We start from the raw sequence: 72089 nt of genomic DNA, 5'->3' as shown, positions 1-72089 counted from the left end.
GTCTTGTTGGGAGGTATGTAGCGGTAAGTACCGCACTTTCACTGTACCAGCCTGTTATATTTCTGAGTGAGTAACTGCTGCTGCAGAACATCTTCGGCATTAACAAGTGTTGTCTTTGTATGTTAATAAACCAGCGTTCTGGTTAACTATCAATTATGTGGATTAACATTACTATCAAAAGTACAACAGATTAATTTAAAATGACATTTTATTAAAATGCTGAGAAAATGCATAGCATGGGGCACAGCATGAACTTTGCAAAATTGAAAGGTTCAGAGAACTATACTACATGGAAGTTTGCCATGGAGATGCAGCTTAAGTGGGAAAAAATGTGAAAGGTCTCAATAGACCCAGGAGCAGGTCCTAACCCAGATGATGTAGACAGAGCCATCGGCATGATAAGCTTAGATGTGGAGCAGTATGTTTATTCTATAATCAGTGGGAAAGTGTCAGCTAAGGACATGTGGACAAGCCTACAAAAGGCATATGAGTACAGAGGTCTGATGAGAGGGATAAGTTTGAGACGCATGCTATATGGGACAAACTTGAGTGCCTGCATGGACATGAAAGATTACATTGATAGGATATTGTCAATAGCTCAGCAGTTGGCATCTGGGGGGGCACAGGTGGACGAGGAGGAAATGGCAATGGTGATGTTACAAAATCTGATGACAGAATTAGATTTTTTGGTGGTTTATTGGGAGTCTGATACCAAGCTGAAACAGAAATTGTAATGGCCAAGCTAGTACAGTTCCAAGAATGTATCCTGTCGAGACCATAGCTGAGGTTCTGCCTTACTCACAAAATGGACAAAGTTCAAAAATCTCAAGTTCAAGTGTTCTGTGTGTCACAAGTTGGGGCATAAGACTTCAGATTGTAGGATGAGAAATTCCAGTGGTGCGCAGAAACAGCGTGACAAGCCAAACGAGTCAGCACTGAATGTAGCAGATAGTCACAAGAAGGATTGCTGGTACATGGACTCGGGAGCCACTAGGCATTTCAGTTGCAATCAGCATTGGTTCAGTTCTTTAACACTGTGTACTACAGTAAAAGGGATTGGAAATAAAATTCTTACTGCATCACAAGTTGGGACAATCACAGTGCATATAAGAATTGGAGAAGAAACAGTTGTTACAGATATCCAAGATGTATTATTCATGCCAGATTTTGTAAGTAATCTCATTGCTATCAGCGTCCTAGAGAAAAAGGGTTGCAGAATCCAGTTTGCGAAGGGCAAGTGTATGGTGCAAAATAAAAGAGGGACTGTAATTGCTTCAGCAACCCGATGCAACTAACTATATGTCCTGGACACTGAGGAGTGTTCTGCAATGATGGCTACTAATCAATGGGGCTGTGGCACAAATGTATAGGTCATCTAGGATATGAGAACGTCCAGAAACTGCTAGATGGAATGGTAACAGGGATCACCATGAGTAACGATGAAAGACCCATGTGTGAGAGCTGTGTAAAAGGAAAGCAAACTCGTAACCCATTTCCAATGTCAGTTAGTAGAACAGAGACACCACTAGCTCTAGTGCACACCGACGTATGTGATCCAATGGCGGTGGAATCAATCAGTGACTACAGATATTTCATGACTCTCATTGATGATGCCATAAGAATGACATATGTATATTTTATTAAAGAAAAGAGCAAAGTTGTCAACAAAATTGTGGAATACAAAAACCTGGTGGAGACTCAGATGGGTCTGAAATTAAATGTCTTGAGATCCAACAATGGTGGAGAGTATGACAACAAGGTGTTAGCCGCATTCCTTAACAAATATGGCATAAAGTATCAACTAACAATTGCCTACACACCGGAACAAAATGGCGGGAGTGAATGAGCAAACCGCCCAATTGTTGAAAGAGCATGGACTATGTTAAGTGACGCAGGTCACTTGGGCAGAAGCAGTATCTACTGCAATATACCTAAAAAATTGTGCACCAACAGTAGCTGTAAAAGGTAAAATGTCACTGGAGACGTCCAATAAAAGGCCAAGTGTCAGTCATCTTCGTGTCTTCGGGAGCAAAGCTTTTGTACATATATAAAGGAGAAAGTTAGATCCAAAATCCATAGAATGTATTATGCTTGGATACTGTGAAGAAAGCAAAGGATACAGACTTTGGGATATTACAAACAAAATTCTTCTTAAATACAGAGATGTGGTGTTCCATGACATAGCGCCACTAACTGGGGCAGTGAAGCAAGAAGAAAAACAACATGTATTATTGGATGTACAGGCAGCAGAAAGCGTGTCTAAAACTGCCAATGTCAATGTAGACAACCAGTTAGGAAACAAGAGTTCCATGAGGAGCAACAAAGGTGTTCCAGACAAGAAATACAGTGAGGAATATCCAAACTAGAGATGTGCACTTGAAATTTTTCGGGTTTTGTGTTTTGGTTTTGGGTTCGGTTCCGCGGCCGTGTTTTGGGTTCGACCGCGTTTTGGCAAAACCTCACCGAATTTTTTTTGTCGGATTCGGGTGTGTTTTGGATTCGGGTGTTTTTTTCAAAAAACACTAAAAAACAGCTTAAATCATAGAATTTGGGGGTCATTTTGATCCCAAAGTATTATTAACCTCAAAAACCATAATTTCCACTCATTTTCAGTCTATTCTGAATACCTCACACCTCACAACATTATTTTTAGTCCTAAAATTTGCACCGAGGTCGCTGGATGACTAAGCTAAGCGACCCTAGTGGCCGACACAAACACCTGGCCCATCTAGGAGTGGCACTGCAGTGTCACGCAGGATGGCCCTTCCAAAAAACACTCCCCAAACAGCACATGACGCAAAGAAGAAAAAAAGAGGCGCAATGAGGTAGCTGTGTGAGTAAGATAAGCGACCCTAGTGGCCGACACAAACACCTGGCCCATCTAGGAGTGGCACTGCAGTGTCACGCAGGATGGCCCTTCCAAAAAACACTGCCCAAACAGCACATGACGCAAAGAAGAAAAAAAGAGGCGCAATGAGGTAGCTGTGTGAGTAAGATAAGCGACCCTAGTGGCCGACACAAACACCTGGCCCCTCTAGGAGTGGCACTGCAGTGGCACGCAGGATGGCCCTTCCAAAAAACACTCCCCAAACAGCACATGACGCAAAGAAAAAAAGAGGCGCAATGAGGTAGCTGTGTGAGTAAGATAAGCGACCCTAGTGGCCGACACAAACACCTGGCCCATCTAGGAGTGGCACTGCAGTGGCACGCAGGATGGCCCTTCCAAAAAAACACTCCCCAAACAGCACATGACGCAAAGAAGAAAAAAAGAGGCGCAATGAGGTAGCTGTGTGAGTAAGATAAGCGACCCTAGTGGCCGACACAAACACCTGGCCCATCTAGGAGTGGCACTGCAGTGGCACGCAGGATGGCCCTTCCAAAAAAACACTCCCCAAACAGCACATGACGCAAAGAAGAAAAAAAGAGGCGCAATGAGGTAGCTGTGTGAGTAAGATAAGCGACCCTAGTGGCCGACACAAACACCTGGCCCATCTAGGAGTGGCACTGCAGTGGCACGCAGGATGGCCCTTCCAAAAAACACTCCCCAAACAGCACATGACGCAAATAAAAATGAAAGAAAAAAGAGGTGCAAGATGGAATTGTCCTTGGGCCCTCCCACCCACCCTTATGTTGTATAAACAGGACATGCACACTTTAACCAACCCATCATTTCAGTGACAGGGTCTGCCACACGACTGTGACTGAAATGACGGGTTGGTTTGGACCCCCACCGAAAAAGAAGCAATTAATCTCTCCTTGCACAAACTGGCTCTACAGAGGCAAGATGTCCACCTCATCATCATCCTCTGATATATCACCGTGTACATCCCGCTCCTCACAGATTATCAATTCGTCCCCACTGGAATCCACCATCTCAGCTCCCTGTGTACTACTTTGTGGAGGCAATTGCTGCTGGTCAATGTCTCCACGGAGGAATTGATTATAATTCATTTTAATGAACATCATCTTCTCCACATTTTCTGGAAGTAACCTCGTACGCCGATTGCTGACAAGGTGAGCGGCGGCACTAAACACTCTTTCGGAGTACACACTTGTGGGAGGGCAACTTAGGTAGAATAAAGCCAGTTTGTGCAAGGGCCTCCAAATTGCCTCTTTTTCCTGCCAGTATAAGTACGGACTGTCTGACGTGCCTACTTGGATGCGGTCACTCATATAATCCTCCACCATTCTTTCAATGGGGAGAGAATCATATGCAGTGACAGTAGACGACATGTCCGTAATCGTTGTCAGGCCCTTCAGTCCGGACCAGATGTCAGCATCAGCAGTCGCTCCAGACTGCCCTGCATCACCGCCAGCGGGTGGGCTCGGAATTCTGAGCCTTTTCCTCGCACCCCCAGTTGCGGGAGAATGTGAAGGAGGAGATGTTGACAGGTCGCGTTCCGCTTGACTTGACAATTTTGTCACCAGCAGGTCTTTGAACCCCAGCAGACTTGTGTCTGCCGGAAAGAGAGATCCAAGGTAGGTTTTAAATCTAGGATCGAGCACGGTGGCCAAAATGTAGTGCTCTGATTTCAACAGATTGACCACCCGTGAATCCTTGTTAAGCGAATTAAGGGCTCCATCCACAAGTCCCACATGCCTAGCGGAATCGCTCCCTTTTAGCTCCTCCTTCAATGCCTCCAGCTTCTTCTGCAAAAGCCTGATGAGGGGAATGACCTGACTCAGGCTGGCAGTGTCTGAACTGACTTCACGTGTGGCAAGTTCAAAAGGTTGCAGAACCTTGCACAACGTTGAAATCATTCTCCACTGCGCTTGAGACAGGTACATTCCACCTCCTATATCGTGCTCAATTGTATAGGCTTGAATGGCCTTTTGCTGCTCCTCCATCCTCTGAAGCATATATAGGGTTGAATTCCACCTCGTTACCACTTCTTGCTTCAGATGATGGCAGGGCAGGTTCAGTTGTTTTTGGTGGTGCTCCAGTCTTCTGTACGTGGTGCCTGTCCTCCGAAAGTGTCCCGCAATTCTTCTGGCCACCGACAGCATCTCTTGCACGCCCCTGTCGTTTTTAAAAAAATTCTGCACCACCAAATTCAAGGTATGTGCAAAACATGGGACGTGCTGGAATTTGCCCATATTTAATGCACACACAATATTGCTGGCGTTGTCCGATGCCACAAATCCACAGGAGAGTCCAATTGGGGTAAGCCATTCCGTGATGATCTTCCTCAGTTGCCGTAAGAGGTTTTCAGCTGTGTGCGTATTCTGGAAACCGGTGATACAAAGCGTAGCCTGCCTAGGAAAGAGTTGGCGTTTGCGAGATGCTGCTACTGGTGCCGCCGCTGCTGTTCTTGCGGCGGGCGTCCATACATCTACCCAGTGGGCTGTCACAGTCATATAGTCCTGACCCTGCCCTGCTCCACTTGTCCACATGTCCGTGGTTAAGTGGACATTGGGTACAACTGCATTTTTTAGGACACTGGTGAGTTTTTTTTCTGACGTCCGTGTACATTCTCGGTATCGCCTGCCTAGAGAAGTGGAACCTAGATGGTATTTGGTAACGGGGGCACATGAGCGAGGTTCGGTTTTACTCGGTTTTACTCGGTTTTACTCGGTTCTCAAAACGGCATCTTATTGGCTATCCAAAACACGTGACATCCGTGAGCCAATAAGATGCCGTTTTGAGAACCGAGTAAAACCGAGTAAAACCGAATCCGCTCATCACTACACACTACCTCAACAAATTGTCTAGTTCCCTGTGAACTAACGGCGGATACCGGACGCACGTCTAACACCAACATAGTTGTCAAGGCCTCAGTTATCCGCTTTGCAACAGGATGACTGCTGTGATATTTCATCTTCCTCGCAAAGGACTGTTGGACAGTCAATTGCTTGGTGGAAGTAGTAAAAGTGGGCTTACGACTTCCCCTCTGGGATGACCATCGACTCCCAGCAGCAACAACAGCAGCGCCAGCAGCAGTAGGCGTTACATGCAAGGATGCATCGGAGGAATCCCAGGCAGGAGAGGACTCATCAGAATTGCCAGTGACATGGCCTGCAGGACTATTGGCATTCCTGGGGAAGGAGGAAATTGACACTGAGGGAGTTGGTGGGGTGGTTTGCGTGAGCTTGGTTACAAGAGGAAGGGATTTACTGGTCAGTGGACTGCTTCCGCTGTCGCCCAAAGTTTTTGAACTTGTCACTGACGTATTATGAATGCGCTGCAGGTGACGTATAAGGGAGGATGTTCCGAGGTGGTTAACGTCCTTACCCCTACTTATTACAGCTTGACAAAGGCAACACATGGCTTGACAAATGTTGTCCGCATTTCTGGTGAAATACTTCCACACCGAAGAGCTGATTTTTTTGGTATTTTCACCAGGCATGTCAACGGCCCTATTCCTCCCACGGACAACAGGTGTCTCCCCGGGTGCCTGACTTAAACAAACCACCTCACCATCAGAATCCTCCTGGTCAATTTCCTCCCCAGCGCCAGCAACACCCATATCCTCCTCATCCTGGTGTACTTCAACACTGACATCTTCAATCTGACTATCAGGAACTGGACTGCGGGTGCTCCTTCCAGCACTTGCAGGGGGCGTGCAAATGGTGGAAGGCGCATGCTCTTCACGTCCAGTGTTGGGAAGGTCAGGCATCGCAACCGACACAATTGGACTCTCCTTGTGGATTTTGGATTTCGAAGAACGCACAGTTTTTTGCGGTGCTTTTGCCAGCTTGAGTCTTTTCATTTTTCTAGTGAGAGGCTGAGTGCTTCCATCCTCATGTGAAGCTGAACCACTAGCCATGAAAATAGGCCAGGGCCTCAGCCGTTCCTTGCCACTCCGTGTGGTAAATGGCATATTGGCAAGTTTACGCTTCTCCTCCGACAATTTTATTTTAGATTTTGGAGTCCTTTTTTTACTGATATTTGGTGTTTTGGATTTTACATGCTCTGTACTATGACATTGGGCATCGGCCTTGGCAGACGACGTTGCTGGCATTTCATCGTCTCGGCCATGACTAGTGGCAGCAGCTTCAGCACGAGGTGGAAGTGGATCTTGATCTTTCCCTAATTTTGGAACCTCAACATTTTTGTTCTCCATATTTTAATAGGCACAAATAAAAGGCACCTCAGGTAAACAATGGAGATGGATGGATACTAGTATACTTATGGATGGACCAGCGACTGCCGACACAGAGGTAGCTACAGCCGTGGACTACCGTACTGTGTCTGCTGCTAATATAGACTGGATGATAATGAGATGAAATTAATATATATATATATATATATATATATAATATCACTAGTACTGCAGCCGGACAGGTATATATATTTATTATGTAATGACTGATGACGGACCTGCTGGACACTGTCAGCTCAGCAGCACCGCAGACTGCTACAGTAAGCTACTATAGTAGTATGTATCCAGAAGAAAGAAAAAAAAAAAAACACGGGTAGGTGGTATACAATTATGGATGGACCAGCGACTGCCGACACAGAGGTAGCTACAGCCGTGGACTACCGTACTGTGTCTGCTGCTAATATAGACTGGATGATAATGAGATTAAATTAATATATATATATATATATATAATATCACTAGTACTGCAGCCGGACAGGTATATATATTTATTATGTAATGACTGATGACGGACCTGCTGGACACTGTCAGCTCAGCAGCACCGCAGACTGCTACAGTAAGCTACTATAGTAGTATGTATCAAGAATAAAGAAAAAGAAAAAAACACGGGTAGGTGGTATACAATTATGGATGGACCAGCGACTGCCGACACAGAGGTAGCTACAGCCGTGGACTGCCGTACTGTGTCTGCTGCTAATATAGACTGGATGATAATGAGATGAAATTAATATATATATATATATATATATATATATATATATAATATCACTAGTACTGCAGCCGGACAGGTATATATATTTATTATGTAATGACTGATGACGGACCTGCTGGACACTGTCAGCTCAGCAGCACCGCAGACTGCTACAGTAAGCTACTATAGTAGTATGTATCAAGAAGAAAGAAAAAAAAAAAACACGGGTAGGTGGTATACAATTATGGATGGACCAGCGACTGCCGACACAGAGGTAGCTACAGCAGTGGACTACCGTACTGTGTCTGCTGCTAATATAGACTGGATGATAATGAGATGAAATTAATATATATATATATATAATATCACTAGTACTGCAGCCGGACAGGTATATATATTTATTATGTAATGACTGATGACGGACCTGCTGGACACTGTCAGCTCAGCAGCACCGCAGACTGCTACAGTAAGCTACTATAGTAGTATGTATCAAGAAGAAAAGAAAAAAAAAAAAACACGGGTAGGTGGTATACAATTATGGATGGACCAGCGACTGCCGACACAGAGGTAGCTACAGCCGTGGACTACCGTACTGTGTCTGCTGCTAATATAGACTGGATGATAATGAGATGAAATTAATATATATATATATATATAAAATATCACTAGTACTGCAGCCGGACAGGTATATATATTTATTATGTAATGACTGATGACGGACCTGCTGGACACTGTCAGCTCAGCAGCACCGCAGACTGCTACAGTAAGCTACTATAGTAGTATGTATCAAGAAGAAAGAAAAAAAAAAACACGGGTAGGTGGTATACAATATTATATATATATTATATACAATTATATATATATATATATGTATATATATATATATTAAACTGGTGGTGATTATTAAACTGGTGGTCAGGTCACTGGTCACACTATCAGCAACTTGCAAGTAGTACTCCTAAGCAGACAATCACAATATATATTATACTGGTGGTCAGTGTGGTCACAATGGCAGTGTGGCACTCTGGCAGCAAAAGTGTGCACTGTACGTTATATGTACTCCTGAGTCCTGCTCTCAGACTCTAACTGCTCCCCACTGTCAGTGTCTCCCCCACAAGTCAGATATACATTATACAGTCACACTATCTATCTATCTATCACTTCAGCAAGTAGTAGTACTCCTCCTAATGCTCCCCAAAATTACTACTGTGTCTCTCTCTACTCTAGTCTCACTCTCTTCTTCTCTTCTCTATAAACGGAGAGGACGCCAGCCACGTCCTCTCCCTATGAATCTCAATGCACGTGTGAAAATGGCGGCGACGCGCGGCTCCTTATATAGAATCCGAGTCTCGCGATAGAATCCGTGCCTCGCGAGAATCCGACAGCGGGATTATGACGTTCGGGCGCGCTCGGGTTAACCGAGCAAGGCGGGAAGATCCGAGTCGCTCGGACCCGTGTAAAAAAACATGAAGTTCAGGCGGGTTCGGTTTCCGAGGAACCGAACCCGCTCATCTCTAATGCAAACATAGCTTATTGTGAACCCCAGATCATACTGGAAGCAAAGTCAAGCAGTGATTGGACAGAGTGGAAGTCAGCAATTGATACAGAGCTGTCAGCCCTAGATGATAACAGTACATGGACTGTTACAATTGATCAACAAACATATATTGGGGCAGTACTTTCCAAGTTTGGAATGTCTGACACAAATCCAGTAAGCACTCCCATTGACAAAGGTGTAAAAATGGTAAAGGCCATGTCACCAAGCAGCCAGGAAGAGATAGAGAAAATGAAAGAGATTCCTTATCTATATGCCATTGGTAGCTTAACGTACGCAAGTATTGGGACTCATCCTGACATCACGCATGCAGTAAGTTGGGCAAGGCAGTTTGCAATCAATCCTGGGAGGCAACACTGGATTGCAATTAAAAGAATTTTAAGATACCTTAAAGGTACAAGTTCACTAAAGCTGGGATTTACAAAGTCTAAAGATTCCAGCTTAACAGTTTTCTGTGATGCTGACTGGGGGTCAGATGAGGACGACCGTCGTTCCTACACAGGGTATCTGTTCGTATTGGCAGGCGCAGCCGTCAGCTGGACGAGCAGGAAGCAACCCACAGTTGCCCTTTCTACTACAGAAGTGGAGTATATGGCACTTACAGAAACATCAAAGGAAGCACTATGGGTAAAGGAGATTTTATGTGAATTAAGTCTTCTTTATCACAGTGAGACCATCAACATTGCGTGTGATAACAAAGGAGCAATAGATTTGTTTTCTAGCACCAAGCATTATGCATGATCTAAGCCATAGGTCTGCAAACTCGGTCTTCATTACCCCACACAGTGCATGTTTTGCAGGTAACCCAGCAGGTGCACGGTGTATTAATTACTCACAGACACATTTTAAAAGGTCCGCAAAAGACCTGCAAAACATGCACTGTGTGGGGTAATAAGGTCCAAGTTTTTCAACCTATGGTTTAAGCATATTGCCATAAGACATCACTGTATTCATTAATTAGTGGAGAATAAGTCCATCAATGTGGAATATGTGGCAAGTGAGGACAATGTTTCCGACATGCTAACAAATGGACTGTCATCACACCTGCTAAATGTGTTATTGAAAGAATGTTGACTAGAATATATTTGATGTTGATTTGTTCTTACTGTTTTTTTGCTTCATAGCCATGTTTTCGGTTGCAGGTATAACTTTATTGAAAAGTTTTGATAAAATGTCATGGTCTTTTATATGTGACCGGAGACAGTCCTGAGTGAGGGAGGGGGTGTTGGAATAGAGTGCACTCACTACCTTGTCTCCTGTGTATACATTACACTGGGTGCGCATTCTCTAGTGTTTACCCTCTAGTTCTGGAGCATCAGGGAGGCGTAGACTGATGACACAGTTACTCCTGCAGTGGAGAGATGAGACAGTTCCTTCTGCAGTGAAGAGAGAGAGAGACAGTTCCTCCTGCAGTGAAGAGAGAGAGACAGTTCCTCCTGCAGTGAAGAGAGAGAGACAGTTCCTCCTGTAGCGTGTGTCGCACTGCCTGAGCGGGACAGAGATCAGTGGGCAGTGTGTGTTCCTTCCAATGGGAGTCAGTCTGCACGGATACTGTCAGAGTCACTACCTTACCACAGTCGCATGACGTATAGCGATAAGTACTGTGCTTCACTATACCAGCCTGCTATATATATGAGTGAGTTACTGCTGCTGCAGAACATCTTCCGCATTAACAAGTGTTGTTTTTGTATTTTAATAAACCAGCATTCTGGTTAACTATCAGTTGTGTGGATTAACATCACTATAAAACACTGCAACACTCTGCCAACATTAAACAGCGGCGACACGCCCCCAATTTCACAAACGGAGGTCACAGTATTTCTTGGCCAGAAAATGATACAATGGGAGAAATTCAAATGTTTATCCGCCGGCAGCCACTAGATGGCACCCAAACAGAGCTATTCTATTATAGATCCATTCAGGCGTAATGGCTGCCGGCATCTGCTGATGAGCTTACAGCCCCTGGGGGTGGTGAGCTGAAGTGTGCATAAAGTGACCCATTTGACCTAAATGATACTTTTTGCAATCGCACCCAGCACTTCGGTCGGGTTTAGCTACTTTACATGGCTAAAGCCGACCTCCACAAGTGCGATCAGCGTAAAAACCAGAAAAAAATTAATATTTTCACCGTAATCTCTCGTCACTGCCGACGGGAGATTGGGTGCAATAATCAATTGAATATTGCCCTTTATGTCCCCCAACTCCCCCAATAACATCAGTGCTCTGTGTATAATGCACTATGTTACAACTTGTATTGATCTACTGTATGTTGTATTCAGTTACTAAAGTTTTTTTCTGTTTTTAAATCTTATGTGTCTGAAGTTGTGACCCAGTTCATGCTTACTGCCATAGCTGATTATACAGGTCTGCCATGAATAAGCTTTTTTAACAAATTTATGTGATACTTTAAGATTTTTGGCTTCTGTACACGAGAATTACTCCCGATTTTGCATACCACATCATGTTTTTTGGCAAAACGTGTATTTATGAATCAGTCATTTTTTTCATATTCATTAAAGTAATAAATGTATTCTGCCTACATCTACAGTATATATTTCAAAATGGATGTTTGTGTGTATGTTCCAGCATAACTCTGGAATGCCTGGAGCAATTTACACCAAACTTGGTACACATATGGCTTACACTCTGGAAAAAAAAATACTGTGCGGGTAAGACACCCCAAGCATCTCTAAGGGGTGGGTGTGGGAAGGGAGTAATATGTAAAAATTCATAGTTTTGGGGGTCACTGAGATGCCGTTTCAGTCCAAGTTCTGCCCCCATCAGCATGGGGGTGGTGAGAAGTGGAGGTAAGAAATCCCTAGTACCCCTAGGGGTGGGAAGGGGGTAATATGTAAAACGTTCAGCCACCATCAGCATGGGGGTGGTGAGAAGTGGAGGTAAGAAATCCCTAGCACCCCTAGGGGTGGGAAGGGGGTAATATGTAAAACGTTCAGCCACCATCAGCATGGGGGGTGAGAAGGGGTGAAAAATAAAATGACTATATACATATGTGGCACAGCAGTGCTGCTGCTAACTCACAAAGTCAAAGGGGATAAAAAAACTGTGCAGCCTTCCCAAGTGTCCTCCACCTCTCAAAGCTGGCAGCTCCTTGAAGCGTTGGGCTGGGTGCAAGGCAGTGTGGGAGGCCGAGTAAGACGGGACAGGGAGAGCCATCTGACGTCATCACGTCTCTCCCGAATTGTGGTGGGGCGGGGGGAGTGGAGTGATGCGGCATCCAGGGCAGATTCCAGGCAGGCTGAGTGTCAAGGCAGAGAGAGGCAGAGATCCTGAGTCCCCTGCAGAGTCGGCGGCGGCGGGGGTGGGAGACAGGAGCCAGCGGGACTCAGAGACCAGTGCAGGGGGGAATGCGGTGCTCAGAGTCCCTTCAGAGGCAGTGGGAGAAAGGCGGCAGCGATTGAGAAGCTAAGCAAGGAGACCTAGGGCCCTTTGGAATAGAGTCAGCCTATCTCTGCAAACTTTACATATATAACATACAGCGGGCGGAGCTTGGCCTGTCATCCCAGCGTTTACAGCACTGAGCAGGGCAGAATCAGAGGCGGGACGGGGCAGAGAAGGAGGCGGATTATGTTCTTCAGCACCAGGCTTTTGACAGCCTCAATCCGAGTTAGGCCCACGCGGAGGTGCAGCCTTACAAAGACTGGCAACGGCGGGTGGACCATGTCCTGTTGTAAATCTAATTCGTTTACCGGGAAGTCCTTCAAAACTAAAGTTATACACATGGAAATACTTGAAATTCCGTAGCGAAGCACAGGTATTCAGCTAGTTTATTATAAAACATTGTCTTAAATGACTTCAGTCTGTAGTATAGAACGTTGCAATTCAGTTTTCGTCATAAAACTTCCCCCCACCCAGTGCCAGATTAAGGTCCACATGGGGCCTGGAGCTGAATTTTACAAAGGGCCTAAACCCCATACTGTCTAAAGAACATTGCACACACACAACAACTACAACTACAAGGTGAGCTGGCGAAGGTGGAACCAAATACAACAGATGCAACACAGTTTTGCCCTGTGCCGGCTCATTTTAACCCCTGCCTCGCACCACAGTACACACTTTGTGTCTATTATTGTTTGATTTTATTGTTCTTTTATTATGTAATTAAGACAATAACACAGTGATATCACTTCTTCATATTTCCCAATAAATACTGTTTGTCAAGAACCATTAACCTATTTTTTTCTTCTTAAAAATGTATATAACCCCCTTATAGGTAAATATGATGTGGTAATTGTTTTTTATATACTATTTCTTGATGTACACAGGAGTATAATTAAGAAATAAGAATACAAAATTATTATTAAAAAAGCTTTCAATACCTTACATTTTGCAGACCTGTGTTATTTATTTTTCTGTATTATCTTTGTAAAAGTGTTCTCTTATACTAATGGAATTACAACCGCAATTTTTATAACTAGACTTGGAGGAGTATGGTTGTTTCTTTTCTTTTTGATAGAGATGTTGTTTTCTAGATTTATGTGTTTTTCTTTTAATAGGAAATTTGTTGCCTAAATTTAGTGTATTTACAGATCAATAGTTACCTGGCTTAAGGATTACTACCCATTATTGAGATAAATAGCAGCCAGACTGTATATCATTGTTTCCCAAACTCAGGGGTCAATTTACTAGATCTTTGATGGAGATAAAGTAGACGGATATAAAGTACCAGCCAACCAGCTCCTGTCAGCCTGTAACATGGTAATTAGGATCTGATCGGCTGGTATTTTATCTTCGTCTATTTTATCTCCAACCAAGTCTTAGTACATAGACGCCATAGTCCTCAAGTTTTCCAGGTCACCTGCCGGGTTACCTAGAAAAGGTGAAGTATTAGTGGTCCTTGAGAGCCGAGTTTGGAAACCAATGCTGTCTATTAATATATAGTGTCATCCATAAGCATTGATATGTTACCTGTGTTTTCAAACTTGGTAAATGAGAGGTGATCCTCAGATTCCCCAGCGGCTTCTAGTAATAAATCACAGGCACTGAAATCAGATAGAAGAAACAAAGGGGGTGATTCAGACCTTTTCGCTGTGCTGCTAAAATTGTTGTCCTGCGTTCAGATTGTCGCCTCCCAAGGAGGAGTTTATATTCACCTTATAAGTGTGCGATCGCATGTGTACGTTGAGCTGCTAAAACTTCCTCAGTCAGCGGACAGCTGCAAATCCGTTCACAGCTCACTCACCATTGAATGATTTTTCTACTGTGTGTAGTCTGTGCGCAGCCCAGCACTTACTCCTCCAGTGCGATGAGAACAGGCTGTTCGGGGCCGGAGCTGACGTCACACACCCTCCCTGAAAACGCTTGGGAACGCCTACGTTTTTCCTGACACTCCCAGAAAACGGCCAGTTACCACCCACAAATGGCCTCTTCCTGTCATTCAGCATGCGAGTGGCTGTGCAATGTAATTATTCGCATCAGCTTGTCACTGACCGGCGATGCCTGTTGTTGTATGCAGCTGCACATGCGCATTGCGGTGCATACGTATGTGCAATCTATTGCGAAAATGCATAGCAGTGATCAGGTCTGAATCACCACCAAAACCCACTACTCTACTAAACTATTATAACTTCATATATACTTTCACAGCAATCTATTACAGCACATGTGGTTCTTAGGTGTATGCAGTAACATGCCCTACTCATCTGTTTCATTAGTAGTTTCACAGTTAACTACCTATCCGAAGTGTACTGTAATATGCCAAAAACAATTGGCTATCTACGAATATTGCAATTCCTATATTAACATATTTTTGCATATATCTGTTACCTGCAGCTGTTTCCAGGCAGATGTACTGTAGATAGAAAAGAGCTTGGAGTAATCATAGCATACTGTACCTGTGAAGGGTCCACTGATTTATCATGTAATCTGGAGCTTTTCTCTTCACTAATAATATCCAGCTCCTCCCACATTTTACAACTTGCACAAGTTACAAATTAACAAAAGAAACTGCTATACTTGATTACGATAGAATAAAGCCACAACCTTCCCAAGTGATGACACAGATTATGTGGTCCCTGCTACTGTTTATGTGCAAACTAGTTTTGATGAGGGAACACACACACACACACACACACACACACACACACACACACACACACACACACACACACACATTCACACACATTATCCAATGGAAATTTGTAAGAAAGGCTTTCACTTCTACATCCATATGTGTAAGCCTACTGTACGTTTTCCCTGTTGTACAGCATACATACGACAGCAGAAGTGACCTATCTTCCTTACTGGTAACTTCTGCCCTATACACTACTCACAGTAGCAGTTCACTGATACTTGCACATGGCAACAGTCAGGAGTTAACGGTGCAGGTCTTACCACTCTATTCTTTTTCTCTATATACATATGTGTTAGGGAGCAGAGGCCTCTGCCTCTCAATGCTTATAAGGATCAGCCTAAGGACTACCGGTTCCGGCAGCAATGTGAGCGTCCATATCTGAGCTCTGCTACGTTTCCGCCCAGCCTTACACAGACTTACAAGGCTGTTAGGGGCAGATGTATTAACCTGTAGAAGGCATAAGGAAGTGATAAACCAGTGATTAGTGCAAGGTGATAAATGCACCAGCCAATCAGTTCCAATATGTAAATTAACAGTTAGGATCTGATTGGCTGGTGACTTTATTACCTTGCACATATCACTGGTTTATCACTTCCTTATGCCTTCTCCAGGTTAATATATCTGCCCCTTAGCCTCCACAAAAGCCGCTCAGCGCCTCCCTAACACCCTGCTCCCCCTCCCCTGCATATGGGGGGTAATTCAGAGTTGATCGCAGCAGGAAATTTTTTAGCAGTTGGGCAAAACCATGTGCACTGCAGGGGAGGCAGATATAACATTTGCAGAGAGAGTTAGATTTGGGTGGGATGTGTTTAATCTGCAATCTAAATTGCAGTGTAAAAATAAAGCAGCCAGTATTTACCCTGCACAGAAACAAAATAACCCACCCAAATCTAACTCTTTCTGCACATGTTATATCTGCCTCCCCTGCAGTACACATGGTTTTGCCCAACTGCTAACAAAATTCCTGCTGCGATCAACTTGGAATTACCCCCCTGGAGCGATTCCTGGCTCTGATGCCGCCAAAGCACAACCACCAGAATCAGGCAGGGGACAAACACCGCACAGAATCCAAAATGGTGCCGGATGCCAGGGACACTGGCATTGCGTCTCTCACTGCATCTATAGAGAGTCTGTCGGAGGGGGTGAGTGACACTCTGATACCCTCCCGCAGTAGCCAGGATGACCAAATCCTTTTTACACCTGAAATGCCTGTTACTTATGGTGACATGGTTAATGCAATTCATGCAGCCATTGGACCTCTGCACACTACACAGACAGCAGATATTAAACAGCAGTTATCTCACTTATCACAGAAAATCCTAGCTACCAAGCAGCATGTTGGGGAGTTATTTGCTGATGTCTCTGAGCTGATGTTGGAGGTAGCTCAAAATACCAGATCAAGGCACCAAATCTGGAATAAATTGGATGACCTTGAAAATAGGTTGCGCAGATGTAAACTGAGGCTGATAGCATTGCCGGAATCTGTTAAACAAGCAAGTCTCTATGACTTTCTATGCAATAAACTGCCCATGCTGTTACAGGTACAGGATGTTGGCAATGATCTGGTTATTGAGCTTGCCCACAGACTGGGAGCTCTGAAAGCGCAGGAAGGAGCCCACCCACGTGTAGTCCTCTTTAAATGCCTAATTTCTTGCACAAAGAGACCCTATGGAAAGCCCCACATAAAAATCGCAATATAGTTTGGGAGGGATTTAAACTCCTGCTCTTTCAGAACTACTCTGCAGAGCTCACAAAGGACAGGATGGAATATTCCCCGCTTTGATCCCGCTTAATGCAACAAAATAAAAAGTTTGCTTTGCTGTACTCCGCTGAACTGCGAATCTATGATGGCTCTTCTTTTGTGGATTTCCCGTCAGTTGCTGATGCCAAGGCTTATTTTCAAGAAGCAGAAGAAGCTGCAAGTGATACAAGTGTGTGGGCTGACTCAGGCACCTCTTAATCCTACATACGGAAGTTACACTTCAGGTGTACTCTTACTTGTGTCTATTTGTTCCACTGAGGCTCGTGACTTAAGTTTTGCTTTTTACTTTTTTCTTAGTTTCTTTGTTCTCAAATTTGGTGTTGCCTGGGTTCGGCTGGGTGGGGTGCTCATGCGCTGGATATGTCCCCCGCCAACCTTATGCCCGGAAATATGCTGATGCCTATGTGGCAAGTGGTCTTATGCTTGGCCATTTTTTTGTTTCTATTTCAATTATTGCTTTCCTTATGTATGTTGCTTTTACTGTTGCATATTGTTTGTCCATTTGTTGCTCCATATCATCCAAGCCATCTTATGTGTAAAATGAATGCGATTTTTTCCCCCTATTGCTATGGGCTGCCATGCCCTTATTTTTATGCAGTCTATAGTTCTCTCCTTTTATTTCCTTAATATTGTCCTATGTCTAGTATACAAATAGGATCCTGAAATGTAGGCGGCATAAACTCCCTGCAAAAAATGTAGAAGGTGCTGCTATACATAAATAAGTTAACATTAGATATGGTTTTTCTACAAGAGCTGCAACTGGTCCCTCAAGAAAAGCTTAAGTTACATTTCTGAAATGGTAGTTGCTGGCCTTCTCCTCTTTCAACTCCAAAGCGAGAGGTGTGGCCATTTTGGTGAAACAGCACTTGTCTTGGAGGTACAATCTGTAGTCACTGATACTGACGGCAGGTATGTTATATGTCATGTTACATTAGACAAACAACCCTTTGTATTGTGTAATGTCTATGTCCATGTATACTCCAAACAAGGGCGTAGCTACCATAGGTGCATGTAGTGCAGCTGCTATGGGGCCCAGATCTGAGAGCGGCCCATCTGCCCTGTCACATTTTCACCATTAGTAGATAGATAGGGGCCCTTACAAACACTTGCCTTGGGGTCTACAATATATCTAGTTACACCTCAGGATGGGCATTATAATGTTACATAATATAAACTGGTGCACTGTAATGTGGCACAATATGAAGAGGAGGCACTATAGACTATAGTGTGGCATAATATAAACTGGGGACACTGTATGTCATAATGTAAATTGGAAGTATTGTATTACATAATGTGTATTTTCAGCCCTACAATGTGACATAACATGAACTAGTGCACTACTATGGTTCAGAAAATTAACTAGGGCCCTACTATGGGACATAACAGTTACAATAGCTGTGGATAAGTGTCTCTTTAAAAGCATTTGGACAGGGGCCCCTTTAAAATGTTGACATGGGGCACGCAAAGTTCTGGCCACGTCCCTGACTCCAAAGCTTACTTTCAGAATTTGATTGGCCTTCTAGCCCCGTATAGTGATTTCTCAATTCTAGGGATGAGTGGGTCCTGATCTCAGAGATCCGAACCCCCCCCCCGGACTTCGCGATCCAAGTCCTGATCCGAGTCCGACTCGGGACTTCCCGCCAGACTCGGATCCCAGATCGAGGCAAAACATCATCATCCCGCTGTCGGATTCTCGATGGTTTTGGATTCCTTATAAGGAGCCGCATGTCACCATCATTTTCACTCCGGACTTGGAGAGTGAGGGAGACAGACCTCTGTCTCTCTGTGGGTGGTGGCGTACAGGGGTGCAGCTGCCCTGTGCTGTTAGGGTTGATGCTGTCCTGTGCTGTACAGGGGTGCTGTTCTAGTGTGCTGTCCTGTGGTGTTCTGTGCCGTTAGTGGTGCTGCTGTCTTGTTCTGTACAGGAGTGCACTGTTTTGTGTGCTGTAAAAATAAAGTGGCACTGTCCTGTGTGCTGTAAAGATAAAGGGATGCTGAGGCCCTATTCTGTATGCTATAAAAATAAAGGGGCACTGTTCTGTGTGCTGTAAAAATAAAGGAGCGCTGTGGCTTTGTAATGTGTGCTGTAAAAATAAAGGGGCACTGTTCTGTGTGCTTTAAGAATAGAGGGGCACTGTTCTGTGTGCTGTAAAAATAAAGGGGCATGGTTCTGTGTGCTGTAAAAATAAAGGGGCACTGTTCTATGTGCTGTAAAAATTAAGGGGTGCTGTGGCCTTGTCCTGTGTGCTGTAAAAATAAAGCGGCACTGTTCTGTGTGCTGTAAAAATAAAGGGGCACTGTTCTGTGTGCTGTAAAAATAAAAGGGCACCGTGGCCTTGTCCTGTGTGCTGTAAAAATAAAGGGGCACTGTTCTGTGAAATGGAGAACAAAAATTTGGAGGAAAAATTAGTGGAAGATCAGGAACCACTTCCTAGTACTAGTGCTGAAGCTGCTGCCACCAGTCATGACATTGACGATGCAATTCCATCAACGTCGTCTGCTAAGGCCGATGCCCAATGTCATATAGGGCATGTAAAATCCAAGAAGCAAAAATTAATAACCAAAAAAATAATAGTTATCTGATGAGAAACGTAAAATTGGCAATATGCCATTCACGACACGAAGTGGCAAGGAAAGGCTAAGGCCTTGGCCTATGTTCATGACTGGTGGTTCAGCTTCTCATGAAGATGGAAGCCCTACTCCCTCTCAAAAAATAAAAAAAATAAAGCTTGTTAAAGCACAGGAAACAACTATGCATTCAGAGATATAACAAATTCCCAAGGAGAGTCCAACTGTGTCCGCGGTTGCGATGTCTACACCTGACTTTCCCAACACTGTATGGGAAGAGGAGGCTCCTATCATCATTTGCATGCCCTCTGCAAGTGCTGGGAGGAGCACCGCCAGTCCAGTTGCTGATATTGAGATTGAGGATGTTACTGCAGAAGTTTCCCAGAATGAAGAGGATATTGGTGTAGCTGGCGCTGAGGAGGAAGTTGACGATGAGGATTCTGATGGTGGTGTGGTTTGTTTAAATAAGGCACCAGTGTAGACACTCGTTGGCCATGGGATGAAAAAGACCATTGTCATGCCTGGGCAAAATACCAAAAAACCCACAAATTCAGTGTGCTATTATTTCTCCACAAATCCGGACAAGTATCAAGCCATGTGTTGACTTTGTAAGTTGGGGTAAGGACGTTAACCACCTAGGAACATCCTCCCTTATACGTCACCTGCTCTGCATTCATCATAAGTCATTGTCAAGTTCAGAAACTTTGGGTAAGAGCGTATGCAGTCCAGTGACACCTAAATCCATTTTTCCTGTTGTATCCAAGCATGTGCAATCCACACCACCAACTCCCTCATCGTCAATTTCCTCCTCAGTCAGGATCAGAAGTAGTCCTGCAGGCCATGTCACTGGCATGACTGACGAGTCCTCTCCTAACCGGGATTCCTTTGGATAATCCTTGAGTGCTACGCCTTCCGCTGCCACTGCTGTTGTTGCTGCTGGAAGTCGATCTTCATCCAAGAGAGGAAGTCGGAAGACCACTTGTACTGCTTTTTCTAAGCAATTGACTGCCAAACAGTCCTTTGCGAGGAAGATGAAGTATGACAGCAGTCACCCTGTTTCAAAACAGATTACTGAGGCCATAACAACTATGCTGGTGTGAGACATGCGCCCGGTATCTGCAATTAGTGCAGTGGGATTTAGACAGTTGATGGACGTAATGTATCCCCGGTACCAAATCCGTCTAGATTCCACTTCAGTAGGCAAGCGATTCCCGGACTGTACAGGGACATTAAGAAAAAGTGTCCTCAGTGTCCTGAAAAATGCGGTTGTACCCACTGTCCACTTAACCATGGACACGTGGACAAGTGGAGCAGGGCACACTAAGGACTACATGACTGTGGCAGGCCACTGGATAGATGTATTGCCTTCCGCAGCACCAACAGCAGTGGCACCAGTAGCAGCATCTCACAAATGCCAACTCGTTCCTAGGCAGGCTACGCTGTATATCACCGGTTTCCGTAAGAGGCACACCACTGACAACCTTTTACGGAAACTGAGGGACATCATCGCACAATGACTTACCCCACTTAGACTCTCCTGGGGATTTGTGATATCTGACAATGGCATCCATTCCGAGTTGATCGCTCGCTAGCTACTTTTAGCAGTCATGCAAACGCATAGTCACCGCCCATGGGGGAGTGTATTTTCGCTTTGCAGGAGTGCAAACGCCTGTACAGCAGAGCGGTTGCAAACACATTTTGTGCAGAACAAGACCAGCCCTGTAGTTACTTATTCTGTGCGATGATTGCTGCGACGAATGACACGGTAATGACGTATGATACCCGCCCAGCAAACGCCCGGCCACGCCTGCGTTTTTCCAGACACTCCCTGAAAATGGTCAGTTTTCTCCCAGAAACTCCCAGAAACTCCCACTTCCTGTCAATCTCCTTGCGATCGGCTGTGCGACTGAAAGCGTCGCTAGAACCTGTGCAAAACCACGATGCTCTTTGTACCCGTATGCCATGCGTGCGCATTGCGGTGCACACGCATGCGCAGTTTTGCCATTTTTTTTACTGATCGTTACGCAGCAAACAACGGCAGCTAGCGATCAACTCGGAATGAGGGCCAACGCCACCAATATTGTACGTGCATTACATCTGGGCAAATTCCAGCACGTCCCATGTTTTGCACATACAATTAATTTGGTGGTGCAGAATTTTTTGAAATAAGACAGGGGCGTACAGGAGATGCTGTTGGTGGCCCAAAAAATGGTGGGCCACTTTCGACATTCATCGACTGTGTGCTGAAGACTGGAGCACCAGCAAACACTCCTGAACCTGCCCTGCCATCACCTGAAGCAAGAGGTGGTAACGAGGTTGAATTCAACACTCTATATGCTAAAGGCTATTCAAGACTATACATCCACCTACGATATAGGCAAAGGAGGGGGAATGCATCTGACTCAAGCACAGTGGAGAATGATTTCTGTGTTGTGCAAGGTTCTCCAACCCTTCAAATTTGCCACATGTGAAGTTAGTTCAGACACTGCCAGCTTGAGTCAGGTCATTCCCCTCATCAGGCTTTTGCAGAAGCAGCTGGAGAAATTGATGCAGGAGCTAAGATGGAACGATTCCGATAAGAAAGTGGGACTTGTGGATGGAGCCCTTCATTTCCTTTGCCAGGATTCAAGGGTGGTCAATCTGTTGAAATCAAAGCACTACATTTTGGCCACCATGCTCGATCCTAGGTTTAAAGCAGTGATCTCCAACCCGTAGCTCGCCGTAGTATTTTCGGTAGCTCACAGAGTGCACGGGCTTGGGCAGTCACTGGCACTCCTCCTCCCTTCATTTTTAATATGGTGCCGTCCGTCAGCCAATCAGAGCTCGTGGACCGGCAGTGGCGGCACCTGATTGGCTGCCGGACCGCGAGTTTTGATTGGCTCACTTACCGGCACCATATTTTAAATGCCCGCCGCCGCCGGAGACGCTGTCACCCTCACCGCAGCCGCTCTCTGGACTTCACAGGAGAGGCGCGCGCTGCGCTCTCCTCCGCTTCCGTCCCTCATACAGGAGTAGCAGCACCGGCGACAGTAGAAGAAGCCAGCAAGGGTTAGCACTGTGTGGGTAACTGTATCCGACACTGCGGGGGTATCTTATCTGGCGCTGCGGGGGGCATTTTAAATGGCACTGCGGGGGGAATTGTATCTGGCACTGGTGGGGGCATTGTATCTGACACTGCTGGGGGCATTATTTGTGTATCTGGCACTGCTGGGGGGCATTATTTGTGTATCTGGCACTGCTGTGAGGAATTATTTGAATATCTGGCACTGCTGAGGGGCATTATTTGTGTATCTGGCACTGCTGAGGGGCATTATTTTTGTATCTGGCACTGCTGAGGGGCATTATTTTTGTATCTGGCACTGCTGAGGGGCATTATTTGTGTATCTGGCACTACGCGGGGGGGGGGGGGCATTACTTGTAGTTGTGAGGCTACACCCACTTTTGTGAGGCTACACCCACTTTCACAGGAATGCACGCGCATTGGGGGGAGGGGGTAGCTCATTCAGAGGTTTTATTTTCCAAAAGTAGCTCACACCCCAATTAAGGTTGGAGACCACTTGTTTAAAGCCTACGTTGTATCCCTCTTTCTGGCGGACACAAGTCTGCAGAGGTGCAAAGACCTGCTGATGAGAAAATTGTCAACTCAAGCGGAACGTGACTGTCAACAGCTCCTCCCCAATTTTCTCCCGCAACTGGGGCTGCAAGGAAAATAATAAAATTTCCTAGCCCACCTGCTGGTGGTGATGCAGGGCAGTCAGGAGCAAGTGTTGACATCTGGTCCGGACTGAAGGAGCTGCTAACTATTGCATATGATGCTGTCACCATTGAAAGAATGGTGGAGGATTATATCGGTGACAGCATCCAAGTAGCCATGTCAGACAGTCCGTATGTATACTGGAAGGAAAAAGAGGCAATTTGGAGGCCCTTGCACAAACTGGCTTTATTTTACCTAAGTTGCCCCCCTCCAGTGTGTCTCTGAAAGAGTGTTTAGTGCAGCCACTAACCTTGTCAGCGATCGGCGTAGGAGGTTACTTCCACAAAATCTGGAGAAGATGATGTTCATCAAAATTAATTCCTCCAGGAAGACCTCCAGGAAGACCTCCAGCAGTTGCCTGCAGAAAGTACACAGGGACCTGTGATGGTGGATTCCAGTGGGGACGAATTAATACTCTGTGAGGATGGGGATGTACACACTGAAAGAGGTAAGGAACCGGAGGATGAGGGCGACATCTTGCCTCTGTAGAGCCAGTTTGTGCAAGGAGAGATGAAATATGTGGTTCCAGGTGCCGATTGAAGTAGCCAGGTGGTGGCAGCACATTACCCTCCAACTGCACAGTGGGTGGAGTCAAATTGCTTCTTTTTTCGTGGGGGGGATTTATTGCTTCTTTTTTTGTGGGGACCGAAACAAACCAATCATTTCAGCCACAGTCGTGTGGCAGACCCTGTCGCTGAAATGATTGGTTTGTTAAAGTGTGCATATCCTGTTTATATAACATAACAGTGGGGGGGAGGGCCCAAGGACAATTCCATCTTGCACCTATTTTTTCTTTGTATTATGTGCTCTTTTTGGGGCCTAGTTTTGAAAACTGCCATCCTGTCTGACACTGCAGTGCCACTCCTAGACTGGCCAGGTGTTTGGGCCGTCCACTTGTGTCACTTAGCTTAGCCATACAGCTACCTCGGTGCAACCTTTTGGCCTAAAAACATTATTGTGAGGTGTTCAGAATGACTAGAAATGAGTGGAAATGAATGTTATTGAGGTTAATAATACCATAGGATCAATATTACCCCCAAATTCTGTGATTTTAGCTGTTTATATGGTTGTTTTTTTCCCAAAAAACATCCAGATCCAAAACACGAAAGGAGATCCAGATCCAGAAGCAAAACCCAAAACCCAAGAAGTGTCTGCTGCACATCTGTATTTGGGACTTTATCTCCATCCACTTTATCTCCTTCTAAGGCTTAGTAAATAGACCCCCTAATCCGGTTGATACTAACCTCCTGCTACAGATGCCCCTCCCGGGATTGGAGGACATCTAGGTAAGTATATTCTATTTTACTGTAAATCTTGGCAGAGTGGATATGATCCAAATGTCAGTAAAAGAAAAATTGTTATGACAATATTACATTTAACAAATAATTTACTTTTATATATAACATTTCTATAAAGAATTTGGTTTACAATAACTTTACAGATTCCTAATAATCTCTTCTCCAACTATCACCTGTCTTCCGTTACTCTTACATCCTAGCAACTGTTATGGCCCTAGACTCACTGGGTGAGATGCATCAATGTAAAAGATGTGGTCAAACTTCCAAACATGCCATCTTCTGTTGTTTCGCCATATTCCTCATGTGCACCAAGTTCTGGAAAGTGACATTTTGTGGAGCTTGGACCCGATTGGAAGCACCATCTTTAGATAGTATAGCATTGTAGAAGCCTTTGGATTTCTCTTTGCAATTTTCCTCTGAGAGGGATCCAATAGGATCTTTCCTAGTGTCCCCGCAGCAAGCACATGCAGTGCTACATCTTGTTAAATGAACAGCCACTTTCGTTGATGCACATATGATCCAACAAACCCTGTTGAAAGTATTGTTTTGAAAGATATCTCATATATTTGCCCAGATCTGTGATTCTGTGACTCAGTGTATAACGCTGGGGGTGAGGCTCTAGCAGGGTCTGCCCTTCGGAATCACAGATCACTGTGAGTTAGAACCCCCCCCCCCCCTTCACAGGTCCACGTCATTACTAGCCCTGGGCCAGATACACAGGATGCAGCCATATGCCGCGGTGGTGACAGCTCCATAAGCGGAGGGTTACAGTGCGGCTCTCCCTCCTCTCTCCACCTTCCACAGGTTATACAACCACTGGGCCACATACACAGGCTGCAGCCATATGCCGCGCTGCTGACAGCTCCTTACCTCTGGGTTACAGCGCGGTTCCCCATCCCATCTCCAGGGACGATGACGGCGGCGGCTGGGTGTGGCATGCGGAGGGCGGTAGCGGTGTTGCACCGTACCACCGATAATTGGCCCAGATCTCGGTGGAACACACAGTGCGGAAGCAGCGGCGTGAGGGACGGACGTCACGGGGTTGGGCCTTCCACTGTGCTCTGGTGGCTGCTGCTGTACACACAGCGTGGTGGCTGCCGGGTGCTGCTGGGGGAAGCGGTGATGTCATGGGGCGGGGTTTCCAGTATGCTCCGCCGGCTGCTGCTGTACACAAAGCGTGGTGGCTGCCTGGTGCTGCTGGGGCTATTGAGTAGTGGGGACAATATCATCGCTTCAGGTACTATTAGAGAGCAAACATGTTATTGCATAGTCTTTGTACTGCTATGGTACAGCCAATGGGGCGCAGTTGTTAACAGGGTGTCGCACATAGTATTGCACCAGCCGACAGCCCAGGTGTCTGAGATATTACATAAACACTACCAAACACTACCCTGCTGCATGCATGCCCACAGGGTACAGGGAAACCCCGGGTGAGTCCTACTGCCAATGACCAGCCCCTTCTCTATGGATCAGGTTCTACATTGTGCAACTACTGTATACATATGATACATTATACTGCACAGGACTAGAGTGTATTCTCTACAGTGCATTGCTGCTACTAATCTGGGACTTTATCATGCATACAGAGGGCCTGTTCTAGCCCTTGTGGCGCCCTGGGCGAAAATAGGAGTGTGGCTTCATAAAGGGTCGTGGTGAGTTATGCCCCCTGTAGAGTTGTGCCCCCGTTTGTGCCCCCAGTAGAGTTGTGCCCCCATTTGTGCCCCCAGTAGAGTTGTGCTCCCAGTAGAGTTGTGCCCCCGTTTGTGCTCCCAGTAGAGTTGTGCCCCCGTCTGTGCCCCCAGTACAGTTGCGCCGCTTATAAAAAAAAAAATATATATATATATATATAAATTAATACTCACCATCCCCGCTCCTGATTCCCGACCGCTGCTGCCCTCCATCTCTGTCTGCCGGTGCCGCTCCTCCTCTGATCTATGGGAGAGACGGGCGCTGCTATGTCGGCAGCGCCCTCCGGATGGGGGCGCCCTCCGGAAGGCGGCGCCCCTGCCAAAAATCCTGCGTACCTGTAGCAAGATCCACTACTGTGCATACACTACTAAACTCATTTTATAACGCTGCCTGGGACTGTAGCGGGGACTGCCCTTCTGCATCACAAACCAGGGACTGTACTACACTATGTGATTCATCGTGGCCTGCGCCCACTATTCACGCCTTTGCAAGGAGCTATGCCCCCTTGACCATCGTACGCCCCTTGGCCATGCAATATTTAACCACTAACAAAATTATAATATCAGGTAATACTCCATATAATACAAATATAGCACGGCCTAAGGGTATGCAATTATAATTGCAGGTAATACTCCATATAATACAAATATAGCACGGCCTAAGGGCATGCAATTATAATTGCAGGTAATACTCCATATAATACAAATATAGCACGGCCTAAGGGCATGCAATTATAATTGCAGGTAATACTCCATATAATACAAATATAGCACGGCCTAAGGGCGTGCAGGGGTTCAGGTGCTTTAGCCTGTTGCATAAAATATAAAGATTTCACACACAATGGGCGTGCAGGGGTTAAGGGGGTGTAGCTCCTTACGACGGTGTGAAGAGCGCCCTTAGGGCGCGATGAATCACCTAGTACTTTAATATGAGCCTTTATTTACTTCAAAGGTCCTCCTTAGACTCTTCCAGTTGAAGGTGAATTTCCAGTAGAGCAACCATAAGTAATCTTCCTGTAATCAGCTCAAGTTACTCATAGCGCTAGGTAAATTTAATTACTTCAGTCCAGGTATATAATTCCTACAGAGTGCCTCTGCGGTTAATCTTCACTCACTCACTGCCAGCCAATGCTGTGAGTGCCGCTTCATCTCAGTGCTCAATCCCATTTTTCAGGTTCTTTCATGTAACTCTCCCCCAACTGTCCTCTGCCTCTCCTATAATCCTCTTTTCAGCCCACCAGCTGTTCTCTCTGGACAGCATGTCCGATATTTTCCTTCACTCTCATTACCCACCCCTTCCTCACTCTACTGGGTAGCAGTCACCACCACAGTTCCAGCATATGGGCAACGTAGCAGGTCCTCCTCACGCTGCTGCAGATCCAGCTTACCCCATAGAGGCAGTAGTACTGTCCATGTCTAACGGGCCAGTTTTACACTGTCTCTTTTAATACATTCAAAAAAGTCATTAAAAAATGTGTATAAAAAAATAAATCCATCACCACCAGTGGCAGCTGCTGTCCCTGGGCTGCAGCTCCACCCACACATTGCAGGGGAAGTCGGTCAGCACATACAAACATACATGTGATGCTGTGTGTAATATATATATGCTGGCTTACCTTACCCAGGGATCAGTAACCACTGTTGTATGTATTACTGACCTGCCAGCCCTGCAAGGGTACCATCACTCTTGTCAATCAGCTTCTATAAGCCCACCCCCTGACTTCCATTGGCTCACAGGAGTCAGGGTGTGGGCTTATATAAGATGCAAATTTTAAAATAAACGTAATTATGCAACACCGCTCGGAGAGGCTTCCTCGTGCCGGGCATCTTGCACCATATGGCGTATTGAGGCCAAATAGGATGCATGTTTAGGTTGTATATTAAAATTTAAATTAACAGGGTTTTTTTATTAAGACAAATTTGCTTTTTTATTTTGAAAAATAATTAACAAGGTATTTTTTTCAAAATGATCAGAAAACACAGAAAAAAATGCATTTTGTTTGAAATAAATGTTTACAAATTATGTTGCATGACGTCTTCTGGTTGTGTAGAACGGGACAAAATACTTATTAAGCAAACGGTATGCTAGATATGTCACGTGCTAATTAGACTACAAAAGCCAATTCCTGATCCCTTCAGGATCTAGATTAAACTGTTATACAAGTATGTGTGTCACATTATTTATATGTAAGGTGACAGCTATTATTTTTATAACTGATGACTGGCATGACTCTTGGTGGTTGCTTGAAGGAATCCCATTACTGTCCTGGCTTTGGATTTCCATTTGCTTGGACCACATAAGGGGGTGGTGTTTGGGGAACTGAAGAGTTTCCTGGAGGCATCGAAGTCACAAACTCCCCCTGAATCACAAAGACCTGCAATGATAACAATAATAATTGGTCAACAGGTAAAAAAGGTAGACAGGTAAAAGGTTAACTGTGTCTAAGGTCAACAAGGTTAAAAGGTCAACATGGAAATGGTCTACACAAATGAGGTCAACACAGGTTTTTGAGGTTTTCTGAGCCAAAATGTATTTATTTCACAGCTTGTGACCACCATTAGTGCAAACATAGACCCTAATGGGCTTGTTTCACTTGCAGCGCTTCTGGTAACGTGGCTCACTTCCCTACCGCTGTACTCTCCACTGGTTACTATTCTCAATCATAGTCCACATGGATGGTAAATGGAGCAAACGTTGGAAAAAAATCCCAAAAAGTGTGTCAACCATTGACATTGCCATGTTGACATTTTTAATCTGTATTTATGGTCAATGGGTATCAAAGGTTAACAGTCAACCTTTTACCTGTTGACATTTTGTATCTATCAATCTATTGCATGTCGACCATATGGGGTCTATATATTGTCTAGCAATACACTGGAACCTGTAATAATTCTGTAGGTCATTAAAAGGTTAGGATAAAAATTTCTTAAAATAAATGCCACAATCATTAAAGGTCATGAATATTATAAAATGTGTATAGGAGATGACCAAACTGTGAACATTATGATGGGAAATCAGTACTCATATGAGGCCCCTGACTGTATGAATGAACAAACAAAGCACATATTGTAGGGCCTGATTCTGAATCACACGTAGTAATTTAGCATCCAAAGGGCAATTGTCCTATACATTCTGACAGTATGACACTAGCCACAAACCACTGTGTTTCTCATCATCTCCTTTACCTGGGAGGCATTTGGTGGCACCTGTTCTACAGCCCGGCAGCCATACACAGCGACAGAGATGGACACACAGAACAACAGTAGATTCATAATAACAATGACTGAAACAACGGCATATCCATCAGCCTGAAAAAAAACCCAAACACATCATATTTAGTATTATTGGATTATCAGATATGACCATAATTGGGCTACCATGCCATAGTGTCTCACTTTACTATTACTCTTTTTTTCCTGATTGGCTAATAAACAAAGAGGGAAGAGAGATTCGGATTAATCTAAAAATCTAAAAAACACACTGACAATGAGAAAACCCTTAGAATAAAATAGATGTTCATTTGGGACATACAATAGGGGCCGATTTACTGTATCAGCAGCAGCATCTGAGGATGCGTATGTGAGGTGATAAAATCGACTCAATCCACAATGCGATTATTAATTACATTGCATGGATGTATCAATAATCGCATGCAGGTACAGAGTTTGCAAGAAACTCTGCAGCATTATCAGGGTATTTTTCATGAAAAATACACTGAATATGTGCTGCGCATACGCCCCCGCCATCACCACTAACGCTGACACCAAGTCGAACCCTCGTCGTGACTGCATGCATGTCGGAGGGTGCCGCGGGAGGGGGGAGGGGTTTAAAAAATGCTGCCGGCCAGGTGAACTGAACACACTCTGACCTGGCAGCCTCTACAATGAGTTATAGTGCTTATGTATTTTACTAAACGGCTTAAGTTGAAGGGGAACTGTTACTGGTGCCAGACATTCCTACACCTCACTGCACTACACCTGTTAGTACAGACTATAGCTCCCAGCAGCCCTTTCTCCATGTTTCCGATCGCGCCGGCTGCGTGTGACATCACGCAGCCACCGCGATCACACCCCCAGCCACGACCCCGTTCATGATGCCCCTGCCCCCCATTTGCCGCTCTCCGCCCCCACAACGCTCCATCCTGAAAGTGGAGTGTTGCCATCCCCCTGACCCGCGACCGCCTCTGCCTGATTGACAGGCAGAGGAGATCGCATTTTCTGCACCCCCCCACACAGAAAATGCGGGCGCATGAACAGGACAGGCGCTGCACATGCACCCGCATCTTTTTCTCAATTTTTTGTGGTTGGATCACACACTGCGATCCCTCCTAAATTAGCCCCTTTGTACACAGATTTATACTCAGTGGCACTTAGATATACGGTACATATGTTGATAACTCACTAATCAGTATAAGCTAGCCATTTAGTTTTTCACTCCCAGTTGTTTTATTTAATGCAAATCAGATGCACATTGTGAGTGAGAAATACACTCAACGCAGCCGGGTCACCCAGGACCTGTCGACGGGCTATTTGGCACGACTTGAACAACAGTGTATGGAGACAAATCTGTGACCTGTTCACTATTGGCAGCAATCATTTGACCACTGCCAGATGACATCATTTCCTCCACATGCTATATTAGATTGGGCAGAGGGCAAGTGCCTCACAGTCCATGACTCCAGGTACTGTGAGAGGTTGCCAGTTCATTGGTCAATGTGGAACAAAAGGCAAAGTCCCAGCACAGCTGCTCCCAGTGATTACATGATCAGTTGTAATGGATATTCAGGGCTGGACTGAGGGGCAGATGTATTAACCTGGAGAAGGCATAAGGAAGTGATAAACCAGTGATATGTGCAAGGTGATAAAGGCACCAGCCAACCAGCTCCTAACTGTTAATTTACATAATGGAGCTGATTGGCTGGTGCCTTTATCACCTTGCACATATCACTGGTTTATCACTTCCTTATGCCTTCTCCAGGTTAATACATATGCCCCTGAGACTCAAAAACAGCTCTAGCATATACAGTATTTCCCATTATCCCATATTCATGCAACATAAAATACAAATATATAAATACAATCAAATGAATAATAAAATTCCAAATTACTGTTCCATGTGGAAGTGGGCGGGAAACAACCAAGCTGATCTATATTCCTGGAAGTCCGGGAGAACGCCGTAAAATCCATACGTCCCCCAGACATTCCAAAATATATACTAGTATGGGTAATGTCTCAACTTTATGACGTGACAGCTTGTACCAGCTTCTGTTCCAGTCATGTGTGTGTTTCACTGCTGACTCATTACAGCACTGTACTGAGGAGTTTGCAAACCGCATGCCGATCCATTAACTTTATTGAACTGGGCTTAATGGACTGGGATGGCCGCTTGTGCAGTCAAGTCTACTGTGTTATAGCATTTGTGGTAACAACAGAAGAAGCTGGAAAAGGTCTGTGAAATGTATAATTGGTACCAATGTATCATTAACAAATGTGTCAATAACTAACATGTCTCCATCTTCCCCCTAATTTGAAGACTTCAATATACTTTGTTAATATTTTAAAATGAATGCAAGAATAAAATGAAAATAATAATAATAATAATAATAATAATAATATACAGGCTCAGAATATCAGTAGGACTTACACTGCGATAGCAGTCATAGTATCCATAATCATCATAACAGTTATCATTCATAAAAGCAAAATCTATGATGTTTAGGACTATTCCAATGAAACTGGTAAATGATGAGATGATAGTAAAGGCCAGTGAGCCTTTGACCTACAAAAAAACAACAGAAAGGTCATTTAATTAAGAAGTTAGGCACACAAATAAACATTGAGTTACTGTAATACTGTACACTGTAATACACTGCCCTGAATTAGATACTTGATATAATTGAAATGTTTAATTCCAAGCTCTTGCATGCTAGTCTGCAGTATATCAACTTTCATAAAGTGTTTTCTATTTAATATATTAGGCCGGAGCGTACACCATGGTACCTGTGAGACCCAGCAGTGCCTGGCCTCCTGATTGTTCTGGTTTGTTTGTTATAGTTACCAAATTTTGCAGTGCATCATTGGGACACTCTGGCCTATTCCCTCCAACTTGAAACCACATTTGACCTTTTTATTTCTTAGATTTACTACCATAGCGGCAGCATGTTCCATTGCAAAGCACAATTGGTAACAATATAGAAACAAAGGGAATCAGTATGATATCCCGGCGGACAACAGGCCGACGCCAGCATCCTCACTTCCGGCATACCGCCAGCAAGCGCAGCGCGTCCCCTTACGGCCTCGCTGTACTCGCCACGCTTTGGGCCCAGTGGTGACTAATCTATTCCCCCTCGTGTGGTGGCATGGACCACCACCCAAACAAAGTGATTGCCTCCCAAATTAAGCAAGACTAGGTAATAACAGAAAAACATGTAAGAGGGCCCTACCCATAAGTGCACACACCTAATTCAGAATTGGACATAAAGGCAAATTCTTATTTTACTACTGACAAGGTTTCCTTGTTTTCCGTGCACATGCCTGTAATTTAAGGAGAGTTAATAAAATAATATGTGCATCACTAGTTATACAGGTTAAGTATCCCTTATCCAAAATGCTTGGGACCAAAAGTATTTTGGATATGGGATTTTTCCGTATTTTGGAATATTTGCTTACCATAATGAGATATCATGGTGATGGGATCCAAGTCTAAGCACATAATGCATTTATGTTGCATATACACCTTATATACACAGCCTGAAGGTCATTTAATTAGAGATGTGCACCGGAAATTTTTCGGGTTTTGGTTTTGGATTCGGTTCCGCGGCCGTGTTTTGGATTCGGACGCGTTTTGGCAAAACCTCCCTGAAAATTTTTTGACGGATTTGGGTGTTTTTTTTCAAAACCCCCTCAAAAACAGCTTAGCCACTTGCCTAGCATGGTCGCATCAGATGCGACTATGCCTGCAAGTGCTCTATCTGACCTGGTCGCACGGGATGCGACCAGTCAGATAGAGAGTGTTAGCAGCGGCAAGGAAGAGAAACTTCCCTCCGCTGCTGCTGTCAGAGGGACTGGAAGGTCCCTCCCCCTCCCTGCACTCTCCCCGTGTCTGCCGTGCTGCCGATCACTGCTGACCGGTTAGCACGGCAGGATCTGTCCCCTCCAGCAGCTGCAGACAATGGGAGCCGCTGGGGAGTGTAAATAAACCCTCCCTAGCTGCCCCCAGACCCCCTCTGCATAACTTGAGGCTGTCTCGGCTTTCAAAATGAAAGCCGCGATGGTCGCGATGTTCCCGATGTTCCGATGGTCGCGATGTTCCCGATCGATGTTTCGATGTTTGGGATTTTTATTTTATTTTTTAATTAAAAAAAAAAAAATTTTTTTTCCTTTTTTTTAAACTAAAATCATTTGGGATAGGGTTAAATTCATGTTCTTCACCTAATTCACTAATAAAAAAAAACCCAACAATTTTGGAGCATTTTTTTCCCGAAATAAATCGTCAGTTAAGTGGTTAAATCATAGAATTTTGGGGTAATTTTGATCCTATAGTATTATTAACCTCAATAACCACAATTTCCACTCATTTCCAGTCTATTCTGAACACCTCACACCTCACAATACTATTTTTAGTCCTAACATTTGCACAGAGGTCGCTGGATGACTAAGCAAAGCGACCCAAGAGGGCGGCATAAACACCTGGCCCATCTAGGAGTGGCACTGCAGTGTCAGACAGGATGGCACTTCAAAAAAATAGTCCCCAACAGCACATGATGCAAAGAAAAAAGAGGCGCAATGAGGTAGCTGTGTGACTAAGCTAAGCGACACAAGTGGCCGACACAAACACCTGGCCCATCTAGGAGGGGCACTGCAGTGTCAGACAGAATGGCACTTCAAAAATTGGCCCCAAACAGCACATGATGCAAAGAAAAGAGAAAAAGAGGTGCACTGTGGTCGCTGGACAGCTAAACTAAGCAACGCAAACACCTCAATATCACAGGAATTATTTGTTCTAATAAATGGTATTATTGGTCCAAATCACTGGAAGAAAATGACAAAATCACTGGAATTATTCGTTCTAATCAATGGTATTATTGGTCCAAATCACTGGAAGAAAATGACAAAATCACTGGAATTATTCGTTCTAATCAATGGTATTATTGGTCCAAATCACTAGAAGAAAATGACAAAATCACTGGAATTATTCATTCTAATCAATGGTATTTTTGGTCCAAATCACTGGAAGAAAATGACAAAATCACTGGAATTATTCGTAAACATTTGTAGAAAGTCGCTGCTTTCTGATTACAGAAATGTTCAGATATTCCTGTGAATCAACAATCCCTTCCCAGAGGAAAAAGAAATTGAGAAACCGTTGATTGAGAATGTTTGTTCTCTTTCCCTTACAAAGGAACAAACAACTTTCCAAGATGACTGACGTTTTTGGGATTATGGAGACATAATGTTTTTGAATATAAATCCTAAAGCAGGTGGTGTATTAGAGCAAAAGAGTGCAAGAGACCAGCCATGCAGTTTCTGAAATATTATGACAAAATGTTACTGTATTTCATAAGCACTCATTCCTAACTCTGCTAAGTACTGTTTGGTATACTGCATCTGGCTTCCATGGGGTAGTTGTCCATTATTTCAGCTTCCATTGATCTTTTTGAAAGCGGTAGAAGTTATTGATTCTTTTTTTTTATTTATTTTTTCCCTATTTTTAATTTTCTCCTGCATAGCCCAGTAAAATGTTTCAACGTTAAGTATTGACTTGTGCCTTCTGGGGGTCCACTTCTTCACCAAACCCAGCCAGATCTCATCCTAACCCTTTGTTCCACATTCTCTATGTACCCCATCGTGTCACCCATGTCTGTCTACCCCTCCCCTTTAGATTGTAAACTCTCACGTGCAGGGTCCTCTTCCCTCATGTGCGTATCCTTTGTCTTACTTTAATAATCTTCAACTGTACCACATCCAGCAGTCTTCTGCCACCTGATATTTATTCCAGTGTTATCTGCTGATGTAACTATGTGTATTTACCCTGTACTTGTCCTATACTGTCATCAACTGTAAGTTGCTGTTTTCCTGTTTGATTATTTATGTACTTTGTAATTGGGCGCTGCAGAACCCTTGTGGCACCATATAAATAAAGCATAATAATAATAATAATAATAATAATAATAATAATAATATAGGGTGTATAATCCCCAGGTGTATCTCACACATCACACACCTGGGGATTATACACCCTATACACTGTACTGTGTGATGTGTGAGATACACCTGGGGATTATACACCCTATATACTGTACTGTATCGCACACATCGCTCAGTACTGATTACAGGATGTATAATCACCAGGTGTATAACACACGTCGCACAGTACAGTATACATACTGGTCACAACAATGCAGCAGATATTGAGCACTGATCAGGATACTAGAAGTGACACAGAGCTGCAAGATACAGCAATGGCCTACTGTACTGTACTATATATGTATACTGCTGGTCACCAAAATGCTGCACTGTCCTACTATATACTGCTAACAATAATGCAGCACAGATATGGAATGAATACTTGCAGTGACACAGAGCTGCAAGATACAGCAATGGCCTACTGTACTGTTCTACTATTATACTGGTGGTCCCCAGTCCCCACAATAAAGCACACTGAGCACAGATATTTGCAGCACACTGAGCACAGATATGGAGCGTTTTCAGGCAGAGAACGTAGATATTTTCAGCACACTGAGCACAGATATTTGCAGCACACTGAGCACAGATATTTGCAGCACGCTGAGCACAGATTACGGAGCTTTTCAGGGAGAGAACGCAGCCACGTCCTCTCCGTTCAATCTCCAACGCACAAGTGAAAATGGCGGCGACGCGCGGCTCTTTATATAGAATACGAATCTCGCGAGAATCCGACAGCGGGATGATGACGTTCGGGCGCGTTCGGGTTAACCGAGCAAGGCGGGAAGATCCGAGGCTGCCTCGGACCCGTGTAAAATAGGTGAAGTTCGGGGGGGTTCGGATCTCGGAGAACCGAACCCTCTCATCTCTACATTTAATACAATATTTTTAATAACTGTGTGTATTAAACAAAGTTTGTGTACATTGAGCCATCAGAAAACAAAGGTTTCACTAAAAAAATTCTGTATTTCGGAATATTTGGATTAGTGATGAACGGGTTCGGTTCCTCGGAAACCGAATCCCCCCGAACTTCACCCATTTTACACGGGTCCGAGGCATACTCGGATTCTCCCGTATGGCTCAGTTAACCCGAGCGTGCCCGAACGTCATCATCCCGCTGTCGGATTCTCGCGAGATTCGGATTCTATATAAGGAGCCGCGCGTCGCCGCCATTTTCACTCGTGCATTGGAAATGTTAAGGAGAGGACGTGGCTGGCGTCCTCTCCGTTTGTGCTTATTGCTTAATTGTGGGGACTGGGGAGCAGCTGTATTATATAGGAGGAGTACAGTGCAGAGTTTAGCTGATCAGTGACCACCAGTTTTATCCGTTCTCTGCCTGAAAAACGCTCCATATCTGTGCTCAGTGTGCTGCATATATCTGTGCTCACACTGCTTTATTGTGGGGACTGGGGACCAGCAGTATTATATAGGAGGAGTACAGTGCAGAGTTTTGCTGACCAGTGACCACCAGTATACGTTGTCTGCCTGAAAAACGCTCCATATCTGTGCTCAGTGTGCTGCATATATCTGTGCTCACACTGCTTTATTGTGGGTACTGGGGACCACCAGTATATTATATAGGAGGAGTACAGTGCAGAGTTTTGCAGACCAGTGACCACCAGTATATATAGCATTACGGTACGGAAGGCCACTGCTCGACCTACCTCTGTGTCGTCAAGTATACTATCCATCTAGATTCTATACCTGTGGTGCATTTTAGTTTTGCAGTTTGCTGAAAGTGACCACCAGTATATATAGCAGTACGGTACGGAAGGCCACTGCTCTACCTACCTCTGTGTTGTCAAGTATACTATCCATCTAGATTCTATACCTGTGGTGCATTTTAGTTTTGCAGTTTGCTGACAGTGACCACCAGTATATATAGCAGTACGGTACGGAATGTCACTGCTCTACCTACCTCTGTGTCATCAAGTATACTATCCATCTAGATTCTATACCTGTGGTGCATTTTAGTTTTGCAGTTTGCTGACAGTAACCACCAGTATATATAGCAGTACGGTACGGAAGGCCACTGCTCTACCTACCTCTGTGTCGTCAAGTATACTATCCATCTAGATTCTATACCTTTGGTGCATTTTAGTTTTGCAGTTTGCTGACAGTGACCACCAGTATATATAGCAGTACGGTACGGAAGGCCACTGCTCTACCTACCTCTGTGTCGTCAAGTATACTATCCATCTAGATTCTATACCTGTGGTGCATTTTAGTTTTGCAGTTTGCTGACAGTGACCACCAGTATATATAGCAGTACGGTACGGAAGGCCACTGCTTTACCTACCTCTGTGTCGTCAAGTATACTATCCATCTAGATTCTATACCTGTGGTGCATTTTAGTTTTGCAGTTTGCTGACAGTGACCACCAGTATATATAGCAGTACGGTACGGAAGGCCACTGCTCTACCTACCTCTGTGTCGTCAAGTATACTATCCATCTAGATTCTATACCTGTGGTGCATTTTAGTTTTGCAGTTTGCTGACAGTGACCACCAGTATATATATAGCAGTACGGTACGGAAGGCCACTGCTCTACCTACCTCTGTGTCGTCAAGTATACTATCCATCTAGATTATATACCTGTGGTGCATTTTAGTTTTGCAGTTTGCTGACAGTGACCACCAGTATATATAGCAGTACGGTACGGGAGGCCACTGCTCTACCTACCTCTGTGTCGTCAAGTATACTATCCATCTAGATACTATACCTGTGGTGCATTTTAGTTTTGCAGTTTGCTGACAGTGACCACCAGTATATATAGCAGTACGGTACGGAAGGCCACTGCTCTACCTACCTCTGTGTCGTCAAGTATACTATCCATCTAGATTCTATACCTGTGGTGCATTTTAGTTTTGCAGTTAGCTGACAGTGACCACCAGTATATATAGCAGTACGGTACGGAAGGCCACTGCTCTACCTACCTCTGTGTCGTCAAGTATACTATCCATCCATACCTGTGGTGCATTTCAGTTGTGCGCAGTATATATAGTAGTAGGCCATTGCTATTGATACTGGCATATAATTCCACACATTAAAAAATGGAGAACAAAAATGTGGAAGTTAAAATAGGGAAAGATCAAGATCCACTTCCACCTCGTGCAGAAGCTGCTGCCACTAGTCATGGCCGAGACGATGAAATGCCATCAACGTCGTCTGCCAAGGCCGATGCCCAATGTCATAGTAGAGAGCATGTAAAATCCAAAAAACAAAAGTTCAGTAAAATTACCCAAAAATCAAAATTGAAAGCGTCTGATGAGAAGCGTAAACTTGCCAATATGCCATTTACGACACGGAGTGGCAAGGAACGGCTGAGGCCCTGGCCTATGTTCATGGCTAGTGGTTCAGATTCACATGAGGATGGTAGCACTCATCCTCTCGCTAGAAAACTGCAGTGCCACTCCTAGATGGGCCAGGTGTATGTGTCGGCCACTTGGGTCGCTTTGCTTAGTCACACAGCTACCTCATTGCACCTCTTTTTTTCTTTGTATCATGTGCTGTTTGGGGACTATTTTTTAAATCTGCCATCCTGTCTGACACTGCAGTGCCACCCCTAGATGGGCTAGGTGTTTGTGTCGGCCACTTGGGTCGCTTAGCTTAGTCACACAGTGACTTTGGTGCACCTCTTTTTTTCTTTGCATCATGTGCTGTTTGGGGACTATTTTTTTGAAGTGCCATCCTGCCAGACACTGCAGTGCCACTCCTAGATGGGCCAGGTGTTTGTGTCGGCCACTTGTGTCGCTTAGCTTAGTCACACAGCGACCTTGGTGCGCCTCATTTTTTCTTTGCATCATGTGCTGTTTGGGGACTATATTTTTGAAGGGCCATCCTGCCAGACACTGCAGTGCCACTCCTAGATGGGCCAGGTGTTTGTGTCGGCCACTTGTGTCGCTTAGCTTAGCCATCCAGCGACCTCGGTGTAAATTTTAGGACTAAAAATAATATTGTGAGGTGTGAAGTGTTCAGAATAGACTGAAAATGAGTGGAAATTATGGTTATTGAGGTTAATAATACTATGGGATCAAAATGACCCCCAAATTCTATGATTTAAGCTGTTTTTGAGGGTTTTTTAAAAAAAAAACACCCGAATCCAAAACACACCCGAATCCGACAAAAAAATTTCAGGGAGGTTTTGGCAAAACGCGTCCGAATCCAAAACACGGCCGCGGAACCGAATCCAAAACCAAAACACAAAACCCGAAAAATTTCCGGTGCACATCTCTAAACGTAACCAATTAAATGTCCAATTGTTTTCAGGAATAACTCACCAGGCAGACCTCGTTGTTTCTCTGAGCTGCAATTGACAGTGATCCAGCGAGGATGTACTATAAGGTATAAAACAGGAATGACACATATTATTCAGAGTGCTTTATAATGATAGATACAGTATGGAGCTCACACATACTACTGAATTAGGTGTACTGAAAGGTTTAGCTCTATGGATAACCTAATAAACAAATGTAAGACAGGTGGTGAAATCACGATTTTCATACCTGAATATGATGTGAATATACCGGTAAATCTGAGATTGCGATTAGGGGAAAATGTATGAGCCTCCATTATGGGGAGAAGTGGTATCAGCACACATTATGTGCACTGATACTGCTTCTTCCCCATGTACGACTCTGGCAGTGTGTGCTGTATGATAAGATAATATGCAGATATGCAGGGCAATGTATGAACAGTCAGTGGTGCCGGCCGTTCCAACTGCAGTTGTCGTTGCCAATACACCACAGCCAGTGGCGTAACTAGAAGTTGTTCTCCCCCAAGCCAAAACCACCAAGTTGTTCTCCCCCAAGCCAAGCGCGCGGCGCAAAAAGGGTGTGTGGCTTTGTTGGGATGGGCGTGGCTTCGCATGAAGGGGTGTGGCATTGCAGGAAAAGACTTCCTATACCCCAGTTTTGCAACCTGCACGCCCAGACGTTGGCCACTACAGGACAGAAAAATAATCCTGATTCATGCCCCTTACATTATTTGTCATTTTTCCTCCTTATAGTAATGCCCAGTATACATTATGCCACATACTGCAATGGCCCTTAGTCATTATGCCACACACAACAATGCACATGACACAATATGCACACACTGTAATGCCCCCGACACATTATGCCACACACCGTAATGCCTGTGACACATTATGACACACACCGTAATGCCTTTGACACATTATGCCACACACCGTAATGCCTGTGACACATGATGACAGGAATCGCAATGCCCATTGTACATTATGCTACACACTGCAATGCCCCTGATACATTATAGCACATACCACAATGCCCGTGATATAGTATACCACACACAGTAATGCCTGTGACACATGATGACAGGAATCGCAATGCCCATTGTACATTATGCTACACACTGCAATGCCCCTGATACATTATAGCACATACCACAATGCCCGTGATATAGTATACCACACACAGTAATGCCTGTGACTGTGCCTCTGTGGTGGCTGGCCACGCCCCCACTGGAACCTGGCTACACCTTTAATCATGGGCCCCTATAGCCGCATTCCCCCGGTGGGCCCTTCATGCCCCAGTCCGACACCGTACGTCATCGACTTGGAGTCCTAAAGATATCAATTCCTGAGCTATGGACAGCATCTTGTCAATATTCATGTCCCTCCCTGCATTCACTCAATTTAGTACAGTACAGTGAGGGTCATTCCGACTCGATCGCTCGCTGCAGTTTATCGCAGCGCAGCGATCGGGTTGGTACTGCGCATGCGCCGGTGCCGCAGTGCGCCGGCGCATGCCTGCCGTCATTGCCTAGCGATCGCCTCTGAGGTAGAGTCGGTCTCTGGGCGGGAGGGGGATGGACGGCGGCGTTAAGCCGCCGTATAGGGGGCGCGGTCTGGCCAACGTGGGCGTGGCCAGACCATTGTGGGGGTGGGCCGCGGCGGCTGTGTGACGTCACACGCAGCCGCTGCAACCCGGGGCAGCGAAGAGGTTCTCCCGGCCAGCCGCAGGAGCTGCGCTGGCCAGGAGTAACTCCTGAGATGCAAAAGCATCGCCGCTGTGCGATGCTTTTGCATTTCTGCAGGGTGGGTGGGGGGGCAAGACTGACACGCGGGGCGGACTAGCCCTGTGCTGGGCATCCCCCCGCATGTCTGAGTGCTTGATCGTAGCTGTGCTAAATGTAGCACAGCTACGATCAACTCGGAATGACCCCCAGTGGGCCTAGTTCAGGAGCAGTTGTAAAACTGGCAAAATCGCAGATGACTGTTTTTTGTCCGTCCGCGCATGCACGAAGTCCGCAAAGTGCATGCACGGACTTTCTATTTGCGATCACATCCCAGAATGATGAAATTACAAAATGAGTGACAGGCGGTGGGTGGTCAGGGCACCCGGCACAATCCTTTCCAATCTTTATTGGCACTTCTTATTTTTGGTGTACAGTTGACGGGGACACAGCCAAAAAGGGGGACATTTATTAAGCAGTGATAAGTGTGGAGAAGTGAGCCAGTGGAGAAGTTGCCCATGGCAACCAATCAGCACTGAAGTAACATCTATAATTTACATACTATAAAATTATACAGAGCTGCTGATTGGTTGATGGGGCAACTTCTCCACTGGCTCACTTCTCCACTCTTATCACTGCTTAGTAAATGTCCCCCCATGTACAGTAAAATACACTGCCTTTATGAAAAAAATGTATCTTAAATTGAATTATTATGAAAAACTTGAAATTTATTTTAACACCAGAAAAAATATATCCTCTAGCCACATCTTATTTTTGGGGTGCAGCTGATGGGAACACACCTGCAACCACTAAGTGCAATAATATATGCAGCCTCTCTGAAACCCTCACTCTTGGAAAAAAAATAAGATTTTACTTACCGGTAAATCTATTTCTCGTAGTCCGTAGTGGATGCTGGGGACTCCGTAAGGACCATGGGGAATAGACGGGCTCCGCAGGAGACAGGGCACTTTAAGAAAGAATTTGGATTCTGGTGTGTTCTGGCTCCTCCCTCTATGTCCCTCCTCCAGACCTCAGTTAGAGAAACTGTGCCCGGAAGAGCTGACAGTACAAGGAATGGATTTTGGAATCCAGGGTAAGACTCATACCAGTCACACCAATCATACCGTATCACTCGTGATAAATTTACCCAGTTAACAGTATGAACAACAACGGAGCATCAGATCAACCCTGATGCAACCAAACATAACCCTTATTTAAGCAATAACTATATACAAGCATTGCAGAAGAAGTCCGCACTTGGGACGGGCGCCCAGCATCCACTACGGACTACGAGAAATAGATTTACCGGTAAGTAAAATCTTATTTTCTCTAATGTCCTAGTGGATGCTGGGGACTCCGTAAGGACCATGGGGATTATACCAAAGCTCCCAAACGGGCGGGAAAGTGCGGATGACTCTGCAGCAAACACAAGGTCCTCCTCAGCCAGGGTATCAAACTTGTAGAACTTTGCAAAAGTGTTTGAACCTGACCAAGTAGCCGCTCGGCAAAGCTGTAATGCCGAGACCCCTCGGGCAGCCGCCCAAGAAGAGCCCACCTTCCTTGTGGAATGGGCTTTCACTGATTTTGGAAGCGGCAATCCAGCCGCAGAATGAGCCTGCTGAATCGTGTTACAGATCCAGCGAGCAATAGTTTGCTTTGAAGCAGGAGCACCCAGCTTGTTGGATGCATACAGGATAAACAGCGACTCAGTTTTCCTGACTCTAGCCGTTCTGGCTACATAAACCTTCAAAGCCCTGACCACATCTAGTAACTCGGAATCCTCCAAGTCACGAGTAGCCACAGGCACCACAATAGGTTGGTTCATATGAAAAGATGACACCACTTTTGGCAGAAATTGTGGACGAGTCCGCAACTCTGCCCTGTCCATATGGAAAACCAGATAGGGGCTTTTATGTGACAAAGCCGCTAATTCTGACACACGCCTAGCCGAAGCCAAGGCTAATAGCATGACCACCTTCCACGTGAGATATTTTAACTCCACCGTTTTGAGTGGCTCAAACCAGTGTGACTTCAGGAAACTCAACACCACGTTAAGATCCCAAGGTGCCACTGGAGGCACAAAAGGGGGCTGAATATGCAGCACTCCCTTTACAAACGTCTGAACTTCAGGAAGAGAAGCCAGTGCTTTTTGAAAGAAAATGGATAGGGCTGAAATCTGGACCTTAATGGAACCCAATTTCAGGCCCAAAGTCACTCCCGACTGTAGGAAGTGAAGGAAACGGCCCAGATGGAATTCCTCCGTAGGGGCATTCCTGGCCTCACACCAAGCAACATATTTTCGCCATATACGGTGATAATGTTTAGCCAACACGTCCTTCCTAGCCTTTATCAGCGTAGGAATAACCTCATCCGGAATGCCTTTTTCTGCTAGGATCTGGCGTTCAACCGCCATGCCGTCAAACGCAGCCGCGTTTTGTTCTCACTCCTCTTTTTCTTATGATTCTCAGCACCTTGGGTATGAGAGGAAGAGGAGGGAATACATAGACCGACTGGAACACCCACGGTGTCACTAGTGCGTCTACAGCTATCGCCTGAGGGTCTCTTGACCTGGCGCAATACCTCTGTAGCTTTTTGTTGAGGCGGGATGCCATCATGTCCACCTGCGGCAGTTCCCACCGAGTTGCAATCTGCGTGAAGACTTCTTGATGAAGTCCCCACTCTCCGGGTGGAGGTCGTGCCTGCTGAGGATGTCTGCTTCCCAGTTGTCCACTCCCGGAATGAACACTGCTGACAGTGCTCTTACGTGATTCTCCGCCCAGCGAAGAATTCTGGTGGCTTCCGCCATCGCCACCCTGCTCCTTGTGCCGCCTTGGCAGTTCACATGAGCCACTGCGGTGATGTTGTCTGACTGAATCAGAACCGGTTGGTCGCGAAGCAGGGTCTCCGCTTGACGTAGGGCGTTGTATATGGCCCTTAGTTCCAGGATATTGATGTGAAGGCAAGTCTCCTGACTTGACCACAGACCTTGGAAGTTTTTTCCCTGTGTGACTGCCCCCCACCCTCGGAGGCTTGCATCCGTGGTCACCAGGACCCAGTCCTGAATGCCGAATCTGCGGCCCTCGAGAAGGTGAGCACTCTGCAGCCACCACAGGAGAGACACCCTGGCCCTGGGGGATAGGGTGATCAGCCGATGCATCTGTAGATGTGATCCGGACCACTTGTCCAACAGATCCCACTGAAAGGTCCTCGCATGGAACCTGCCGAATGGAATGGCCTCGTATGATGCCACCATCTTTCCCAGGACTCGCGTGCAGTGATGCACCGACACCTGTTTTGGTTTTAATAGGCCTCTGACCAGTGTCATGAGCTCCTGAGCCTTCTCCATCGGGAGATAAACCCTCTTCTGGTCTGTGTCCATAATCATGCCCAGGAAGGGCAGACGAGTCGTAGGAATCAGCTGCGACTTTGGAATATTTAGAATCCAGCCGTGCTGTTGTAACACCTCCCGAGAGCATACTACGCTGATCAGCAACTGCTCTCTGGACCTCGCCTTTATGAGGAGATCGTCCAAGTATGGGATAATTGTGACCCCTTGCTTCCGCAGGAGCACCATCATCTCCGCCATTACCTTGGTAAATATTCTCGGTGCCGTGGAGAGACCAAACAGCAACGTTTGGAATTGGTAATGACAATCCTGTACCACAAATCTGAGGTACGCCTGATGAGGTGGATAAATGGGGACATGAAGGTATGCATCCTTTATGTCCAGAACACCATAAAATCCCCCCCTTACAAGCTTGCGATGACCGCCCTGAGCGATTCCATCTTGAACTTGAACCTTTTCAGGTATATGTTCAGGGATTTTAAATTCAATATGGATCTGACCGAACCGTCCGGTTTCGATACCACAAACATGGTCGAATAGTAACCCCTTCCCTGTTGAAGGAGGGGAACCTTTATCACCACCTGCTGAAGATTCAATTTGTGAATTGCAGCTAACACTATTTCCCTCTCTAAGGAGGAAGCTGGCAGGGCCGACTTGAGGTAACGGTGAGGGGGCATCTCTTCGAATTCCAGCTTGTATCCCTGAGACACAATCTCTATAGCCCAGGGATCCACCTGGGAGTGAACCCACTTGTGGCTGAAATTTCGGAGACGTGCTCCCACCGGGCCTAGCTCCGCCTGTTTAGCCCCAGCGTCATGCGGTGGATTTAGTGGAAGCCGGGGAGGACTTCTGTTCCTGGGAACTAGCTGTATTGTGCAGCTTCTTTCCTCTACCCCTGCCTCTGGCAAGAAAGGACGCACCTCGTACTTTCTTGCCTTTTTGTGATCGAAAGGACTGCATTTGATAATACGGTGCTTTCTTAGGCTGTGAGGGAATATATGGCAAAAAATTTGACTTTCCAGCCGTAGCTGTGGAGACCAGGTCCGAGAGACCGTCCCCAAACAATTCCTCACCCTTGTAAGGTAAAACCTCCATGTGCCTTTTCGAGTCGGCATCGCCTGTCCATTGCCGAGTCCACAGGACCCTTCTGGCCGAAATCGACATTGCATTTATTCTAGGGCCCAGTAGGCAAATGTCTCTTTGAGCATCTCTCATATATAGGACAGCGTCTTTAATATGCCCCAGGGTCAACAATATAGTATCCTTGTCTAAGGTATCAATTTCCTCAGATAAGGTATCCGTCCATGCTGCTACAGCACTACACACCCATGCCGACGCGATCGCCGGCATTAGTAAGGTACCTGAATGTGTATAAATGGACTTCAGGATACCCTCCTGCTTTCTATCCGCAGCATCTTTTAGGGTGGCCGTATCCTGTGACGGCAGGGCTACCCTCTTGGATAAGCGTGTTAAAGCTTTGTCTACCCTAGGGGAGGATTCCCAGCGTAACCTATCCGTTGGCAGGAAAGGATACGCCATAAGCATCCATTTGGAAATCTGCAGTTTTCCATCTGGAGATTCCCAAGCCTTTTCACATAACTCATTTAACTCATGTGAAGGGGGAAAGGTCACCTCTTGCCTTTTTTCCCCATACATATAAACCCTCTTGTCAGGGACAGGAGTTTCCTCTGTGATGTGCAACACATCCTTCATTGCTATAATCATGTAACGGATGGCTTTAGCCATTTTAGGCTGTAACTTTGCATCATCGCCATCGACACTGGAGTCAGAATCCGTGTCGACATCTGTGTCAACAATTTGGGATAGTGGGCGCTTCTGAGACCCTGACGGCCTCTGCGACATAGGATCAGGCATGGGTTGAGACCCCGGCTGTCCCAAGGCTTCAGCTTTATCCAACCTTTTATGCAAGGAAGTAACATTATCATTTAAAACCTTCCACATATCCATCCAATCGGGTGTCGGCGCCGTCGGCGGCGACCCCACATTCATTTGCTCCCGCTCTGCTTCCACATAGCCTTCCTCGTCAAACATGCCGACACAAGCGTACCGACACACCACACAAACAGGGGATGCTCTTTTTGAAGACAGTTCCCCCACAAGGCCTTTTGGAGAGACAGAGACAGAGTATGCCAGCACAAACCCCAGCGCTATATATGTCCCAGGAGTCACACAGTAACTTAGTGTTAACCCAGTAGCTGCTGTATATATTGCTTTTGCGCCAAATTTATGTGCCCCCCCTCTCTTTTTACACTCTTCTACCGTGATTCTGCAGGGGAGAGCCTGGGGAGCTTCCTCTCAGCGGAGCTGTGGAGAGAAAATGGCGCTGGTGAGTGCTGAGCTAGAAGCCCCGCCCCCTCAGTGGCGGGCTTCTGTCCCGCGTTTGTGTGTAAAATAATGGCTGGGGCTCATGCATATATACAGTGCCCAACTGTATATATGCTACTTTTTGCCAAGAGGTACCTAATTGCTGCCCAGGGCGCCCCCCCCCCATTCGCCCTGCACCCTACAGTGACCGGAGTATGTGGGTTTAGTGTGGGAGCAATGGCGCACAGCTGCAGTGCTGTTCGCTACCTCATATGAAGACTGGAGTCTTCTGCCGCCGATTTGGAAGTCTTCTTGCTTCTGACACCGGCTTCTGTCTTCTGGCTCTGCGAGGGGGACGGCGGCGCGGCTCCGGGATCGGACGACCAAGGGTGCGATCCTGTGTACGATCCCTCTGGAGCTAATGGTGTCCAGTAGCCTAAGAAGCAGGACCTATCTTCAGTGAGTAGGGCTGCTTCTCTCCCCTCAGTCCCACGCTGCAGGGAGTCTGTTGCCAGCAGATCTCTCTGAAAATAAAAAACCTAACAAAATACTTTCTTTTTAGCAAGCTCAGGAGAGCTCACTAAGTAGCACCCAGCTCGTCCGGGCACAGATTCAAACTGAGGTCTGGAGGAGGGACATAGAGGGAGGAGCCAGAGCACACCAGAATCCAAATTCTTTCTTAAAGTGCCCTGTCTCCTGAGGAGCCCGTCTATTCCCCATGGTCCTTACGGAGTCCCCAGCATCCACTAGGACGTTAGAGAAATATGATTTAGATTAAATTATTCTAAAAGACTTATTATTATTTTTTTAACACCAGCAAAATGTTACTTTTTGGGTGTAGCTGGTGTGGACATGTCCATGAACAATAAGTACAGCAATATACGCTGCCTCTCTGAAACACTCTTATAATAAATAAAGTTTAATCATATTATTTCAAAAGACTTGAAATGTGTTTTTAACAAAAAAAAAATCAAAAAAAAATCTGTATTTGTGTGGTGCAGCTCACTCAGATACAGCACAGTAAATTATGGACAAATAATCTTGAAATCACATTGTCTCTGCCCTCATACTATAGATGTCTACCTTGCTGCACCCTCCTCCCGGAGGCTGTAGCGTGGTAAGCTAATGGGGGTGTGTGTGGTGGCAATGTGGGCATTCCATGAATGTGACCGGCGGAGAAAGAGAGAGCAATCCGGGGGCTTGGCATCATGGCCCTCATTCCGAGTTGATCGTTCGCAAGGCGATTTTAGCAGAGTTGCTCACGCTAAGCCGCCGCCTACTGGGAGTGTATCTTAGCATCTTAAAATTGCGAACGATGTATTCGCAATATTGCGATTACAAACTACTTAGCAGTTTCAGAGTAGCTCCACACTTACTCGGCATCTGCGATCAGTTCAGTGCTTGTCGTTCCTGGTTTGACGTCACAAACACACCCAGCGTTCGCCCAGACACTCCCCCGTTTCCCCGGCCACTCCTGCGTTTTTTCCGGAAATGGTAGCGTTTTTCCCCGCACGCCCATAAAACGGCCTGTTTCCGCCCAGTAACACCCATTTCCTGTCAATCACACTACGATCGCCGGAGCGATGAAAAAGCCGTGAGTAAAAATACTATCTCCATTGTAAAATTACTTGGCGCAGTCGCAGTGCGAATATTGTGCATGCGTACTAAGCGGAATTTCACTGCGATGCGATGAAAAATACCAAGCGAACGACTCGGAATGAGGGCCCATATTCGCATCATCGTGGCCCCGCCCCGCTAGAAAGTGCTGAGAAAACTGGGGGGCAGCCGGTAAAAGCGGGACACTTGCTCACCTTTCCGGGAGGCTGGGAGGGCCACTCGATTTTCGGGAGCCTCCCGGCCTTTCTGGGAGGGTAGGCAAGTATGCCTCATACACATTAGTAATACTGCAATGTAAATAGATAGCCTAGTGAAGAACAAGTGCAAGTTCACATCAACAAACATACACAACAGGCTTTTTCCAGCACTGGATTGCAGGTGCTACTAGTGTCTGACAAACAAATACAACATTCATACTTGCAAAGATTTCTGCAGTCAACCATCCCACCCACTTCAACAACCTATTACAGCTCTCTGTCCTCCTAATGGCAGTATGTTAAGACCAGGGACGTGCAGGCAGGGGAGGCCGTGTCTCCCCTGTCATTAATGATTAAAATAATACAAAGAAGATATTTATGACAAATTCTGTGTCATAGGTATCTCTTTTATATTAATCTAATCATTACTACAGTTAAAATGAGTTTGGGAGGCACCAATAGTGGTGCCTCCCGTTATCAATGGGAAAGGAGCTGGAGTGGGGGGCAGGCAGAGGTGGGGCCATGCTACTGGCTGTAAAAGCCCATTGAAAATCAAGTGCAAAGCGGCACCTACTAAAGTGTCGCCTTGATACAGGGACGTGCTTTCAACCCATGAAAGCACGCCCCTGTCAGTGAAGCCAGAGTGATTGGCCAGCAGATCCGTCACTGGATCCACTGTCATCATTGTGTGGGCGCGGCATAGGCGCAGCATAGGCGCGGGCGTCAGTGGCGGCGGGACGTGGCGGAGGTGATTGCAGAATGGCAGGCAGGGATCTGGGATCCCTGCCTGCCGCTAATACTGAGTTTGGCAGTGGAGCGGTACCGGTTTAAAAAATGGCACCTCAGCGTCATTTTTGAAATGCAAGATGGCTGCCTTGAGCCAATCACGGCTCGCCGCGTCATCACCCCGCCCCCTCCGGCTGACTTATTTAAGTCAGTGCGAGGAAGCGGCGTCAGTCCGACGGTGGAGGAGGAGCAGTGAAGAGCTCCTGAAGATAGAAGACGCCGTGGAAGTCCTGGATGGGCGGCGGCTATGCAAAAGTGCTTATCCGCTGCCCACCAGGTGAAGACGCCAGAAGCCCTGGGAGGGTGACGGCCATGCAAAAGAGCTTATAGGCCGCCGCCTCCCAGGTGAAGACCCTGACTAATAAAACTTTTTTTTTTTTAAACGTGTGTTTTATTTTAATATTTCTCTGACGTCCTAGTGGATGCTGGGAACTCCGTAAGGACCATGGGGAACAGCGGCTCCGCAGGAGTCTGGGCACAACTAAAAGAAAGCTTTTAGACTACCTGGTGTGCACTGACTCCTCCCACTATGACCCTCCTCCAAGCCTCAGTTAGATTTTTGTGCCCGGACGAGCTGGATGCACACTAGGGGCTCTCCTGAGCTCTTAGAAAGAAAGTATATTTTAGTTTTTTTATTTTACAGTGAGACCTGCTGGCAACAGGCTCACTGCAACGAGGGACTAAGGGGAGAAGAAGATAACCTACCTGCTTGCAGCTAGCTTGGGCTTCTTAGGCTACTGGACACCATTAGCTCCAGAGGGATCGACCGCATGGAACTGGCCTTGGTGTTCGGTCCCGGAGCCGCGCCGCCGTCCCCCTTACAGAGCCAGAAGCAAGAAGAAGTCCGGAAAATCGGCGGCATGAAGACTTCTGTCTTCACCAAGGTAGCGCACAGCACTGCAGCTGTGCGCTATTGCTCCTCATACACACTTCACACTCCGGTCACTGAGGGTGCAGGGCGCTGGGGGGGGGGGGGGGGGCGCCCTGAGCAGCAATAAAAACACCTTGGCTGGCAAAACAATCACAATATATAGCCCCAGAGGCTATATATGTGATAATTACCCCTGCCAGAATCCTTAAAAAAGCGGAAGAAAAGTCAGCGAAAAAGGGACGGAGCTATCTCCTTCAGCACACTGGCGCCATTTCTCCCTCACAGCTCCGCTGGAAGGAAGCTCCCTGGCTCTCCCCTGCAGTCTACACTACAGAAAAGGGTAAAAAAGAGAGGGGGGGCACTAAATTTAGGCGCAGTAAATATTATAGCAGCTATAGGGGACATAATTCAGTTAGTCCCTGCATTATATAGCGCTCTGGTGTGTGCTGGCATACTCTCTCTCTGTCTCCCCAAAGGGCTTCTGTGGGGTCCTGTCCTCTGTTAGAGCATTCCCGGTGTGTGTGCGGTGTGTCAGTACGGCTGTGTCGACATGTTTGATGAGGAAAATTATGTGGAGGCGGAGCAGATGCCTATAGAAGTGATGTCACCCCCTGCGGGGCAGACACCTGAGTGGATGGTTTTATGGAAGGAATTACGTGCAAGTGTCGACTCCTTACACAAAAAATTTGACGACATGCCAAATGCGGGACAGCCGGCTTCTCAGCTCGTGCCTGCCCAGGTGTCTCAAAGGCCATCAGGGGCTCTAAAACGCCCGCTACCTCAGATGGCAGACGCAGATGTCGACACGGATACTGATACCAGTGTCGACGACGATGAGTCTAATCTAATGTCCACTAGGGCCATTCGTTGCATGATTGAGGCAATGAAAGAGGTTTTACACATTTCGGATATAAACCCAGGTACCACTAAAAAGGGTATTATGTTTGGGGAGAAAAAACTACCCGTAGTTTTTCCCCCATCTGAAGAATTAAATGAAGTGTGTGAAGAAGCGTGGGCTTTCCCCGATAAAAGATTGGTAATCTCTAAAAAATTACTAATGGCGTTCCCTTTCCCGCCAGAGGATAGGGCACGTTGGGAAACACCTCCTAGGGTGGATAAAGCGCTCACACGTTTGTCTAAAAAGGTGGCACTTCCGTCTCCGGATACGGCCGCCCTAAAAGAGCCTGCGAATAGAAAGCAGGAGGCGATCCTGAAGTCTGTATATACACACTCAGGCATTATACTTAGACCAGCTATTGCGTCAGCATGGATGTGCAGTGCTGCCGCTGCATGGTCAGATTCCCTGTCAGAAAATATTGACACCCTAGACAGGGACACTATTCTCCTAACCATAGAGCATATAAAAGACTCAGTCTTATACATGAGAGATGCACAGAGGGAGATCTGCCGGCTGGCATCTAAAATAAGTGCATTGTCCATTTCTGCTAGGAGAGGCTTATGGACTCGGCAGTGGACAGGGGATGCAGATTCCAAAAGGCACATGGAAGTTTTGCCTTATAAGGGTGAGGAGTTATTCGGGGATGGTCTCTCGGACCTAGTTTCCACAGCGACAGCTGGGAAGTCAGCATTTTTACCCCATGTTCCCTCACAGCCTAAAAAAGCGCCGTTTTATCAGGTACAGTCCTTTCGGACCCAGAGAAACAGGCGAGGAAAAGGCGGGTCCTTTCTGTCCAGAGGCAGAGGTAGGGGAAAAAGGCTGCAACAAACAGCAGGTTCCCAGGAGCAAAAGTCCTCCCCCGCTTCTTCCAAGTCCACCGCATGACGGTGGGGCTCCACAGGCGGAGCCAGGTACGGTGGGGGGGCCGCCTCAAACATTTCAGCCATCAGTGGGCTCGCTCACTGGTGGATCCCTGGATCTTGCAAGTAGTGTCTCAGGGGTACAAGCTGGAATTCGAGGCGTCTCCCCCCCCCCCCCCCCCCGCCGTTTCCTCAAATCTGCCTTGCCAACAACTCCCTCAGGCAGGGAGGCTGTGCTAGAGGCAATTCACAAGCTGTATTCCCAGCAGGTGATAGTCAAGGTGCCCCTACTTCAACAAGGACGGGGTTACTATTCCACACTGTTTGTGGTACCGAAACCGGACGGTTCGGTGAGACCCATTTTAAATTTGAAATCCTTGAACACATACATAAAAAAATTCAAGTTCAAGATGGAATCGCTCAGGGCGGTTATTGCAAGGCTGGACGAGGGGGATTACATGGTATCCCTGGACATCAAGGATGCTTACCTGCATGTCCCCATTTATCATCCTCACCAGGAGAACCTCAGATTTGCGGTACAAAATTGCCATTACCAATTCCAGACGCTGCCGTTTGGACTGTCCACGGCACCGAGGGTGTTTACCAAGGTAATGGCGGAAATGATGATACTCCTTCGAAAAAAAGGAGTTTTAATTATCCCGTACTTGGACGATCTCCTAATAAAGGCGAGATCCAGGGAGCAGTTGTTGGTAGGAGTAGCACTATCGCAGGAGGTGCTACACCAGCACGGTTGGATTCTAAATATTCCAAAGTCACAGCTGGTTCCGACAACTCGTCTACTGTTCCTGGGAATGATTCTGGACACAGTCCAGAAAAAAGTGTTTCTCCCGGAGGAGAAAGCCAAGGAGCTGTCATCTCTAGTCAGAGACCTCCTGAAACCAAAACAGGTGTCGGTGCATCACTGCACGCGAGTCCTGGGAAAGATGGTGGCTTCTTACGAAGCAATTCCTTTCGGCAGGTTCCATGCCAGAATCTTTCAAGTGGGACCTGTTGGACCAATGGTCCGGATCGCATCTTCAGATGCATTGGCTAATAACGCTGTCTCCAAGAACCAGGGTGTCTCTGCTGTGGTGGCTGCAGAGTGCTCATCTCCTAGAGGGCCGCAGATTCGGCATACAGGACTGGGTCCTGGTGACCACGGATGCCAGCCTTCGAGGCTGGGGGGCAGTCACACAGGGAAGAAACTTCCAAGGACTATGGTCGAGTCAGGAGACTTCCCTACACATAAATATTCTAGAACTAAGGGCCATTTACAATGCCCTAAGTCAGGCAAAACCCCTGCTTCTACACCAGCCGGTACTGATCCAGTCAGACAACATCACGGCGGTCGCCCATGTAAACCGACAGGGCGGCACAAGAAGCAGGACGGCAATGGCAGAAGCCACAAGGATTCTCCGATGGGCGGAAAATCACGTAAGAGCACTGTCAGCAGTGTTCATTCCGGGAGTGGACAACTGGGAAGCAGACTTCCTCAGCAGGCACGACCTCCACCCGGGAGAGTGGGGACTTCATCCAGAAGTCTTCACGCTGATTGTAAATCGTTGGGAACGGCCACAGGTGGACATGATGGTGTCCCGCCTAAACAAAAAACTGGAGAGATATTGCGCCAGGTCAAGGGACCCTTAGGCGATAGCGGTGGACGCTCTAGTGACACCGTGGGTGTACCAGTCAGTTTATGTGTTCCCTCCTCTGCCTCTCATACCAAAGGTACTGAGAATAATAAGAAAACGAGGAGTAAGGACAATACTCGTGGTTCCGGATTGGCCAAGAAGAGCTTGGTACCCGGAACTTCAAGAGATGATCTCAGAGGACCCATGGCCTCTGCCGCTCAGACAGGACCTGCTGCAGCAGGGGCCCTGTCTGTTCCAAGACTTACCGCGGCTGCGTTTTACGGCATGGCGGTTGAACGCCGGATCCTAAAGGAAAAGGGCATTCCGGAGGATGTCATTCCTACGCTGATTAAAGCCAGGAAAGATGTAACGGTAAAACATTATCACCGCATATGGCGGAAATATGTTGCTTGGTGTGAGGCCAATAAGGCCCCAACAGAGGAATTTCAGCTGGGTCGATTTCTGCACTTCCTACAGGCAGGAGTGACTATGGGCCTAAAATTAGGCTCCATTAAAGTACAGATATCGGCTCTGTCGATTTTCTTCCAAAAAGAACTAGCTTCACTACCTGAAGTTCAGACATTTGTAAAAGGAGTGCTGCATATTCAGCCCCCTTTTGTGCCTCCAGTGGCACCCTGGGATCTCAACGTGGTGTTGAATTTCCTAAAATCACATTGGTTTGAGCCACTAAAGACCGTGGATTTAAAATATCTCACGTGGAAAGTGCTCATGTTATTGGCCTTGGCTTCGGCCAGGCGTGTATCAGAATTGGCGGCTTTGTCATTTAAAAGCCCTTATCTGATTTTCCATATGGATAGGGCAGAATTGAGGACTCGTCCCCAGTTTCTCCCTAAGGTGGTATCTGCTTTTCACTTGAATCAACCTATTGTAGTGCCTGCGGCTACTAGCGACTTGGAGGATTCCAAGTTACTGGACGTAGTCAGGGCCTTGAAAATTTATGTTTCCAGGACGGCTGGAGTCAGGAAAACTGACTCGCTATTTATCCTGTATGCACCCAACAAACTGGGTGCTCCTGCTTCTAAGCAGACTATTGCTCGCTGGATTTGTAGCACAATTCAGCTGGCGCATTCTGCGGCTGGACTGCCGCATCCTAAATCAGTTAAAGCCCATTCTACAAGGAAGGTGGGCTCATCTTGGGCGGCTGCCCGAGGGGACTCGGCTTTACAACTTTGCCGAGCTGCTACTTGGTCAGGGGCAAACACGTTTGCAAAATTCTACAAATTTGATACCCTGGCTGAGGAGGACCTTGAGTTCTCTCATTCGGTGCTGCAGAGTCATCCGCACTCTCCCGCCCGTTTGGGAGCTTTGGTATAATAATCCCCATGGTCCTTACGGAGTTCCCAGCATCCACTAGGACGTCAGAGAAAATAAGAATTTACTCACCGGTAATTCTATTTCTCGTAGTCCGTAGTGGATGCTGGGCGCCCGTCCCAAGTGCGGATTGTCTGCAATACTTGTACATAGTTATTGTTCACTAAAGGGTTACTGTTATGAGCCATCTGTTGAGAGGCTCAGTTATGTTTCATACTGTTAACTGGATATGGTATCACGAGTTATACGGTGTGATTGGTGTGGCTGGTATGAGTCTTACCCGGGATTCAAAATCCTTCCTTATTGTGTCAGCTCTTCCGGGCACAGTATCCTAACTGAGGCTTGGAGGAGGGTCATAGTGGGAGGAGCCAGTGCACACCAGGTAGTCTAAAAGCTTTCTTTTAGTTGTGCCCAGACTCCTGCGGAGCCGCTGTTCCCCATGGTCCTTACGGAGTTCCCAGCATCCACTACGGACTACGAGAAATAGAATTACCGGTGAGTAAATTCTTATTTATTTTTTACAGACGGAGTACAGGTGCCAGCGGGCCCTTTATATCCGGGCATGCTGGCACTTGTGGTTCTCCAAGTGCCGGCATGCTGGGGCAGGAATGCTGGGAACTGTAGGCCGCCTGTAAAGAACAATAGTATCATAGCATGAACCCCGTACAAACCGCCACCAGGGGTGTGGGGCATAGCACTGGGCTGTCAGCCCAGGGCTGGTTGTTTCTTGGTTGCTTGGTTGTTGCTTTTTATTTTTTGGGGGCCCCACTTTCCAAGAATTCCAGCCCTTGGCTGACTGGCTTAGTGGGCTGATTAATGTTATGGCAGGGGGACCCCACACTGAGTGTCTCCCCTGCTATGGCATTACTCCCCCCTGGCTGGTTCTGCCTGGTGCTGGTTTTAGTGGAGTATGGGGGAACTACATTTTTTTTTCTTCCCCTTTATGTGGGGGCGAGGATTTGGTTAGCTGCCAGTGCCTCTCCAGCCCTGAGCTCACCGCATGTCACTGGTTAAGACCAACTACCAGCCCTTACCCAGCGGCACATCAAGAGAGGGGAGGGCCCCTGTGCAGCCTTCATTCCCCACCCCCCACACTCGCTTTTTCTGCAGTACAATGTTGTGGGGTGCAGGATGTGTAGTGCGAGCGCCCTTGGGACCCAAGTACACTACATTCCCATCACTGGTTATAGATATGCCCATGCCCACACCCTCTCCAAATACTCTCCTGTGTGAAATGGCACCTGATCACCTGAAATGATCATGAGGGAAGGACTCTTCTGTGTGCGGGTTGGGTATGGTATGCTGGCTGCCGGGATCCCGGTTGTCAGCATACCGACACCAGGATCCCGGCAGCAGAATGCTGGTGGTGGGGGGGAGCAAAATGAATCCCCTTACTGCGCTCGTCACAGGTTCTGTTCCCACTCCATGGGTGTTGTAGTCATGTGACCGGCGCTCAGGATCCCATCTCCTGTAAGGCCTGTATGCAATCCAAAACAAGTGAGGTATCAGGGAAAGTTAAGGTTTGACTCATTTTGAGATCTGAACATGGTGGGACTCGGTCCCACTTGTAACCCCCAAATGCGGGTATGTTTGGATTTCCCTGAACCGAATGCACAAATCTCTGATTTAAACCTGTACACAAAATAAAAAGATGCAACAGACAGGTAAAATATGTTACTGAATGCTTATTTCAATACTTACAAAGACTGGTCCCCAGAATGGTACACCACCGATTAACGTATAAGTGAATGTAATAAAAGGCAGCGAAATGGCACATAAAAACTGCAATATGGCCGTAACAATCAGCACTATCTAGAAACAAAAAATAAAACAAATACATTTCAGCAACCGGAAAACTAACATATATCACCCATCACTTTTCTGCTTTCTACAGCTCCTGTAATATGTGCACGGAATGTACTCACAAAAAAACACTTCTCTTTCTTTTCTGACCCTGTGGGGGTGTGGTATGGCTGACCGGTCAGCATACCGACGCCGGGATCCCAGCGTGGAGGGGCAAGTGCAGCAAGCCCCTTGCGGGCTCGGTGGCGACCTGCAGTTGCCACGTGTTCTGTTCCCACTCTATGGGTGTCATGCACACCCACGAGTGAAAATAGTCCCTGTTGGTCGGCATGCCAACCATCAGGATAGTGAGGGGGTGGGATGTTGGTGGAGGTCATGTGACCGTGGGTCTCCTGACCGCCGGTCACATGAATACCACCCCCCTGTGGAATAGTTTTGTGTCATTGCGCTTCATATTGTTATGGAAAGTTTTCATGGTAAGATGATAGTTTTTGGGATCAGTATGGAAGGTCGACACCATATCAATATGGACCATGTTGATATGACAATGGGGGTAATTCCAAGTTGATCGCAGCAGGATTTTTGATAGCAACTGGGCAAAACCATGTGCACTGCAGGGGAGGCAGATATAACATGTGCAGAGAGAGTTAGATTTGGGTGTGGTGTGTTCAATCTGCAATCTAATTTGCAGTGTAAAAATAAAGCAGCCAGTATTTACCCTGCACAGAAACAATATAACCCACCCAAATCTAACTCTTTCTGCACTTGTTATATCTGCCTCCCCTGCAGTGCACATGGTTTTGCCCAGTTGCTATCAAAAATCCTGCTGCGATCAACTTGGAATTACCCCCAATGTTATTGCCAGGATCCTCACACGGTTGTACTGCTACTGAGAGCATTTTAACTGTACAGGTGTTCTAACTTTATGTAGCATGCTTAACATTATAGCACTTGCTTGAATAAAATGGGCTAAGCAGCATTACATCCGTGTTGGCGTCTCGGCACTGACAACAGCTATAACGCAACTCCTCCAGTTTATCTGAAATAAAGCAACCTATTTAATATTTCAATCTCTTCACATTAGAGTCATTAGAAAGAGACCTTTGTCCCCGTACTTTCCTGGATAAATAATGTTTTTAGCCGTTAACCTTTTGTTTTATAATGAGCTATCAAATAATAAACCTTTATCATGAGATAGAGGCAGTAAGGACATACAGGCACAATATTAAATCTAAAAATATATAAATAATTATTTCAGAAAATGCAGCATGATTACCAGTCACCCACATGTCGGCCAAAAATGATAAGTATTAAAACTTTATTTTGATCTTTTTACAAAATTCTGCAATTTTTCTATCTATTTAGGGAGACAACGGGTCTGATAGTGTTGGGTGTACACATCCAAATGGTGCTGGCCACACCCAGACAGCACTGGTCACAGCTCCTCCCCTTCTCAGTATAAGCCCAGGCCCATGCGGCCCTTTATCTGGCCCTGAATGATGACCCTCCAACATGACCCCTTCACTCAGGTACAACATTCTCTGCTCCTGCACTTCCAACTGATATGCTAATACCCGTAGCTTTGATTACTTAGGGTGATCCCACTATCATGGGTAATAATAAATGCAGCACTCACCCCCAGAGATTTTGGTTTTCCCTGTAGAAAAATCTGTTGGCATTGTGATGATCCTGTGACTTGCGGCATGATGGAAGCTGGGACATTGTACCCAGGTACACCAGGCTGGACGCTTGGGTAAATCACCTGTGGTTGTCCAGGTGACACATTCCACATTGGAGGAGCCGGATACACATTTGGTTGTGCTGGAGCAGGATGGACGTTCCATTGCATATTAATAGGATTAGTATTTGGCTGTGGAGCACCAGGGATGGTGTATGGTACAGAGCTAATATGTGTGTAGACCCTTTCCTGTGGTGCGGACATCATGGAAATTGCTGTGGAAAATAAAAAAAGCAGAAACACAGCTGACTGACAGAAGCTAAATGTAAATGCCTACCATTAGTAATACAAATCATACAAAACAGCTATAAAATATGGGCGAGCTACAGCCAGAAAAGTACCAGAGGATGTAAATAATGCCCAGTGGGAATGCAGTCACCATGTCACCGTTCAAACTGTTGGCAATCATAATGTTGATTGATACCATGATGGAACAGGTAGACATATGAAATGATGACATGCTGCAGAATGCTGACATTAGGGTTTGGGTGATGAAAAGGAGAGGATTAGTGTTAGGCACTAGGGGAGGGATAATGATTAGGTTGCAGAAGGGGAGTTAGGATTAGGCTAAAGGATGGGAAGGTTAGGGTCAGGCACTACGGGGAGGCTTAACATTAAGTACTAGAGGAGTGATTTTCAACCTTTTTCAATTTGCAGCACACCGAAAACAAGATTTTAAAATCCCCAAGGCACACCATCAGTACCCCATGGAAAAAAAAACTCACACATTGGCCCTCAAAGGGAAAAACACTCAGATTGGCCCCCACAGTTATTAAAAAATGCACTCCCCCCCAAAGTAATTCTACACACTGCCTCCCTACAATAATTCCACCACAAACTGCCCACCCATAGAAATTCTACACATTGTCTTCCCCCACAGTAATTCCACCACACATTGCCCCCTTAGTAATTCAGCCAAACAGCAATCCCATAAATAAAAAGAGCACTGGACCCAACCTGTGTAAATGAGTAAAAAGTTATCGTCAGCGGCGTGAGCACTGTGAGGTGGCAGGGAGCAGTACGGAAACGGAGCAGCACTGGGCGGGAAGACAATGTGGTGTGCATGACCTATGGTTCATGCCATGTCTGAGGTCATGGGTCATCCTTGGAAGAGCACTGTACTGCCCGACAGTGATGATGCTGGCAGTCAGCAGCCGGGCAAGTGGCATCCCCTGGGCGGGGGAACATCTGACAACTGCTTGAGGCACACTAGGGTGCCGCGGCACAGCAGTTGAAAACCGCTGCACTGGAGGGAGTGTTAGATTTAGGGATAGTGAGCCTTATTCAGGGATGTACACTATTGGATTTGCAGCTACAAATTAATCCTTACTGCGAGCATCTTTGCTAAGGTACCTTGGTGTGCACAGAGTGTGACCACTGACCTCTGAACCCAGAAGACACAGCGGCATTACTGGAGCTGCCGAAATTGCGGGAGCTGGTACCAAGTATGTGAAACCATTGCACCATCCGTACACAGTTTTGTTGACATTTTAATCATTTCAACATTTCATTGGTGTTGACATGGTAAACGTCAACATAGTAAGCTTAATACCAAATAAAAACAGTACCCATTGTGGTAAATGTGTTCAATACAATTGACAAGGCTGACAAAGATGAGGTAATAAAGTACAACCCTAGAAGCAATGGTTACTTTGTTGAAAGTGTAGTGTGCTACTGTGTACACTTCATTTTGCTGCTCTTCCAGGGAAGCTTCAATCCCTGTGCCAAGATGGACAGCAAGGCTACTGCTGGGCATGTGCAGTGCCATCTGAAGAATGTCTTCCACTTAGCTCAGTGAGACTTGCGATTACCTGCTGTTTTAGATGCTGTCCCAGCATCTTATACCACTATGACACCTTGCGACACTGCCATCTACCAGTGTGTATGTAACAGGTAAGTACGGTGGATGTGTTGTGCAGGTGAAGGTGGACGTACCTGGAATGTTCTCCCAGAATCACCTCTTGGACCGGAACTCACTGCTGGAACCGTTGGCAGAAGAACGAGGAACCCCAACCCCAGAGGACCCAATACAATAGTCACCACACGTTAGGACGGTAACATATGAGATTTATTATTCAGGAACAGTTGATCACAGCTGGAAGATTAATTGATCAAAGGCAAATAACATCTCAAATATAAGGAAAGTAACACATATAAAGAGATACGATACTGTTGCGAACAGTATTTCAATGTCACATAGTACAATCAGACAAATCAGTATACCTTGTATATAAGCAGTACTATATTAGTAGCTTGCAATATTCTATTATGCTCACATGGGGCGGTATAACTCTAGTGGTAACTATACTCTGCTTTACCTAAACATACACTTACTGTAGTTTAAAGTAAGTCTGTAGTCAGCTGATAAATCACAGTCTATAGCACAGTTCAGAGATGCTGAAGGTCAGCAGTTCAGTGAAAGATAGCATGCAGATTTCTAACAGTACTCAGTCAATAAAGGGAAGCATGCATAAGCTGATAGTTTTAGTAATAGCAGTTTCCAGTCAAAGCAGTAAGGTTATAAGCAAAGCTGGCAGTTGCAGGCTATAGTAGTAACTGAGGCTCTGAATAGCTAGAGTGTGTTCACAATACAGTTTAGTGTCACATGAAAAGTGTGACAGGCAAGGTATAATAAAGCTACAAGCTGTGGAGTGTCTAAAATACACAAGTGGTCTGCTCTTTCCTGTCACACTGTTCACTGAGGCAGTTTAGAGTATCTTTTGCTATCTGGCGCCTGCCTTTCCTGAGGTAAATTATATCCATAAAGGGTCGTGCTGGTCATTAAATGGACTCACCTGTTGAAAGGTACAATATTCAATACTGTCCAGTACTCTTAATAGCTGTGTCTGCCAAGTAAAAGGAAAATCGTCTCTCTCTCTCTCTCTCTCTCTCTCTCTCATCTGACCCCTATTCAGCTGTGAGGGCATTAGCTGGAGTGCCTGTGTGGCAGAGGTAGGTACCTGCTATCAACGGCCTCACCCACTCCCCTCTATCAACTGAGACCTTTCCCGGCAGCTTTTCTCATTACTGGGCAGACTGGTATCACTGCAATAATACAATTATATAGACTCACAGGTGCACAGGACCAACCTTGATTGTAGGCCCACCTGCGTCTGTGTGTGGATATAAATTCAGGCGCAGATATCAATTTACATGTAATATCCAATAAATTTTGCTCTTAACCACCACTTAAAATCTACATGCAGCTCCCACTTAGTATCCTGAAGTGTATACCAAATTCTAGACCAAAAAGAAAATCACTTATGTGAGAGAGCGCAAAAAGATTTTAAACATTTTTATTCCATATTAAAAACTATAAAACTATTATAGTATCAACATATGCAAATATAGCTGTAGGCTTTTGAAACATATAATTGATATAGCTACACAATAAAAACTACCATAAATTAGAAGCACATATCAGTCCATGATAAAATGTTTACCACCAGCTGCCACTAATTTGCAGAAGTATCCTCACAATTCCTTTTATTTCAACTTTGTGGCTAGAATACAGTTCAATGTCCCGCATCAACAGATTCTAGATTCTTTCTCCACAGGATTGATATATGGATACTACTTGAACTTCATAAATTATGTCTGATATTCAGGAGATAGTGTAGCAAAAAGTTCCCCCTTGCTCTAATACTTTGTCAGACTGTGGTGCTTTAAATATCTTCGTAGATGGACAGACTTAATTTGCCATATAGGGAATGTACCTCTTATCCCCTGCCACTCAGGTGATATTGTGTCTAGCAACACAGGGATGATTATCAGTTAGGGAGTATGTCTCACCTCACCGCAGCCTGGGTGTTGAAGTTATCCCTCTACGGACAGCCGTGACCGATCACCCATAAAGCTTCCCTGCCACTGTTGAGTACATGGAGCGTATTGTGTCCGTCTGTGAGGTGCCCAGCTGCGGCGGTATGTCACGGAGGTGCTCCCTGTTGCAGCCGCCCGGCTTCCCCCTGCCGGAACCTGTGGATCCTATTGCGTGGTGTGATAATGTCATGCGGCACTCAGCTTACGGCAGCAAGCCGCTGGATTTCCCCTGCTGGAGCCGTCCGACTTCTCCTCACCCGAGCCGAGTTCTGACAATTGAGGCTTTGTAGTATATAGCTGATCCTCCAGGTGCACGGCCGGGATGTCTGTCACACAATTCAAATAGGGGATGTTTCAAAAGCACTTAGCAGAGTGCCCTTACGCGTTTCTCCGTTATAAAGTTGTAACGGTTTCATCAAAAGGTGACCTTCTGATGAAACCGTTACAAGTTTATAACGGAGAAACGCGTTAAGGGCACTCTGCTAAGTGCTTTTGAAACATCCCCTATTTGAATTGTGTGACAGACATCCCGGCCGTGCACCTGGAGGATCAGCTATATACTACAAAGCCTCAATTGTCAGAACTAGGCTCGGGTGAGGAGAAGTCGGACGGCTCCAGCAGGGGAAATCCAGCGGCTTGCTGCCGTAAGCTGAGTGCCGCATGACATTATCACACCACGCAATAGGATCCACAGGTTCCGGCAGGGGGAAGCCGGGCGGCTGCAACAGGGAGCACCTCCGTGACATACCGCCGCAGCTGGGCACCTCACAGACGGACACAATACGCTCCATGTACTCAACAGTGGCAGGGAAGCTTTATGGGTGATCGGTCACGGCTGTCCGCAGAGGGATAACTTCAACACCCAGGCTGCGGTGAGGTGAGACATACTCCCTAACTGATAATTATCCCTGTGTTGCTAGACACAATATCACCTGAGTGGCAGGGGATAAGAGGTACATTCCCTATATGGCAAATTAAGTCTGTCCATCTACGAATATATTTAAAGCACCACAGTCTGAACAAAGTATTGGAGCAAGGGGGAACTTTTTGCTACACTATCTCCTGAATATCAGACATAATTTATGAAGTTCAAGTAGTATCCATATATCAATCCTGTGGAGAAAGAATCTAGAATCTGTTGATGCGGGACATTGAACTGTATTCTAGCCACAAAGTTGAAATAAAAGGAATTGTGAGGATACTTCTGCAAATTAGTGGCAGCTGGTGGTAAACATTTTTTCATGGACTGATATGTGCTTCTAATTTATGGTAGTTTTTATTGTGTAGCTATATCAATTATATGTTTCAAAAGCCTACAGCTATATATGCATATGTTGATACTATAATAGTTTTATAGTTTTTAATATGGAATAAAAATGTTTAAAATCTTTTTGCGCTCTCTCACATAAGTGATTTTCTTTTTGGTGTCACTGCAGCAGCTGGCGGCTCTCACAGCGGTCTGCTCAGCAGCGGCTCCGCTCTCCACAGCGTGTCCCCTCACACCGGCCTCCTCAGCGGCAGCTCCACTCTCCACAGCATGTCTCCTCTCACACCACTGGTGCGAATCCCATCTCCTCTTGTTCCCGCTCTCCCGCAGCCAATCAAAACTCCATCAGCCTTCTCACTCCCTCCTCCATTATAAGTAAGTCCAAGGGTCCTAGTGCCTGTCTGCTCACTGGTCCTGCTGGCATCTTCCAGGCAACAGCAGAAGGGAGTGTTAACCCCTTCAGCATTAATGGGATGGGTAGTAATCGAAGCTCAGCAAGGGGAAAATTAGGGGACCTTACTCTTGTCTTATCCAGTCTGACAGTTGCCTGCAATGCATACCCTTTGTAGTACAAATTAAGGGGGTCCAGTTCAGAGTGTCACATGTATAACATTGAGTATGGCTGTAATGTGTGTTTCTTCAATAGAAACAATCCTCAAGCCTGTTGACACGGCATACAGATGATATCCCAGCTGATGGGATGACAGTGGTCATATGAACGACACCAGCATCCCAAAGCAGAGAATCCCATCAGGGGTCGGGTAAGTATGGTTACCTTCTCCCCTTACCAGCCTAACCCTAACTCTATCTTCCCACAGCCTAAACCTAACCATCCCTTCCCCACAGCCTAACCTTAACTCTCCCTTTGGGTGCCTAACCCTAACCCCCCCCCCCCCCCTTCCTCCCTTCCCCCCAGCTTAAACCTAAACACCACCCTGCATTTTACTAATATGGAGTCCCGGCAGAAATCATTCGGGATTCCGGAATTCGGAATCCCGGTACTGGCATTTCTATCCATGTCGAGATGCCAGCGTCAGCATTCCATGCAGTATCGGTATTCCTGCATCAGCATTCCGACAACCAGGATGCCGAATGCCAGTATTCTGAACAGATGCCTTAGACAAAAATTCCCAATGAACTTTAGTCTCTCTCTTAATGATTATATACCCCAATATATTATTTGTGTGTTTTTTCTATTAAGGTTAGATTTTTCAGTCCTCTGCAATGTGATTTGCGCTAGTTTGAGGTATCACTAGACCAAAAAGTTGATTCCCCACAAATAATATGCCATAATATAATAATAATAATAATAATACTACTACATGCCATAATAATATAATAATACATGTAATAATAATAATAATAATAATGGGGGGGCGTGGCCTGGCTGGCAATGGGAGAGGAGGCATTTTCTATGGGCTCCTGTTAATGGGCCGAAATAAGCTCTAAAATCACCCCTTTTGGTACCCTGGTGCCCCCTGCACTTACCCCACTGCCTCTGTTCATATCAAACCGGCCAGGGGAAACGTGCTGCGGAGTCGGAGGGTGGCCTTGGCTGCCCTTGCGGATTGCGGCCTTCCCCCTCCCGTGAAGCCGGGGCCTCAATTTCTGCACGTCGCGGGGCCGGGCTCCGGGGCCGTCCGCGGGACCCGGGATTCACATCTCCCCCCTTCCGGAACGTTGGTAACGGCCTACAGTGGCCTTATCACCTCTGTGGATCCTTCCAGCGGAGCTGTGTGACTGTTGAAACGGGCCTGCGGCCCCCCCCGCTACCTCCGGCCGCCGCGGCCTATCACGCACCCTGCAGCCGGGGCCTAGAGTTCGGGGACCACCCGGCCGTGGGCTCCGGGAGCGAAACGCGGCCGCGACGGGCTCCCAGTGACCTCGGATCTTCCCCATAAGCGTGGCTGGACACCCCACAACACCCTCAGGGAGCTTCTGTGCCACAGGCAGCCCCATAAGGGGTGAAAGTGAGGAGGGAAGCTGCTCCATAAATGCTGCGGCAGCCATCTTGGAATCCTGGAGCTTTAACTGGGAAAAGCTGTGCACACCTGCAACCATAGAAGTCTCTACAGCACAGCCAAAAAAGGCTGCATTGCCTTCAACACCCAGCCAACCTGGAATACTGTGAGTACCTGCTGTCACCACAGCACCTATTTTTTATCTGCACTCCTGCTCCATAAAAAACCCACGACAGGAACCCAGAGTCACCATTTTACTTTCTGGCACCCAGTCAGAGTAAAGAAAAGCCGCACTATACCACACACTCCTCACCTCGACAGGAGTCCAGATTCTGTTTACACCCCCGCCGGCGACGGCTATGGAAATGCTTTAATACCAACCATGAGTGACCGGGCCACTGAATAGGACTGCGATCTGCCCCGACAGCGGAGCTGGCGCCTGGAAAAGACGCGGTCTCAGCGTTATGACATTCGGATCCATACATCCCAGTCCTATCCTTAAGACGACTCGCAAGATGATTTAACGCAAAAATAATAATATACTACATGTGCCATAGCTAAATGGTCGGATTCCATATATAACACTCTGGCACCCCAGCCCCGCGGTTGGAGGATCGGACCTGACCAGATTACTTGCTCATTAAACGGGCTCTCGCCTGTGTCCTCCCATCAATAACTTTTATTCCCCTTTTCTTTTTTACCCCCACTCCTATCCTCCTTGTTTGATACATACCACTATGTCCAAAAACAAAAAAGCAACACAAGCTCCGACCAACTTCTTTGGCTCAAAGACCAAGGGCCCACAGAACCCCGCCATGGCCGCAAGCTCCCCCCCCTCCCCGTGTTTCTCGGAAGCGGGTATCGATCCCCAGATACAGGCGGTCATGTCGAGCCTACTGGAGGGAGTGCAGTCCGCGTTCAAGCAGGAACTCTCGAACGCTATAGCTGAATTTAAATCGGACCTTACAGATCTCGGTAACCGGACGGACGCATTGGAAACAAAGACAGACGATCTCTGCCGCTCCCAACATCGCATTGACAGTGAACTCGCTAGATTGCACGAGGAAATGGAGACCCTCAAGGAGCGACAAGAGGACCAAGAAAATCGCTCGCGTAGAAATAATCTGCGCATACGCGGCGTTCCAGAATCGGTCCTCGGCCCATCGCTACCAACATTCTTGAGAGAATTCTTCACGCACTTGGTACCGGACCTTACGGTCGAAGAATGCCTCTGCGACAGGGCACATAGAGCACTCCGGGCAAAACCATCTCCCGCCCAACCGCCCAGGGATGTTATCGTCCGTTTCCATTACTTCCGCTCAAAGGAGAAAATTTTGTCCTCCGTTCGAGACTCACCGGAGATCCTGTTCAAAGGCACGCAGTTGCAGATCTTTCAGGACCTGGCACCCTCCACCATCCAAAAACGGCGAGACCTCCAGCCGGTCACTCGGATCCTGCGACAACACCAGATCAGATACAGATGGGGATTCCCCTTCCATTTACACGTCTCGATTAATAACACTATCCACTCGGTCAAGACCCTAACCCAAGGACAGGAACTGTTGGCAAAGCTAGATCTCCTCCCAACATCAGCTGAAGACGACATGGCGGCCTCATCATCTAAACCGCCACACCCTCAGCCCCCTCTTCCTGATTGGACGCGGGTGACCCGACAGCGCAATGTGGACAAGGATCCCCCCTGAACTGGGGAAATCCCCCCGACGTGTATAGTGCATGAACTGACGATGCCGCGCCTCCACAACTCGAAACGATTGAGAGCAGTGGAGAATTCGGCCTCAGCTCAAAGACCAGTATCGTAACTATCCTCGGTTAATGCTGTTATAATCAAGTTATGACTGTTTACACCCCTGTGGTATTCCCCCCCCCCCTCCTCCCTCTCCGTAACCCCCCCCTTTTTTTCTTTTTTTCCTCTTCTTTTTTCCTCTCTCTCTCTCTTCCCTCTTCCCTCTTTCCAAATTCCCTCCCCCCCTGCCCTCCCCTCCCCCTCCCTATTTTTGTTTTTACGTTAGCGTTTTTGTTGTCTGGACACAGTTCTCAGAGTCCTATATTCTATTATGTCTGCCATAAATGTAAAATGGTTATAGCCATCCTCAGCCCTTGTGGCCCGGGAGACTCATACCCTCTCACATGGTAGCTCAGTTACCCCCCCATAATCCCTTAATGTTGTTAATAATGTTACTTATTCGATGCTTTCCCCATGCGGCCCCTGAATGGGACCCACAAACACAGGGATGTTTCCCCATTTGGGGTATTTCTTCTTCTTCTTCTCTATGTTCTTCCTTCTCTCTCTTTTCTGGTGGCCTCTATTCGACCTCCCCGCTCCCTCTCTCGCTTGGCCTGGAGGGGTGGCCTTTGCCTGGTACAAATTGTACCTTGCTGGACCATACCCGGCAACGCGCCATACCCCCCCACGTAAATAATCATGTCTCTTAAAATATTCTCGGTCAATGTAAATGGCCTGAACTCCCCTAGGAAGCGTACCGTGTTCCTGAGTGCTTGCAGACGTGAGAAAGTCGACATAGCATTCCTACAGGAAACACACCTCACCGGTCCCCACACCCGGCTGATGGGCAAATGGTTCTCCCAGTCCTATTTTGCCTCAGCAGACTGTAAAAAACGGGGTGTGGCCATCTTAGTTCATCGTAATATCCCGTTTATCCATTCCAGGACAGTGATAGACCCAGATGGACGGTTCCTTATGGTAATGGGTACCCTCCGTTCTAAGGCTCTCACTTTGGTCTCCGTCTACGCCCCCAATCAAGACCAATCTCTGTTCTTTGATTCTCTCTCCAAACGCCTATCACGAGAAGCACAGGGAAGCATTATCATGGGTGGCGACTTTAATACCATAATTGACCCCTTGCTAGATAGATCCAGCCCTCCGCCCCACGCTTCTATGACGACTCTCCCCCGGGCTTCCCGCACACTTACCGCCACCATGAAACTTCACGGCCTCTGTGACACTTGGCGTTCCCAACACCCCCACATCAAAGATTTTACGCACTTCTCAGCTCCACATCAACACTACTCCAGGATTGACATGATCCACATCTCCTCTGCCCTAGTGCCACTGATCTCTGATACGGGCATTACACCACTGACTTGGACGGACCACGCTGGGGTCTACCTCCTCATAGATATACACCGAGCGCCTCATAGGAAATACAAATGGCGTCTTAACGACTCGCTTCTACAACACCCCTCTGCACTAGAGGAAACTAGATTAGCGATCACACACTATTTCACCGAAAATATGTCTCCTGACATCCCACTTAATACCCTTTGGGAAGCCCACAAAGCTACGATCCGCGGCACCCTGTTAGCAAAATCGTCGGCAATTAAGAAAAAAGCCGCACAGGAGATAGCCTCCCTTGAATCAGAAATAGCCACCTTACTATCCAAACACAAAGTATCCCCCGATCCCTCTTTACTCACTCAGATAGACTCCCTCCGGGGACAACTAAACACCCTCCTATCCAACCGTGCGGCACTAATTCTTCGGAAACTGCAACAACGGTTTTACGACAAAATGGATAAAATAGATACCCTATTAGCCAACAAACTTCGTCGTAAGCAGGCACTGGGCGCAATAGATAAATTGTACTCGTCACAAAGGGGAACCTATACATATGACCCTGAACTGATGGCCGAAGATTTTCGCCTGTTTTATAGCTCCCTTTATAACCTACCTGACCCGCCCCTGCTATCTTCTGACGGAACTGGGGGAGTGCGCTCATACTTATCTGACACCCCCCTCCCAACCCTATCTGACAATCAAATGGAAGCCCTTGGTGGTCGAATCTCGGAGGAGGAGACAATAGCCGCCATACGATCTATGCGCTCGTCGGCTGCTCCAGGGCCAGACGGTTTCACAGCCCAATATTATAAACTCTTCGCGAAGGAACTGGCACCACACCTGACCTCCCTATTTAACGGTATTCTCGAGGGAGCCTCCTTCCTACCGGAGACGACCCGGGCAGACATAGTGGTAATCCCAAAGCCTGACAAAGACCCGACTAGTTGCTTAAACTACAGACCAATCTCATTACTGAATGTTGATTTGAAGATATACGCGAAAATACTAGCTAACCGTCTGGGTCCCTTGATGCCCGGCCTGGTCCACCCGGACCAGGTTGGCTTCATCCCTGGACGCCAGGCGTCTGACAACACCAGAAGGGCAATAGATCTAATATATTCAATCCAAAAACGGAAACTTCCCTCTCTCATTTTGGCTCTCGACGCGGAGAAGGCCTTCGACCGCATATCGTGGTCTTTTGCCTTTGCAGTCCTTGACAAAATGGGATTCTCCGGAAACTTTCTAGAGGGAATCAAAGCACTCTACCGTTCCCCGTCAGCCCAGGTGATGGTTAACGGTGTCTCCTCCTCCAGTTTTGGAATCACTAATGGTACCAGGCAGGGATGCCCCCTTTCCCCTTTAATCTTTGCACTAGTCATGGAGCCCCTAGCAGCAAGGATCCGTAATAACAGTGCTATCCATGGAATATCCACAGGCCTTTCCGAACACAAGATAGCGTTATATGCCGATGACGTCCTGATTTCCCTCACTGACCCAGCCCAATCTCTCCCCGCTCTTCTTTCCGAGACCAATTTATACTCACAGCTCTCTGGCTATAAAATAAACGTGAACAAAACAGAGGTCCTCAACTTTTATATCCCGGCAGCTCTTAAACAGGACCTTCAAGCTACCCTCCCCTGTAACTGGCATACCAAGAAAATTAAATACCTTGGTGTATTCTTGACCCACCATCACCACCAACTTTTCCAAGCAAATTATCCCCGTTTATTACAGACAATCAAGGAGGACTTGGTGGATTGGTCCAGTTATTTTATATCATGGATAGGCAGAATTAACTCCGTTAAGATGAGCGTGCTCCCCCGACTCCTGTACTTATTTCAGACCCTCCCGATTTACGTCCCTACCTACGTCTTCAAGACCCTACAACGCCAATCCTCCCTTTTTATTTGGAACCATAAACATCCCCGAGTCAGACTTAAACTGCTCCAACGCCCCTCCAGAGGAGGCGGACTGGGTATCCCGGACTTTAAGAAATACTATTATGCCGCGCAACTCGCTCAATGTGCACAATGGTGCAACGAGGGCGGGACACGGAAGGTCTGGGTGGGGATAGAGGCGGAGGAGACAGGCCTAGCCACGCTATCCTCTCTATTGTGGCTACACCGGAACCGGCGTCCCCGTGCGGCCTTATCGCACCCTGTAGTAAGTCGCTCCTTAGCGACCTGGGACCTGACAAACAGACGGTTCAGCTTGGCCCCATACCCATCCCCGCTAATTCCGTTATTTCACAACCCAGCCTTTCCGCCAGGCATGAGTGGAGCCGCGCATACATCTTGGCGCTCGAGTGGTATACTATATGTTAATGATATCACCTCCACAGCTACTTTCCCACAATTCACAGATATCCATGAAGGAACAGTAATCCCCTCATCAGACTTCTTTCGCTATCTCCAAATTAGACATTTCCACTCCACCATTACCACTACCCTTCTCCACAGACACCTATCCCCCTTCGAATACATTAGCTGGAAACGCACCAACACTAAAGGCCTCATACCAGATATATACAACCTCCTGGACGACCTCCCCACAACATCCCGGGCCCCTCACGAGTCAGCATGGGAAAAGGAACTGGGATTTACTATAGACAATGAGGAATGGGTAGATATATGGGACAATGCGGCTTCCAGCTCCATATGTGTAAGAATTAAAGAAAATATCTATAAATTACTCTACCGATGGTACTATGTCCCTGCCCGTCTACATACTATGTTCCCCGGCACCCCAGATGGATGCTGGAGGGGTTGTACAGACACTGGTTCATTCTTACACATTTGGTGGGCTTGCCCCAAAATTCATAAAATATGGGGTGAACTCATCACTTTGCTTTCGCGCCTATTTGACACCT

At 46.5% G+C, this 72089-nt stretch overlaps 1 long non-coding RNA gene across 1 annotated transcript; it reads right to left on the bottom strand.

Annotated features, from left to right (window-relative positions):
* Positions 1 to 32168: 32168 nt before the first annotated feature.
* Positions 32169 to 57326, bottom strand: LOC135057525 (uncharacterized). The gene is made up of 3 exons (XR_010244179.1): positions 57237 to 57326; positions 39974 to 40030; positions 32169 to 32289 (listed from the first exon to the last, which is right to left on the bottom strand). It is a non-coding gene; the product is annotated as an uncharacterized LOC135057525 (long non-coding RNA).
* Positions 57327 to 72089: the final 14763 nt, after the last annotated feature.

Source organism: Pseudophryne corroboree, chromosome 3 (genome assembly GCF_028390025.1).
Source record: "Pseudophryne corroboree isolate aPseCor3 chromosome 3, aPseCor3.hap2, whole genome shotgun sequence".
Lineage (NCBI taxonomy): Eukaryota > Metazoa > Chordata > Amphibia > Anura > Myobatrachidae > Pseudophryne > Pseudophryne corroboree.
The sequence above is the reverse complement of the archived record's forward strand: the minus strand, read 5'-3'. Positions and strand labels throughout refer to the sequence as shown.